Source organism: Genypterus blacodes, unplaced genomic scaffold (assembly GCF_046128005.1).
Source record: "Genypterus blacodes isolate CSIRO-AG114 ecotype Tasmania unplaced genomic scaffold, CSIRO-AGI_Gbla_v1 ptg000028l_1, whole genome shotgun sequence".
In the NCBI taxonomy this organism is placed as follows: Eukaryota; Metazoa; Chordata; class Actinopteri; order Ophidiiformes; family Ophidiidae; genus Genypterus; species Genypterus blacodes.
Genome location: NW_027466841.1, coordinates 876,393 through 934,802, shown reverse-complemented (window position 1 = coordinate 934,802; position 58,410 = coordinate 876,393). Strand labels below are relative to the sequence as shown.

At 48.6% G+C, this 58,410-nt stretch overlaps 1 protein-coding gene across 6 annotated transcripts; it reads right to left on the bottom strand.

The window, feature by feature from the left end:
* Positions 1-261: 261 nt before the first annotated feature.
* srcin1a (SRC kinase signaling inhibitor 1a) lies at positions 262-34,818 on the bottom strand. 6 transcript variants are annotated; one of them, XM_076143982.1, is made up of 20 exons: positions 34,732-34,818; positions 31,000-31,026; positions 24,583-24,778; positions 23,908-23,973; positions 23,359-23,654; positions 21,100-21,917; positions 20,911-21,012; positions 20,372-20,499; positions 18,476-18,636; positions 16,388-16,563; positions 15,059-15,189; positions 14,642-14,789; positions 13,941-14,247; positions 13,542-13,809; positions 13,307-13,446; positions 13,073-13,225; positions 11,861-11,953; positions 10,725-11,669; positions 8,744-8,881; positions 262-5,512 (listed from the first exon to the last, which is right to left on the bottom strand). In XM_076143982.1, exons 3-20 carry the CDS (start codon positions 24,683-24,685, stop codon positions 5,507-5,509), a joined length of 4,179 nt encoding a protein of 1,392 aa, XP_076000097.1. In that variant the 5' UTR covers positions 24,686-24,778; positions 31,000-31,026; positions 34,732-34,818; the 3' UTR covers positions 262-5,506. The 6 variants fall into 6 exon arrangements, with proteins under 6 accessions (XP_076000097.1, XP_076000099.1, XP_076000101.1 ...); XM_076143984.1 differs by having other exon boundaries at positions 20,372-20,412; XM_076143986.1 differs by lacking the exon at positions 34,732-34,818 and adding an exon at positions 34,181-34,233.
* Positions 34,819-58,410: the final 23,592 nt, after the last annotated feature.

Here is a 58,410-nt window from a genome sequence, read left to right as displayed (position 1 = left end):
AACACATGAGTACATCTTACAAGGTATCACGGTGTTTGGATACTGACAGCTCAGATCAGAATGAAGGAGAACTTAAAGAGACAGTAACGTCAGATTGTCTGTTTCCGCTCAGTATGCAGAGCCGTGCTGCAGCAAGAGACTAGAAGTAGATCAGTGAAACGTCTGTACATTTTATGACATTCATAATTGGACATGGATAAAACCTTTCACCTTTGACCTCTAACAGACTGAGCATGAAGCAAGATTCAGACGCCACGACTGTACAAGAGAGCTGCACTTTATTAGACACACAATCACAGCAAATTATGTACAAAAGAAGGCAGGTTCAACTGCCGACTGTCTTCTCACAGGAAAAACACACACGTCTCACAGAATATCATGGCATCCACACTGATAAATTATCTCCAGTATCGGTAGGCTTTTAAATTTATATATCATTATATTATAGATCTATTTTCTGTATTATTTTGTTCTTATATCACACTACTCTACAAATGGGAGAATCACTCTGTGGGAAGAGTTCACCGTTATTGGCGACTTTTCTAGTTTGGGTGTGTTCAAGCATTCGGAATCCTTCTTAGCCACTACTACCATCATCTTCATCATCATCATCATCTTCATCACACAACAGATCACAGTAAGACTGAACATGCCTGTGTCACAGATACCTAAATAACGTTTCATTCTCCATAGTTGTAAACCTCTAACATAGAACCTCTTTTCTCTTTTCTCTTCCTCTTTCTCATCTTTTGAGAAAACATGAAGACGACATTTTTTTCGACTGCACCGTGCGATTGCTTGAGACTATACATGCATTGTTTTGTATATACCTTTGTACCCATCGTCATATTTTTAGTCATTAATAAACATTTTCTTTTTGGACATGACAATTTGTTAAAGGAATGACTCGGCCTATTTACACCTCGACTTGTTCGTGTTTTCTACTTTTTCGATGCCAAGATTTTTGAACATCCACACATTCATGTAAAAATCTCATATACATACTATAGAATGTAGGTTCATTATAAAAAAAGATGCAATGGCAAAAGAGACAAAACTATAAATCCATATAATTCCACATAATTCCCTTATTGATCCATCTTTGTGGGTTTACTTAACAACTTCTGTGGTTTAGCTAAACTGCTACTTAAAGCCACTTTGTGCAACAAGTGGAACATGTGGAACAGCAACAAAACATACTTCCCTCTGCTTTATAGATCATTTTATCTGAACGCACATCATCACCTTTCCTGTTCACATGCACACGACACAGAGAGAATTAAAGCCATGGAAGTTTGTTCAGCAGAGCAGTAAAGGCTCCGTGTGAACCTGTCGGGCCCAGAATCTGACCTTTCACAGTAGTTACCACACCATTTGTGTTTCCGACTCTCCAACATTAGTCATATTCAGCTGCATCACAAGTACTGGATGTGTTAAAGACCAAAAAAAAAAGGGACAAAAAAGAACCGGAAAAGACGGAAACATAGTAGCAAAAGAAGCCCGTAAGCTCAGGCGGTCCAAAGAAAAACAATTGGATAAACGGAAAAACTCACAAAAATTTTCAATCAACAAAAACCTTAAAAAAAATGTATTGTGTATATTACAGAGGCTAGCTGTCAATCTATACAGATATATTCAAACAAATATAAAAATGTTCTGCGTATGAATAAATCATCTGTCAGTGTGAAATGCAATATCTCTCTTGATGAATTAAAAAAGAAAAGATCTGTACAAAATGGCCACTAAGATATAAAACTGAAGAGATGATGACATTTTACAGTATATAATTTAATCTAGGCCTATATATATATCACACTTTTCTTCACAATTATAATATCATACACAAACATCTCACTTAAGATATATTTATATATGTATAATCCTACGTTTGATTTCAAGTTTGCATGAGTTTTTTCTGATTGCCGAGTTTGGGGGGGCGTGGCCTTCTGTGAAGCCTCCTAGCCATGTTGAAATCACAGTCCACTAACACTTAGAAATCATTTCGGACAGCCCAGTCACGCAAATTTCCCCGGGGGAGTTTGGTCTCGGACTTCACTCGGGGGAGTAAGGAAAAGGACCAGAAAAGCATGAATACTCTGTCAGCGGATGCAAATGCAGCAGGTTAAACTCCGGGGGCGATGGATTAAAGTGTGGATCAGCGTGAGCGGAGCAGAGCCTGGTTGCATTGGGCTCCGCTCCTTATGAACCCTTCGTTTGACCTTTTTTCTGCAAAACAACTAACAGGAACAAGATCATTTCCACACCCTGGAGTCGCCACTGATGATGCAATACTGTAATACAACTAGGGGGGTGGGGGATTTCTTGCAAGTATTTAGTGTTAGAGGCACTGGGAAAACACATGGTGACAGGGAAATCGATGGCCAAGAGCGCCGACTCGGTACAAGACCCAAACCGCTCGTCCTACATTGCACGCGCCGTTCCCAAACCGTGTCCTGTAATAACTTCAGCAGAGTGGTTTTTATTGAGCAAAGGAAGCGAAAAAAAAGCCATAAAAGGCCACAAAAAAGTGTCTCAGCCAGTCAAACAGCTGCGGCTACACTCATCTCTGCAAACACATCGCAAACACACGGCAAAGCTGTTAAACACACATATCCCCGAGCTTGACGCGTCTCCTTCATCTCTGACACAAGAGATGTCTTCATCTCAGCGCCGCCGCGACGCTATTTAAAGTCACCGAGTGTGTGTGTGTGTGTGTGTGTGTGTGTGTGTGTGTGTGACTATTCCGCGCAGCAGTGTAGCTTTAGGGTGAAACTTCACACATTACAGGGAGCTTGGGAATGGTTCCTTCCTGTGCAGGGTTTCGTACTGACATGGCCTTTGACGCAAACGTTTAAATGGAAATAAGTTGAACCAGGCAGAAGCAGCAAAGTCCCCACATTCATACACGATTCCTCTTCCAACATGCAGGTCATAAAATTGAATATCTGACGTATTAGATGTGTTTTCTTGTTTATCCTTCAGGAATAATTTGTAGCTTCTATTCTTTATATATAATTTGTGCTTCTCATGAAGAGGAATTTTGAGGAAAATGTACTTTTAAAAAAATACTAATTTCATATTCTCTTCTTTAACTATAGATCAGATCTCAATGTATATACATTGAGATCAATGACTGAATCATATTCTCAGGACAGTTTATCATTAGAACTGGTGTGTAAAGATTTCAAACAGTCAAATTCATTCTGAAATGCTGAAAAACCTTATTAAATTAATGAACTTTGAGCTCAGGTGTAACTTTCCTTACACGGCACCAGGACACAAACAGATCGGATTCTATTCTATCAAATCAATTCTGTCTGATATGGCAGATTACACCAGACGGCTTATTATCAGAGAGAGAGCAGGCTTTAAAAAAGAATCAATTACACAAGATAGTGTGTGCTTCAACAAACAGCTTGGCTTTACAAGTGTGGGTGTGTGTGTGTTCGTGTGTTTGTGTGTATGTGTGTGTGTGTGTGTGTGTGTGTGTGTGTGTGTGTGTCTGTGTGTGTGTGTGTGTGTGTGTGTGTGTGCTTGAATATTTGTGCAGATATTTGGATCTCAGGTGCTCAAACGCCCGCAGCAGCCAGCAGGCTGCGCCCGAGGGTTCATCCTGATTGTCATAATTCACTCGTCATCACACATAAATGTTCACTCTTCATCAGCTGTTGTGCATTTCCCCTCTTTCTTTCTGTCTTTGTTTAAAGTACATGTGCTGCTGTAACGCTGCTCCCATATGTGCTTCTGTAAACGTAAGTATCAAACTGAAAATGACACCTCGACTCTCCTAAGAATCTATGAAACCATCGGTGACATCAGTGGGATGCACAGGTATGAGTGGTGAACAGGTCACAGTCGTGTTAACTCTTCACACAGTCTGGACAAACAGGGGAGAAATATAGCACCAGTTCAGAGAAGAACAGCCACACAGACAGATGAGAAAACCACAATCGTCGCCTTTAGATTTACGTTTTAAAACAGTTTTTTCTGAGCAGCTTTACATTCTGCCCGGCGATTCAGAGCGACGTCGTCCGGAACACACACACCACTGGACTCACTGGGTGATTATTGCAACTATATTCTCTATGATAGAAGTCACAGTCTAAGACATTATATCTACTCCACAAACAAGCCATTGAGTGAGGATATATATGAGTGTGTGTGTGTGTGTGTGTGTGTGTGTGTGTGTGTGTGTGTGTCTGTGTGTGTGTGTGTGTGTGTGTGTGTCTCTGTCCGTCCACACCACAGCCCGCCGGTGGGAGTGGAGGCCCGCGCTCTCGCCATCTGGGAAAAGTGGCAGTGCGACTGCGTGGGAGAGCCGCAGATGATCCGTGGAACCGGATCAGAGTCTGAAGCGTGTGCGAGAGGGAGAGCTAGAGTCCATTTACAGTGAAGTAGTTCTTTGTGATGGATATGCGACGATCCCGGAGTCCGAAAGCAGAGACGAAAAAAAGAAGAAAAGGTCCAAACGGTCAAAAAGAAAATATTACAAAATCCTGGAATTTCAGTGGTTTGCTCCGTTCTTTTCCACTTGAACCAGCTGCACTCCTTTTAGCTTAGTTTTCAATTTCTGCGACAGTGCTTTAAGTGAATCTTCCTCCTTCTGCCGCCTCCTCTTCCTCACTGAGAGTTACCGGGACAGAGCTCCTCTTTGCTGCCACTCTGCTTTTGGCCGTTCCTGACGGATCGCTCAAGGCTCCGAGTGCTGGACTTGAGAAGCAAAGAGGAGAGGGTGAGGGGGTTCAAAGGGGAGGGGGAGGACGGAGAGAGGGAAGGGGTGGAGGCGGAGGTGGCGGATGTGGGAGAGGAGGAAGAGGAGGAAGAGGAGGAGGTCTGGGAGATGGGCAGGGAGGAGGCTCGCTGCTCGCGGAGAAGACGGTGGTGACGCATGGCGGAGGAGAGGAGCAGGGCCTCTGCGGTCAAGCCGGAGGCCGACAGACTGGCCAGCAGGGCCTTAGCCTGACCAGAGGAGGCGGACAGGGAGGAGAGCGCCACCTCCTGGGGACTCTTCTTCACGCTATGGGCAAACGCCGGCGAAGCGGAGGGTGCTAGGCCTGAGAAAACGGCAGCTCTCGAGTCGGAGAGGTGCGGCTCGACACCGCCACCCGTGCCATTGGTCGTCGAGGCCTTTCGGGAACAGCGGGGTCAGAGGTCAGGTGAGAGGCGGGAAGAGAGGAGGAGGAAGTAGAAGGGAGGAATATAGGGAGAAGAGAAGGTTTCCATGGAACAAAAGGAAAATGAAAAATCAAGTCTTAAAGTTGGGTTGTGGCGGTGGTTGGGCACCCCTGCCAGTGCACACGCATGCACGCACGCACACACACACCAAACACACACACACCTACACACACCCGACATACGTGCACACATACACAGCGATTGAACCTCAGTGTAGACTGACCCCCCCACAGGGACAGAAGGAGGGACTGATTAACAAAAAAAGGGGTTGTGTAGCTCTCTGGTCGGGTGAGGAGGAAGAGGCTGAAGATGATGGACACTGAAGGGTTTCTCACTGCTGCAGGGTCACAGGTGGGCGCAGGTACACAGGCAGGCCGGGGTCACGGGGTCACACGGAGGGAGGGAGGGTGGGTGAGGGTCGTGCCGCAGGAGGTGTTGATAGAATGGAGGGGAAGGAAGTGCGGTGAGAACAAGAGACAAACACAGGAGAAGGTTATTCAGGTCGCCATAGAGACAGAGGCAAGCTACACATGAAACCACAAAAACACTGGGAAACACATACCTCATGTTCCTGTGAGATTGTTTCTGTGGAGCTGCTCAGTTTTTGTCACGACACTTATTTTAATGACTGTTGCTCATTAAAATATGCAACGAAATCACACTTCCAGTCATCTGTGTCGTGCCAGAGGCGGCCAGCAGATGGCACTGTGCTCGCAGTATGCAGACTTGTGGGTAACACGGTCACAACATTCCACTCATTTACCGTCTGAGAGGGCCAGTAGGCAAAGCAACATGAATCAGAGCGACGACACGTCTGACACGTGAGCGGCACCATGTCGGACTAGTTTGACACACCAACCCGACACACACACACACTTTGCAATCCAAACCGCCGAGACGACATCTACGTGTTTGTGTTTGGAGTTTGAATCAGAGGCAGAAGTTTTGGCCTTCTTGGCTGTGAGTTTATAGTTTTCACAGTTTGCTGGGGGCTTTATGGTGATTAGCTGTGTGTGTGTGTGGGTGTGTGTGTGTGTTCTGGTCCACGCGGGGCTGCAGGTTGAGCTTCTCACCTGCTTTGTTGCAGCTCCAGACTCGGTGCTGCCAACCCATTCCCAGAGAACCAGGCTGTGCATTCTGCTCGAGGAACCCTGTCTCAAGCCTCGCTGGCTTAAAAAGTATGGGTCTGCGCGAGGCGGAGCGGCCTCACCTGCCAAACAGAATCGCTCCTCACAGCTCCCCCCCCCCCAACCCCTCACCTGGCGCCAGAACCTTTAGCCGGCCCGTTTAACAGCCACCAGAAATACGAGGCCTAGTGGGAAATGGAAATGGATTTTTTCCTTGCGCTGTGAAAGTGATTCACATTTCCATGCTCTCCTCGATCTGTGCCCAAGCAAACGGAGTCAAATTGCGACTTTGAACTGTCTGTTCTTATCCGGCGCCCTGATTTGACGGATCCTCTTAGACCTTGGAGGGAAACGGAGCGAGTGCGGTGCCCCAAACACAAGCAAACACAAACACAAGCTCACGCCGGGTTACAGGAGCGTATCAACATTACAGATACTGCTTTACCCCTGAAATCTGATTGGTTGAATCACGTCACACCCAACGTAAGATTATTCTAACAACAACAACAACGCACAGGAGTGACACCACAATGCTTAATCTCCACAAAACTCCATCACAATAAGGTCCATTATGCTCAAAGTGCAGTTTAACCTGAGGAGATCTGCTTCACACCACATTAGTAAACAAACAGGTCGGGTTTGTTAGGAGGTGTCAGACTTAATACACATACTCCACCTGTGATGTTACATTGAGCTGTTTGCACTTGTGATGTCTGACACAGCTGCTTGTTCCCGCTTGTGGTGAAAAGATGTGAATGTGTCAGGGCTGTTTGTTGTTTGGCATTCAGCTGCTGTTGCCGCCTAAGATGGCACCACGCTGATAAAGAGCTCGGAAACGTCTGAAAGGAGGTTTTCATACACAAAGCTGCTTTTTGGAATCGCAATTTGCAGGCTGTGTGTGAGTGCGTGAGTGTCGTTACCGAAAGAATGGAATGGATTTTGCTTTCGGTTAACCGTTCAGCCTCTGTATCACAACAGGAGAGAGAGAGTGACAGAGGAAGAGTGATAAGTAAGGTTAGGCAAAGTGCATCAGGAGCAAAGAGCAGAAGAAAGGCGTCGCTCCATTGCTCGTATTTGTTTACAGTACAGAGCAGTGACAAACACGCAAAGTGATGTCGCCTATATGGAGCTTGAGGCGAGACGGGGGGCGTTTCATGTGTGAGATCGCTGTTCCTCGCTTCTTTCATCGTCACGTCTTTTTTCCCCTCACCGAGAGAAAACGTGGAAACAAATGAAGAGCTTTGGAACGGATGAAGAAGCTGTCGTGAAACGGCTCACAAACAAAACAGAATATGAAGCAGAAACAAAGATAAGGCTGTCAGAGGAGGCAGGGGTTCATCAGTCAGTCAGACCCGATTCAACCCTGCCAGGAGACACTGAGGTCTAAATGGGAACAGAGCAAGAGGAGGACCTGCCTCTTCATCCTGAATAATCACTGACTGCCAGTGACTCAAAGCGCTGCAGAGATTCATCCCAATCTTCTCTGGTTGCGCAGCAACCAACGCTTCGTTCGTCTGCTGTCTCTCCTGTCTCTGTCTCTCTCCCTCTCTCTCTCTCCACCTTCAGGACTGAGTTTGTGTCCGAACACTCGGCGGTTTAGTTGCACTTCACTGCTCCCGTTATTTTTCAAATTAGAATGACTTTATGATTCCAGGGTCAGAAAAACGATCTTGGCTTCCCTAAACCGACATGCTTCAACTGTTTCATTTCCTCACTCATGTAATAATTCAGGACTTGGAGAGACACTTTGTAAGAATAACTTTTAAACTGCTTTCTGCCGCAGATTGTGACTTGTTAAACACGGCGGTCATTAATAAAGTCACTCTATTCGGATGAAGTGTGCCAGTGTCAGACGGTCACATGTGATTTGCTGCATCTGGGATCCTAAGTGTGTTTCCACATGGTAGTTGGGTCACAGTCGGGGTCCTCCATGATGCAAAGACTCAGCGGGGCTCTGTTATTGTGCTGCAGTGTCTTAAATGTAACTGGAGGATCTGATGGACACAGTGGGGACGTGCAGAGGTGCAGTGTGTGTGTGTGTGTGTGTGTGTGGAGGGGAGGGGGGACACATAAAGACCAATTTATGCTGGATCTGCTGGCTAAAGTACTGAGGGTTGCATAGCAACTCCAGAGTATATTGGCTCAAAGGGGGATCGTAAAGTGCAGGCACAGAGGATACTGAGGACTCTAATTTTTACTTTATATGTATCACTTCCTTCAAAAGAGGTCATCAAATCCACTCAAATGTGCACCCAAATATTTATTACATCCTGGGTACAAACCATGCGCTCCTTCCGCCGCCATTCCAGATTCTAGTCATGATAAAAGCCTCTTTGGAAGTTCAGGGCAGCGTTCTGTGTAAAGCGGTAGCCTCACTCTGCCCTCTGCACTCAGATCCAGCCTGAATTGGCCCCCGACTCTACAGAGTGCAACCGCCGTACCTGCTGCTGGCCCTGGAGCTTCAGGAAGTCCTCCCTCCTGCCGCTCTTCGCCTTGTCTGTGCTGTTCTGCTGCAGGTGCTTCAGCTTGGAAGTCGCCGAAGAGTGAAGAACTTTGCCGACGCCGGAGCTATTTCCTCCCTGAGAGAGGAGGAGAGAGGTGGAAGAGACAGAAGAGCGGAGAGGAGACAGGGGGACAAGAGAGGGACATGTAGGCGTGAGTCACACTCAGTGGACAACGTCTCCTTCAGTGTCTTTAGAATACAGCTCAGTCAGACTGTAAGAATCGGTGTTTTGTGGCTTGTGTAAGTGTCGTCTCCACTCCACAGAGCTTCACAATGCGTCAGGAGTAATGACAAAGAAGAGGAGGATGGAGAAGCGCCACATCAAAACCGACAACGCGTAGCCGAGTTTCCCCAACGCGGCGCGGCTCTCTGTGTGTGTGTGCGCGTGTGTGTGTGCTTAATGATCTCTCCTGCTGCGTGTGGCACTGGAGTGTTTCTAATGTGAACAAAACAAACACACAGCCGTTCAAATTTCTATCAAACTGTGGCTCTTCTTCACAGGAAAAAACTAATAATAGATAAAATGGTATCGCGTCAAACAAGCAGTTCCAGCCGCAGACGTGCTCAGTGCGGAAAACTCCACATTACAATTCAATGTCAGGCCCCGGCTCATAAGATATACAGCCCTCGCTCGCCGCTCGTGAACAAATCCTCGTATCTGCTCGTTAAAACTGAATTGTAATGAAGCTCCGGGGGCCGTTGTCGTATTTGTAGGAGAGATTTTGGTCACCGCCCAGTGAGGAGTCAGGACACGAGTTCAGAGGGAGATCACGTCGGAGGGATGAACATGTTTGAAGTCAGAGTGATGAAATAATGCGTGAAGACTCTGTAATGTGTAGCCAAGGCGATAGGAATTGACTCTGCTTCTACATCAGAGGGATGAAACTCGCCATGACAGCGCTACTGGCTGAGTTTGGAAGCTCTGACCTGAGCGGGAAACTGCAACACGGAGCAGCAGGAGAATCATATAAGAGGCGGAATGACGACGTTGGAGTGAAGCGTTGGAGTGAAGACGCCGGAATGAAGACGCCGGGCGACACGGGAGCGTGAGAACTCCTCTGATAGTCTCTAATCTTTGTTGTCATGAGATCAACTACAGGCAAATGCACATGTAAACTCTCTGCAATACCTGTGAGACGTAAACAGGAAGTGTCCTAAAAACTTTTTTGTTTTTTCTCGACACTTCCTGTTTATATCCGATGTTGATGAATTATGACGTTTGTTTGGTCTAAATCATCTGAGGATCCGGCCTGGAAGACGAAGATAAAATAATCGTTAGCTGGTGCCTGTAGAGGAAGAGTGCATAAAGAGGGGAACAAGTTCGACCGGAGAGCAAGGTGGCGTCACGTCATGTTTAACCTGTTTAACATGACGCATCAGCATCAGCATCATGTTCCAGAAGGTTCATCTGCAGAGGGAATAGAGGTAATAGAGGTGTAGAGGTGATGTCACACAGAAGCTGAGCTGAGGAGTAAAGATAGGAGGAAGATGGAAGAAATTAGAAAGTGTGTCTTATCTATCGTTTATTATTTATTGACTAATTAGCATAACAAAATGCAAAATTGGCGAGATACAGAGGGAAGCACCAGATACCAGGACAGGTCGATAAAAAGACAATTAGCAGCGCTGAGCCCAGCAGGATATCAGCTCAAGCATTCATCATAGAACACACACACACACACACGCACACGCACACGCACACACAAGTAGGGAGGGAGTCTGTTGTCTGTCCCCTTTAATGTGGCTTGATAGGAGTTCAGCCGTTTCACTCTCTAAAACAATTAAAGGCCAATTCAGCAGGGAGCAGACATCAGAGGCTTCGCTCGGAAGAGAAAATCCGTGTCACCCAAGTAAAGACTGAAGGAGGAAGATAAAGCGTCACGCCCAAGAGATCTACACAGGAGGAGCGGGAGGTGGACCTGGGTAGAGGCGGGGCTCCGAGAGGACGGCTTAGGCGGGACCGGCGGCTTCTGGATCTCCGCAGCGTGAGGAGCGTCCGTCTGTCCGGGTGCAGAGTCGACGTACAGGTGCTCTGCGGTGGGATGGCCGCTCATCTCTAACAAGGTGTTCTCCAGCTCGCGGATGGTCTCCTCCAGGCTGTCCAGCCTCCTGTAGGTGCTGCCTCGGATGTCTCGTCCCCTCTGTCTCAGGTTTGCCGCGCTCTCCGCTGAGCTCCCTGACCCTTGAGGCTCCGGAGTGCTCTCTGCTGGAATCTGCTGGACCTTGGGAATCATCGGAAATTCAGCGTTGGGATGGAATGTCACCGTTCTGTCGCCTCTTTCAATCCCTCTCCTCAAAGCCTCCACCAGGGAGCCCTGCTGGCCGGCGTGGAGGGAGATCCTGGGGGCTGAAGGTGGAGCGCTGACGGCGGAGGATCCTACTCTGTGTTTGCACGCAGGCTCGGACGAGTCCAGAAGACAAAGCAGCAGTCTGTAGGCCTCCCGGACTGTTTGTTCCTCCCTGAACAGCACCAGGATCGGCCGCTCACTCCAACTAACCTCCAGGTGGAGCTGCAGCGGGAGGGTAACAGTCTGCAGAGTGTCTCCTCTTGTCCCCACGAGCTCTAGGACCTCTGTGGGAGACAACACCCTCACCTGGAGCTCCGTCAGCACCAGGGCCAAGTCTTCCTTTGGCTCTGTGTCCCCCTGACCAGCCTGCTGGACCCTGAGCTCCTTCTGAGACAAGCCTGTGATTACATCCTGCTGCTTTGACACTCCACTCCTGAACACTGAGTCGTGAAGCCTCCAATCTTGTGACAGATTTGCGGTGTTCTCCATCACATCTCTGACAGGATCCTCTGAGGGAGCAGGCGAACACTCTGTCAACACAATGTGAGGGACAGAAGGGAGAGACAAACGTCTACCCTGGAATAAAAAGAAAGTGGATTCAATCGCTCGCAGCTTTGGAACAATGCGGCAAGTTGCTGTTTAAGACTTGAAGGTCGCTGCTTTAAGAGACAAAGAGGCACGACTGAATGATACAGAAGCATTTAGTGACGCCATTAGCATCTATGGACAAATGAGTATCAGAGTGTGAATGTGTGTAGGCGTCTTACTGTCACATCTGAGGACACACTGCTGCCTGTGTGGACTGATCCTCTCTGCTTCCTCTGTAGTCCAGAGCTGCTCAGTGAGGCTCTGCTAGGTAGCTGTTTGACATAGTGTACAGGTTTACAGCTAGTCGCATATGCTAACTGACACACATCACACACACACACACAGCACACAGCACACCACTCCATTCTGCACACTCAGTGATGTAGGAACTCAATCTGTGTGTAGGTTTGTATCTAAAGTGACAAAGACGCTTAAAGTGAAGGCTGCATGTGTGATTCCTCTCTGCAATTCCAAGTTGAAGTTGAAGTGTGTGTGTGTGTGTGTGTGTGTGTGTGTGTGTGTGTGTGCGCGTGTGCGTGTCTAGACTGTGATGTTCTGTGAAGTTCTTCATACCAGTCTGGTGGCAACAGACGGACTCAAATGAAACTAAGTAGCTGCTTGGACTTGACGGTGGTGTTGCATGCACGGCAACAACAAACAGAGAAGATGGCGTCAGAGTGAGCAGAGGAGTGTGTTTGTATTGGGGTGTGAGAAGGGGGGGAGGGGGGGCAGCAGTGCTCAGCAGGCAGGGTCCACCATGTTTGTTACCTCGGTGCCCGGGGCCTCGCAGGCCCACAGGTCCAGGCTGCAGGGGGGCGCGTTGCTCCTGCTGCTGCGGGGGCGTGAGGTCAGGGGGAGGGGCAGGGGGAGGGGCAGAGCGAGCCGGGCATAGGCCCTCTCAAACAGCTGGGGGAGTGGGGGGGGGGGGAAGATAGGAGAGGGGGGGGTAACAAGGGAGTTTCAGAGACTTGTTAGACACTGTGTTTGACGCCGGCATCAAAATTAAGCGGAACAAACCGAACGGAGGTCCCGACTGTGTTTTGGGGGACGACGACGTTTCCATCAGAATTCAACCAGCCGGAGTCCCACACAGCCGGGCAGCGCTGAGCGTCCATCTGCCGGGCTGTGATCTGTGAGCCCTGCGTGATGATGTGTGTGACTGAGCAGTGTGTGATCTCTGGGCTCTGCCAGCGCCACGGGCAAGGGGACATATGGTACCTGCTGCTTCAACATGTGGTAACGGCGAGCATAGATGCTTGTGTGTGTGTGTGTGTGTGTGTCTCAGTGCAAAATTCTGCCCATGGCAAGTTGTGGACATATCATAAATAATAAAAACAGAGCAGCTCTCCTCTCATTAAACAGCTCCAGCTCTAGTTTGGGCGCCTTGTTACCTCTAACTCGGCAGCGATCTTGTCCTCCTCTCTGTCCTCCTTGTCCCCAGAGGCCAGTGTGGGAGGGGTGGATGCAGGGCGAGGGTTCTCTGACATCGTTCTCCTCAGCTTCACGTGAGGCTTCTGGCCCTCCGTCTCCTCCGAATCACACTTCTACAATGACAAAGAAACAGTAGATGAGTGGATATAGATGTGATATGTCAGATTTGTGAGTGAAACCTCGTTTGTTGTTACCTTGACACTTTTCCCGGGGATGAGCGGCTCCCCGCTGCGGGAGGTCAGGCCAGGAGAGGACGGGAAGCTGCGTCGAGGTGGGGGAGGTGGAGGAGACTTGGATGGCTTCTCTGTGCGATAGCGAGGAACCGTCAGCTCGTCTGGAACAGGAAGTGAAACCATTCAACATGTGAGAGCTCCTATCTGACTCTGAGGCCGGATACGTTGTGCACCAGTGATTTCTTCTCCATCTTACCCGACCCGCGCCTGGATCCCGCCTCTTTCCCAGGGAGCTTCTGCTGGGGCTTGATGACACGGTGCTCCAGCGTCCCCGTCCCCGTGCCGCTCTGGGGGTTCTGGGAGGACGGCGTGTTGGAGGACGGCTTGATCTGCCTGGCGGCGAAGTCCAGGTCTGGTATCGCTTTCATGAGCTCCGCCTGCGTCTCCTCCAGCAGCCGGTTGATGTCCTGGGCGCTGTACTGGGTGAGACTTGCTCGTTTCTCCTCCCAGTCCCGCTCTGCCGCCTGAGGAGTGGACAGACGGATCAGGACACTTTATAAGCACCAGAACTGAATGTTTCACGTGTAAGACAAAGACCAGGACAGCAGGACAGAAGATGAAGGTGAAGATGAAGGTGAACACAAATGTCTCCTACCAGTCGGACTTCCACGGACAAAGCTTTGTCAGCAGCATTACGACGTTCCAGCTCCTCTAAGGCTTTGCCCTTGTGAGGAACAGGAGGGTGATTGTCCTTGTGCGGGCCGCTGGGGTTTCCATGGCTACGGCTGAGGCTGGCGTGGGGGCTCCAGTTGGACAGGCTGTTTCCTCCCCCGAGGTCGTTGATGGTGAGCGGGGTCCCGGCGGACATGTCGAAGTCCGAAAGCTTCCGCAGGTTCTCGCCGTGCTTTGGTGAGGGATTAGAGAAGTCGTCCTGTTTCTTCCACACGCCGTCGTTCGCTTGTCTGGTAAGCAAACACACAAAAGGGTTTAAAAAACTGTTCAAGCTTTTCTAGAACATAAGCTGGAGTGTGAATAAAGTGGCTCCTCGTCCTTGGGATCAAAACCTCAGAAAAGATCGGGAAACAAAAACGGCGAGTTCCTTTGATGAGGACGTGAAGTGTGTGTGGATAAAAGGCTCATTTTTGGATAATAAAAGTAAAACTTGAAGGTTAAAGGTTAAGCGGATGAAAGAACGCAGCCAGCGCAGGTTTATGAGCCTTAATCATGTAATATAATGCTGCTCTCCAACACGCAACAATCAGTCACTTCAGCAGATCTGAATCAAGGTATAAGAGCCGCACAGACGTGTCAAAGGTCAAGAAGACGCCGTCGGTGGCAGGAAGTGGTGACTCAGACCTGCGCATGGTGGCGAGCGTGTCTGTGATGGTCTTGCAGCGTTTCAGAAGGGCGTCCAGTCTGTGCGGCTCCTCTTTCAGGAATTTCACCGCCTCCACTTCCACCCGGAGAACCACCCGCATCTTACTCTGCAGGCCCGGGAACTGATCTGGAGCAGGAAGCAGAGGAGGGAGACAGGAAGTGAAGCGACATTTCATATTTTCAAATGATTCTGTGAGCTTTTTTCTTCTGATTCACTGCAACAATCTCTGGCTGATTTCATATTGACATCGTTTTGAGAGAGTGATCAAATGTTTAACAGACTGGCTGAGGCTGATTGACAGATAATCAGTGCCTTGGTGTGTAATTAGCGCTCTGCCGGAGCCAGGAGAGCGTTTCTGCCCGCGTACATGACGTTTGTGTGCGTGTGTGACTCACTCTTCAGTTCCGTGAGCGTCTCTCCCAACTTCCTCAGCACGGTGGTCTTCTCCTCCAGCTCCTGCACCGTCACCAGCTTGTGGTTGACAGACGACTCCTTCTGGATCTCCTCCACCGACTTCTCCAGGTCACTGAGACAGAACAGACAGAAGGATGAACATCAGGGATTCATCTGCTCGCATCCTTTTATTTTTTTTTATCTCAGAATAATACTGCTGGAAAAATACAGCAAAAAAACGTCTCTCAATTCAGGTGCTCAGTCATCCACGACTAACGTTTCTACACCGCCACCTCCATTCGGGACCCCCAGTGTCTCTCACCTGGTTCAACGTGTGAATGAGTCTCAGAGGATCGATGGTTTACTGCCAAACACCGATTCAGAACTTGAATGAAACGTTTAAAAAGCGAAGCCGCAGTTCCATGAGCACTGAGCTCCTTCTGCAGGATTCATTAGCTTCTCTAAGCAGCTGGACCAAAGTGATTTTTCAACCTCGTGTACAACAGCTGAAGTCAAACGTTCGATGATTAAAATAACATAACTGAGATGTCGTCAAGGCAGAAAACAGTGAACATGAATTTATATAAAGTTGTGTTTCTTCAGCCCAAAGGAGGCAGCTTCTGTGTGTGTGTGTGTGTGTGTGTGTGTGTCTGTGTGTGTGTCTGTGTGTGTGTGTGTGTGTGTGTATGAGGTCTGAAACAAAAAGCCGCAAAAAGCCTGCAACCGATCAAACCTCCTGTCACATAAATCACCCTCAAGTCATGAAATGAATCAAAGCTCTTTGTATAATTAACTATATAAAATGGCAATTAGACACACTGACGAACAGACATCGATTAGCAAAGATCGTCTAACAGGCCGATCAATTACTCTGCAATCAAAACGCCACTCAAGGTGAGATTCAGGGCCGCGTCACCCCACGCCACGGCGGTGGAACAGTTCCGCGTACGAGACTAAAGCCAGACTGAAGCCGTCTCCTTACTGCAGCTGAAGGTAACTCTGCTCACATTAATTAGCCGCTGGACACTCAAACGCTTCCGATCTTAATTAGAATCTGGGTCTGATTACAAATACAGTTTCATCCCGTCAGCGTATCAACCAGCGAGTCGGCTAATTACAAAGGTCCTGTACGTTGGCTGCTGGTAGTGTGGAACTGCTCTCAACTACACAACTGTTATCTTACATCTAAACCCACCCAGGAGGAATCAGTCATACCGCCTTAAAACTCTCATCAATTGTTAAAGTTGCTTCTTATTTGTCACACTACGACTATTGAAGAGAACCAGCTGTTTGTTATTGATTCAACAAAGTCAAAGTGTTGCAGTACTTACTGGAGCTGCTGGATGATGAGCTCCTCCTCGTTGAGGTACTTGAGTCTCTCCTCCTCCACTAGAAGGCGCTGTCTCTGCAGGGGATCCTCCTGCTTCCTCAGGGCATCGGACACACGCACGTTCAGCTCGGCCTCCGTGCGCTTCAGCAGAGTTCGGACCGAATCCTGGTTCTCCATCTTAGAAAGACGCACACAAACGCACACACTGTGAGTGTGTGTGTGTGTATGTGTGTGTGTGTGTGTGTGTGTGTGTGTGTGTGTGTGTGTTATCAGTGTTGGTCTTTCTGGCCTTTGGACAACATCTTGTTGAAGATATGAAATCAGTGCCATCACAGCTGAAGTGCAGGACAATGAGGAGGACGACTGCAGCAGCCTCAGGCCTCCAAAGAACAGCAGTGATTTACAGCACTTCAACATGTTCTTCTTCTGTGTCCTTGAGAGGGCAAGCGGCGCCCTCGCCAGTATTATGCTACCACTTTCTCTGCCTTGTTAAGTCTGAAGAAGAACATGTTGTCCTTCACCCCTGCACTGTAGCTCAGTTCTTCAAACCAATCGTCCAATTGTCCTGAATGCAACAAGCTGCGGCAGTCTGTGCTGTATGTGTGTGTGTGTGTACAGACGCATCATCCTGCGCTTAACATGTGCATGAACCCGGATCCCTACCCCCCTGGGTTATGAATAGAATATTCAGGACAGATGCGTGTAATACAACTCCCTCAGCTGAAAGCACCTGCTGAGCAAGAAAGATTCATAATTGATCAGCCTTATGTTCCGGGAAATGAAACAAGACAGAAATGCAAGCAACGTTCAACATATCCCCGTATCTCCCTGACATATTGTGATTAATGATCCTGCCGATGGTTTTGTTTTTTTTAGATGTGGTGTCCTGCAGCTCTGCATGCGTCGCCTCTTTCCAGCACCTTCCTCCTGTTTAATTCACCAGCCGCATGTATAATTTAAAGGTGGGTCATCACCGCGGGTAACGGCGTTGATCTGAGTGCTGAGGGCGTGCGTGGGCACACAGAACGGTAAAACAGCAGACCGGCCTCTGTGAGAGCGGCTCTACCTTTCTCTCAGAGCGGCTATTCCCCTACCCAGAGCGGCTCTTCCTCTTCCTCTCCACCTCGGCGCTCTGCGACTTCAATCCGGCACTTGTGATTGCGGTCAGAGAACAAACAAAAGCGCCGCCCTCCTGTCGGCCGTTGCCTCTGAAGCGCTCTGCCTCCGAAGCATTTAAGTCATCATCTTCTCCCGTCTCTGCCTCCTGTAACCATGGCACCGCACTCAGCCGTCAACAGAATAAACGATAACCTCATCTCTCCATTTTTAACCCTTTCTTAAAGTTTTTTTCAAATCCGTTCTGAGGAAACATGAGATCATAGCTGAATGGGCTTTTATCTGTCATGCAGTTTCTCACACTGCTTCATACGTGATAAGCACAGGTGTCATGAAACACATGCAAGTAACATGAACCTGCAGGTGTGTTACTGTAGATAGCTGCACAGGAAGTGGAGATCAAATAAACATCTAATGCACCACTTCAGTGTATGATGATGAAATATATCCACTGCACACGATACAAATATTACAATGTCGAGAAGGAATAGAGGAAATGGAGCCGTTTGCTATTACTTTGGGTCAATCTGTGCACCGGTCTCGCTGCTGCGTCTTCAGCATACTGATCTGGGAAATTATTTATTTTCTTGAAAGCAACAGAAACATTACGCCAAAAAGTTCCCCTGGTATTGACAGAACTTACTGAAATATGTAAGAGGAAACAAAGAACTTCTCCTTCTTGTGGAAAATACAACTCCATTCATTTACAAAAAGGTCTCGACTGAATTGATCTCAATCCACTCGCAGAGTTTCACAATCCACGGAAAGCCTCAAAAAGCCTCTATAAAGCTGCTCTACAAACTACGACACTCCACCCTGAAATCATTACCAACACAACTACACAGAATCCAGAAATAGATATGTTCAGCCTTTATTGTAGCGGAACATGGATTCCTAACGGCCCATTCAAAGACCTCTGGATACGGTACGTAAACTCCAAACATCTCCAGAGTGTGATGTGTACGTGACATACCTGTGTCTTACGCAGCTGTGCCAGCTGTTTGCGCAGGTCTGTGGCGTTTTGTTGAAGACCACTCAGGTGGAGCTGCATCTGCATGCGGTTGACGCCGTTTGCTGGGCTCATGTTGGACGAAGGCGGAGGCATCAGAGCCAGAGGTGCTGACGGTGTGTGAGCTGCCAATCACAGAGCGGGACATTGGGGAGGTCAGAGGGGGGTCAGAGGGGTCAAACACTTATGGTTACTTTGTTAGGCTGTTTCATGGTAGAAACGGCAACACAGAGAAAAGCATTCTGGGAAACGCACAAGAAAGCAATGCAGAGGCCCAGAGTAGCGTACATACACACATTATCTGGGCACACACACACACACACACACACACACACACACACCCACCCACAACCATATATGCCTCCCCCAAAAGACACACACACACACACTCACACACACACATACACAGAGAAAAGACAAAACAACCCTCCAATATGCCTTAATGCATAACCACGCAGAAATGTAAAGAGACAGAGAGACAGAGACGGACACAGAGACAGAGATGGGACAAGAGGAACCATCCCAAGGAGGAGAACAAGGAGATACACACCGCCACCTTCCCAGTGACATCACACTCACACCCACACAGCGGGCAGAGAATCATGTGAGTCGTCTGATAGGAGAGAGAGGGACAGACAGAGAGAGAGAGAGAGGGACAGAGAGAGAGAGAGAGAGAGCGAGAGCGAGAGCGAGAGAGAGAGAGAGAGAGAGATGACAGCGTAGAAGATAGAAAACTACCTTTCCGCTTCAGGCGTCCAGCTGGAATATAGAAAGAGTGAGCCAGTTACAGGAAATTAATAAGGGAGAGAGAGAGAGAGAGAGGGACGAGAAGGAGATAGAAAGAGGGAGAGAGGGATGAGAGAGAAGGAGAAAGGGATGAGAGAGAGGGAGAGAGAGAGAGAGAGAGAGAGAGAGAGAGAGAGAGAGAGAGAGGAGAATCTTCAAAGTTCACATTAAGAGAATGATGATCTTTTTTTATGGACTACAGCAGAGGAAATGACTCGATTGATGACTTGTCCTTTGGCAGTGTTTCAATTTGTGAGGATAATTCAAAGGCCGTCCTTGCTCCGACCCTGTGAAGGTCTGGCCACGGGAAGAAAACAGTCCGGAAGAACATTACATGGAGGGAAGAAAGGAAGTGCAGGAAACATGAGAGGGAAGAACAAAGAGATGAAGGAGAGTTTCATGCCAGACGGCTTTGAAAACATGTAAATGAAGAAGCTCCTGCACTCCACAAACATCTTCACAGGTGGTTTATTCCTGTCGATCGCACACAGCACTGGCGTTGTTAATGAATTCTTATCTTAGCAACCACAGCCGGAGACAGGAGGAGCTGGAAAACATCTGTGTTTGTCCCTTTCTGTCTGTTGTTAGCGTTCGTTCTAGCAAGCTAGAGACCACAAACGCTATGGTTACGTAGGACTAAAACCTGGTGATGTCATAATGATGGAGTCTGTGCTTCCACCTTAACAACCAGCCTAACAACCAACTTAAACAGGGCGTCAGAGAGGCGTCAATCAAACTTGTTACGCCCACACGGTCCTAAGAATACATCTAATCAACACACCTGACAAGGGTGTGCAGAGGCTACTGAGAGAGAGAGAGAGAGAGAGAGAGAGAGAGAGAGAGACAGAGACAGAGAGATAGATAGATAGATAGATAGATAGATAGATAGATAGATAGATAGATAGATAGATAGATAGATAGATAGATAGATAGATAGATAGATAGATAGATAGATAGATAGATAGATAGATAGAAGTTAGTAGGAGAGTAGAGTACACTGTTAGAAGTGAAGTATTGTTAGTATCAGATAGTATTAGTTTGCATCCATTCAGTACACAGGTCTCCATTACTCACTTCCAGTCGCGGAGCCGTCACTGTTAGTTTCGGTCTTCTCGCTGGAAGAGAAAGGTAATGGCCGTGAGAACTCGGTCCCTTGGTCCGGTGGGCAGCCCGCCATCATGCAGAGACGCAGCAGGCCGCACCTGAGGATCAAGGGCCACAGGGCAAGGCAATTACAGTGCTAACGCTAACAGCGCCACGACTGGACACATGCATGCTGTGTATCCTCTTTCTGAACGGCCCCTGTCGTCTTCACGGGTATGGTGTTGTCATGGTAACGGCTCCCCGCGTACACCAAGAGCTCAAAATTCAGTCAGAAGGAACATATCTCACACATCTTTATGTGTCGTGCTGCATAAATCAATAGTGCTGTGGCCTGCAGCTAATGTGGAGCTTTGTACTTTTGTTGTGCTCACAAAGTAAAGCAGCACTTCAGAGCTGATAATGGCTCTGATAATGGCTCGCTCCTGTTCTTGTCGATAAAGCTTCCTGTGCCTGGGCTGCATCTATATCTGTGCATTGGAGCTTTAATGGGGTGTAATGGAGAGGCTTACGTGCTGTCACTGTCTGGCGCTCTGGTCAGGACGCTCTGGACCAGGCCAGTCAGGCTGGCGATCTGCTTCTCCATGGCCTCCATACGCTCCAGACGATGGTCCCTATGCAGGTATACATCTTGAGTGCATTGCACAACACTAAACGCATCAATGCAAACGATCGATTATGATATAAAGTGAAGTCCTGACCTGCTGTTGTCAGGGTCCTGCCCAGAGAGGGAGGAGCCAAAGCCGGGCGTGGCCCTGCCGCCCTCCCCGGGCCCCGCCGTCAGACACAGAGGCTCTGAGCCGGAGCTGGGCCTGGACTTAGGGCTGTCCACGAACACGGAGGAGGACGAGTCCTTGCGGAAGGTCTGTCTGACAGGCGAGGCCCGAGGCGAGCTGGAGTACGAGTCCCTGTCCCGCATCTGCATGTCAGGGATTTTCTGCGGGGACGAGGGCGGCATGCGGAAACCCATGCCCAGAGTCGCTGATGAGTACGTGTCAGAGTAGAGGGAGCCGCCAGGTTTGTAGAGGGAGTCGTCCAGGTCTCCCTGCAGAGCGGCAGCTGAGTAGGTGCTGAGGGAGCGCACGGAGCCTCGCCGGTACAGACCAGTGGAGACAGGAAAGTTAAAGGGGTCACCGATGGCGGCTAGAGACTGAGTGGAGGCGATGCTGAGGCGGCCCTCGTGCATTAAGCTGTAGGGGTCAGCGTACAGCCCCTCGCTCTTCATCAGGGCCATGTTTTTGGCAGAGACCTCTTCATCGGGTTTGACGTCACGCCGCTCCAGAATGGCGCTGGGGGAGGGCGACAGGCCCGCGTTGGCACCGTGTCCGGCCGGGGGGTGGTGGGGGTGCCTGGCGTGCTCGCCGTGCTGGGGCGCGGCCAAGGACGGAGGACGGCCGCCGCTGTAGGAGAGGCGCGAGCGGGACGGCGAGCCGGATGCGGACGAGGTGGAGGAGGAGTGGGGGAGGGTGTTGAGGCGGCGGGTGGGGGAGGAGTCCCGAGAGGAGTACACGATCTCCCTCTGAAAAACCAGCAAGCAGGGATTTGAGTTACCATGGAGACGTACAGAACAGAGCACTGTGCTAGGCGTGTGTCAGGCTGACATGCTGAGGACCACAAAGATCTTTTCACACGCCAATAAAACTTGATAGATTTCCCAAAAGACCAATTAATTAACAGCAGAATTATAGTCTCTGATTTTCTCCCTTTTTTTCAGGACAAAGACAGAAACGAGTGATTGGCGTGGACGGACGGATTCCATCCTCACACTCACGCTGTCCTCTTTCTCCATTTTCTCTTCTCTCCACTGAGGACTGAAGTGTTTTGCTCTTATCATTTGCCCGCAGTGATTTGGAGCACTTTGCTATCTGACCGCCGCCATTTATTCCCCTTAGCAGAGAGGTGACAAGACGCAGGAGACAAAGCTCTTCCTCCTCCACAAATGCGTATGTCGCCGTCGTCTGTTCATCTTCACCTGCCTTCTATTTCACAACTAATGTCGATCCTCCAGCCAAAGCCAAATATTCTTGTGCCTCCTGCATTTACGCAATAAACACTCATTTTGCGTGATGGCAGCAGTACAGTTGCATCTTTCCACGCAGTTTAATTGTATTCTCATTGATACACGCAGCAAATTGAGGAAATGCACACAAAAGAGGCTTAAATCCAAATTTCTAGATTCCTTATGAATATGTAGGAGCTAGTTAATATGCGCTGCTGTTCCTGTTTACACTCCAGCAGGTGCAGACGGGTTAAGATGGATTCTGCAAGACGGGAAACTTTGATTTTTCCTGGCTTTCTTGAAATCAGCCTTCTAAGATTTCTTGTATCAAACTTGTGGTGCATTAAAATATAAATGTGCTGCTTCGACTTTTGTGCTGGTCAGCTTTCTCTCAACACACACACACACACACACACACACACACACACACACACGCGTGCAGGCAGAACCGCGGTCCTTATCTTTCAACGCCTATTTGCTTGGTTAATGGTTGTATTCTAAATTTTGCGTGAATAATGCAGATGGTGAGGAGCGTTTCGCCTAGAAACATTTGAATCTGGTTCCTCTGGGCTCTCTTGATTTTCAGTCAAGCTGAAAAAGCTTAGGATGGTAAAATATCCTCATTTCACACAGCAACATTGTTCTCTGGTGTCTGCACGGCAACAGATGGCCTATTTGAAGATAAGAAAATGCATTTCCAGGAGGAATACCTGTTAAATTACTTATACACACACACACACACATACACACACAGAGACACACATACACACACACCACAACAGCCTGTCATTAGTACTGAAACATAAAATCCTCTGTTACATTTAGAAAAAAAAAGACTACAAGCGCAAAACTGTCGCTGCAGCTGAGCTGGAAGCATTTGACTCACAGGAAATCAGTGTAAGCGTGTTTCTCTAAAGTGACTCAGTGTCCCCAACCCCTCCCGCCTCTCCCCCCCACTCACCCTCAGGTCCCCGTTAGCCAGGTGTGGTGCAGCAGGGTAGGAGGCGTAGATGGGCTCTTTGCGGTAAATCTTGATGATGCTGCGGTCCTGGATGTCCCGCACGTCCTCCAGCTCGTAGAAGACGTTGCGCGCCTCGTCTTTGATCAAGATGGCCGTGTTGGGCGACTTGAGCATGCCGGCTGTCAACTTCTGAGGGAACATGTGCACAATGAGGGCATGCAGCGTGTCCAGGCTGCTCAGTTCATGGGTGATGTGCACCCGGCGTGTCTCATCACCATACTGGAGGAAGAGGACGCCTAGAGGAGAAGAAGAGCAGCAGGACGAAGGGTTAAGTCTCCTGGAATGAGGAAAATGTGCCAATTATGCTGAAAATGTTCTCGTTCCAGACTCTAGTTTGTATTTTAAGACATAAGCATGGATAATCAATGACAAACCGCTGATATTTCTGAATGTGAGAATATGAGGTGTGAGAATTCACAGCTTATGTGTAAAGATGCAGGTCCAACGTTGGATTGCAGCTATAATAAAAACAAAATGAGAAAAACATACTGTAAGTCTTAAGCAAAGCTGTGGTCATAGATGTTCCTGACGCCAGACGGACGTCACAATTTTCATCTTGATGGGAAGCCATGGGAAATACAACAGGCAAAAACAAAAGAAAGGAAGAAACGTTAATCAAAAAGGAGTCGAGTAGAATGAGAGAGATTGCAGCAGAGAGAGATGGAGGAGAGGCAGGGGTTAATGTGGAGAGATCGGCAGCTCCTGTTCCAGTTATGTCCAAACTCGCTTTAAAATGGCCCTCGTCAATCACTGCCACTTCACTTTTACAGCGCTGGTTTTATCCCCGTGTGCCTGACATAACCCCACACCTCAGTGTTTATGAGTCTGGACCAGCCACACTAATCCCCCCTAAACTCCCAGGGCCATTTTGTACTAAACCTGTCCCCAACTCCCATATTTACTCTTTCAGAAAACGCACAAGACGCTCCTGCGCCCTAAGAGAACCCTGCAGCCCGACGTCTAAATGCTTAAAATACACAATATAGCTACTAAATAAAAGCTTCCTCTGGTACTAAATACAGTGTGAGCACATATACTACAGCACTCACAGGAAGCTGCATAGCATCTTACGCAGCACTGATCAAAACAGATGCGATCCACATTAACAACTGCTGTAACTCAGACTCTGGGTGCGCCACGTTAAGAGCCTGTGATGGTTTCTACCTGGAGATCGTAGCTTATTCTGGCTGGCAGAGCGGGACAGCGGCAGGCTCTGACGGAAGCGATTCATCCGGTTGAACCCGAGGGGCATGTCTGCCTCCGACATGGTCTCCAAGGACTCGGCGGAGGCGAAGGAGAGCTTGGCGGCCTGGTCGGCGAGCCCAGACTGGGTAGACTGGGAGTGCCGGGGACTGCGGCTCTGCAGGGGGGGAGGAAAGGAAGAGGACACGTGGAGATTACATGGCGAGACGTGAACAGGAAGGCGAGGAGAATGGATTTGGACAGGGCAGATGAAGGAAGACAGAATGGAAGAGACAGCGAACACACAATGAGACGGCACACAATGAAAGCACGTAACGAGATTAACAAGACCTTTACAGCGGCTTAACTGCCAGACATTCACCAGGAATTACCAGCAGCATCGCAGCGTGATGTGGCAATTGTATTCAAATGGCTCAGCGGGGTCGCCGCCGTCATCCCTGCAGAAGGCACGGAGGAGGAGAGCCCAGGAGCCTCTGTGTTCCTCTAGTCTATGCAGAAGTTGTGTCGTGTTTGCTCGACTTTGCACACCTTCCACATGCCCTCACCCAAACCCGCGTCCCCGCCTCGTGCTGTTACGAACTTTAAATGAGAGCCGGTGGGATGGGGATTGCTCATGCAAATGCCGAGCTGTCACTGCGGGCTTATCCTGCTGGCCTGTGCCGAGGCATCTGTCTGGATGCCTGTTACTGCAGCTGGGGGGCTGAGCTCAGTGAACTGCCCCCCCCCACCACGATCTCCCACCGCCGTAGCATCTCCTCCAGCGCCGAGGCTGCTGTAATGAGCTCCCAGAATGCCGTCTGCTGACTGTTTGGATGACAGAGGCAGAGGCGGAAACATCCTTAGCCACATTACAGAAGCTTTGGCGGCTCCCCTTCCTCCTCCTCCTCTTCCTCCTCGCACCATGAAGTACCACACAACACTTTTCCTTTCGTATGTCCCCTCTCTCCCTCTTTCTCCCCCCCCTCCTTCCTCAGCGTTGTCTTGGCTTTCATTAATGAGGGATTTAATTAACGGCAGAGTGGAACAGAAGCTACGCAGAGGGCCGCCGCCATGCTCCGTGACTCTCGGCAGTGAAATATTTGAGTTTATTCATCGAACGCTAAACGCAGACACCCAGAGATATTTACCATTTTGTTAATGAGGCGATAAACAGGAAGCAAACGCTGCGCAGTAAACAGCACTAAAACCAGATAGAGAAACACATAACTAACAGTGTCACCGCTAATGTCCGATTAATTCCCACTGATTAGGTTCAGAGTCCACCTGTGTGTGTGTGTGTGTGTCTGGTGTTTGGTCGGATGTTTAGTCAGATTGCTCAAAGAGTCAAAGTAATTGTGATTAAGCTCGGAACACGAAGGAAAGAACATGTTAAATAATGACACAGATCTGCACTCAGGGGGGAATTTCGGCAATACGCGATACACAAGTCTCATCATGAAAACACACGCTTGGACAGGGAGCATATTAATGGGATTACTGTGCGGTAAATAGGGCGTAAACATGGATCAACCACTCATGTACAGCTGAGATGGTTCAGCGGCAAACAGATGGTTTCACTGTATCTCCAATAATAGAGAGAGAGAGCTATAAATCCAGAACAAAGAAATATGTTTTTTGGTTGTTTCTTTCGTTTGAGTCGAACAAGACAGATTTCTTCTCAGCTTGTTCAGCCTTGGTGGAGGTATGAGGCCTAATGATGGCATCTCCTAAGCACAAATATGGCTCACCTTATCACGCCAGAGAGCCAGAATAATCCGTTTTTTGTAACTCACACTCCTTCTGTCAGCCACACACACACACACACTTGCATGCAGAATAACAACAGCAGTGTTGTCCAGTGATAGCGGCAGCAGGCAGCCAGTGTCTGAGCACACAGAGGGGCGTGATGCTGACAGATAACCCCCACTGTGTTTTGTAATGGGGTCGTTAATCTAAACCGTGACCACAGCAAACAGCAACACACACACACACACACGCACACACACACACACACACACACACACACACACACACACACACACACACACACACACACACACACACACACACACACACACACACTCCGGTGCAGAGGCAAGGTGGAGTTGGAGCGTGTCATATTTGTAGCCAGATGAAGCATTGGGTGGGTGGTAAACACACGGTGAGAGTCTTATATATAGCATGCCCTGTAAATGTAACACTTACAGTTTGAGTCTGTAACGGCTTCCAGCTCGGATGCGAATAACTTAAAAAGTGCATCGTGTCTGAAAAATGTCAGCCCAGTTATTTCCCTCAGAGTTCCCGACAAGACAAACACGAGAACTTTGACTCGCTTGCTTCAAAACTCAACCCAGCGATTGTACCGGTGCGTTTTAGAGTTTCATTTCAAGGGATAAACAACCTGCTTGAAACTTTTTTGCCAGGGAAACGGAAAGGGAATTGAGAATGTGGTGCTGCGTGACGGAGCTGAGCCTGGATTCCTCACAGCGTCTGTCAGAGCTGACAGCAGCCTGGAGGTTAGCAAGGAGGCAGTTTGACTGGAAGCTTCACATTTCCATTCACTCTCTCTCAGGGGCAAGTGAATGAGTAACGTCAACAATGACTATTAAACTAGACACGGAATCCCCACGGACGGAATACACAAACACACACACACACGCTTTTCCTGAGCTGCTGTTATACCAGCTTAGTCCACCTCCATGTGAAGCAGCCGGCTGTTTGAGAGGAGCAGCACGTCACTCATCAAAGCAACCGATTAAACGCCATAAATAAGGTTTCTGACATGAATCAAAATGAGTTTAGTCCGAGTTAAAGACCTTTCTGCCCTGCTGCGATCACACAACGCTTCATGTTTACTCTGTTATTATCATTCCATCCATGCGGACGTCTTGACTGCAGAGCTGAAGAAATCATTAGTAGAGTATTCAGGGTGTGTAAATACAGCGAGAAGCCAGCAGTCACTCTACATTAACCTCCTCATAAACAAGTGTGTGGACGTGTTATAACACAGGGCGATGAGCGGTTGACCGTCCTAACATCTCCACTGTCTCTAACGTCTCTCCCATGACGCCCCCACGTGACCCGCGGGGGCCAGAGTTGGACCGACTGGCTCTATACAACCACACACACCTCCAGCTCTCCCTGCACCCCAACCTTTCCTTTTAGCGCTATCTCAACTTTTTCCAACTCAACTCTATCGCTGCCAGGGGTCGACACCTGTGTAAGAGGAAGAGGAACAAAGGAGGAGGAGGAAGAGGATCTTACACGAGGCTAAAGTGACAGGAGTGGAAAGCGAGACCGCAACACTTCAGGCTACAAAACGCATTAAATTAAACACAACCTCTCACCGCCTCTTTTCTCGTCTCGTACACTTTTACAAACTGCTTTGACATTGACTGTTTCTTCACCTCTGAGCGGCATCGCATCATTTCAATATTTGAACGTGTAACTCAAGAAGTGTACCGCTCAGTGTCGACACCCACGCTGAGTTTTAGTGGAGGAAACGCACAGAATCAATTGGAGAGTTGAACAAAAGCTTTCCAACGCCGTTTTAGACGTGTCGTAAAAAGAAGCGACGCCGCAAAATGAGTTGAAACGTCCAATTGTAAAAGTTAATGATGCTGTTGATCATGTGAGGGTCATTAGAGGGATGTTTAGAGGGAAACAGGAAGGACAAATGGCCTCTTCGGGAAACAGAATTTAGACATTTAGAGTAGCTAAGCCGAGTTGTCATCACATCCATCCACCTTCATATCATCAGATGTAGTTAAGGCCCCGCCCTCTTTTAAGGTGAGGCGGGAAAATGGAATAAGAAGCCGGTTAAGACGTGTGTGAAGTAGAAAAGCTTAAATGCAATGAGATCAAACTAATTGGTCACATTTATCCTGCTTGTTTCCGGTTTTGTCCATTTCTGCCAACGTGCCTACAGGAATAATATGTGAGACCTTTCTGGAACAAACCAAGTCGGGGTTTTGAAAGGAGCCAATAGTTCTTTACAGGCTTTACAGCTCATAGGCCAGATTAGAATTCATCTCTGTCTGGATCTGGATCTGAGTGAGTGCGGATTGGACTGCAGCCTCCGTCTCTTCATTCCATGTTAAACAGGCAGGATTCAGAGTGGACGGACATTCGTTAGCAGTTGAAATGTCAAAGATGTCTGGATGTCTGTGAAATGAGGACGAGTGTTTAGCTCCGGGCCGTTCCATGAGAGACAGGTGTTGAAGTGCTTAAAATCACAATCCTCACACCTCTGCTGCATCTCTGTCCACTTATCTTCCCCCTTCCCTTTCCCTCCTCCAGCTTCTCCTTTTGTCTCTGTTTAAAGCCGTGTCTGTCTCCGTCGTCTTTGGCCTCCAGTAGTCCGTCTTGTCCTCTCCTCACTTTTAATCCACTGTCACTCTCGCGTCTTCGCCCACCTCTCCCAAAGCTAACTTGGGATTCTGTGCTGATCGGCTTTATCCCCCTCTTCCTCCCCCCGCACGTCTGCTTCAGCCCTTAGTCCCTGGCGGCGGCGGCGGAGACGGTGGCGTCCAACGTGCTGCGCCCAGGTGCCATGTTTGTGCTGTTGCTGCCTGTGTTTGAGCAGCTTTACTCTGAGTGACTCGCCGGCTACCCGTCGCCAAAAATAGCACTCGGAAAAAGAAAAACAGCTAAATGCAGCCACCTGGATCAGTTCATCGCACGCATCTGTTTGTTTCTCACTCCCTCTTCTTCTGCAATCATTATTTCTGTCAATCTCCTTTAAAAACAAATCTCAAGACGGTCTGACCAAATCCCTCGCCATCCCTCAAACCTGCGTCATCGAGGCGACCAGGGGAAATTGCTACGCCCAAATTGTGGTAATTGTGTGTGTCACTCACTCAAGGAAGAGCAAAGAGAGGAGTGACGCGGCGTTTTGCCAAAACTGAGAGTCGATGTTTGGGGATAGCGTGTGGCCTATTAGCTCGGCTCTCTTAGAGGCAGGAAGAGGACAAACACATACACACACACACACACACACACGCGCGTGATGACCTAATCCTGCCTTCTGTATCTTTAAATGCAGACAGTAATTGATTTAAGTAAGATCTATGAGGGCATTCAGTGCAATATGCAATAAGGTCTCATCACATCCATTACATGAATATTTATATTTTTCCACATTCCCCAACACATCCGCATATCATTTATATTTAGCAGCAAAGGGGAATCCGGGCGAAGCTTAAATTACAGAAGAGGCGGATTGAGCAGGTCTCTGAAATGTTAGTAGGAGATGAAGACAATTGAGCAAGATGATGAGTTATATAAAAGTGTGTGTGTGTGTGAGGAAGTTCTCTCTCAGCTGATTTATTCTACATTTTCTTTGCACTGCAGCAGGAGCCAAAGCATCCATTCAGACTCTCACTTTCTCCATTTTCGGATTCAGAAACTTGGCTTAATTAATGGTTTAACAGATGGAAACTAACTCCACAGTGCCAAGGAACCCAAACTACTTCTTCTCCAACCTGCAGACTTTATTTCAAAATCAACAAAGTACTCACAGACTCTTTCTGGAAACGTAATGTGTTTGAAGTTTGGTTCTTTATTTCTATATTGACGTTGTTTACTGTGGTTTTGCTTTAGGAAGCGTCATTGAAGTCGTAACTATGTAGCGTGCTGAATGCTAAACTAATGAAAGGAGTGTGAGATCAATCACTCAGCCTCATGGGTCAGTGCATAAAGCTCCTGACATTCTGTGACATTTCCACCATGTCAAACTGACATTATGAGCCTGGAATCAGAGGAGACGCCCATCGGCTCTGAGCTGCTTTGTTTACATGCACTCTGTCGCCTCTCTGCCTGCTGCGTTTAAGGCAAAAAATGTGGTGTGAGATCAGCACATAGATGGTATTAATAGGATTTTGTCATTTGTCAAATATACATGACTCATCGTTGGAATGCAGGGAAGCGTGCCCGGTGAGGAAATGCAATCGCAGGGAACGCTGGTGCCAACTGGGTTAACACGCTCGGGCAAATCCACTTACACTCCTATAATCTGGCCCTGATGTTTGGATTAGCCCGGTGTGGATTTGATCCTGACTTTGGCGGTCAGATGATGTTTGAAAATGAAAATGTTTGAAATTGAATTAGCTGAAATCGAGTCAGAGCTCTGTAGCGCCAACAAGTACCAATGTTTGCCACAGGGGGCGTCATGGAGGCAGGGCCGTGGCGACTGTGGCTCCTTTAATCTCAGTCAGACTCTCACAGGAGGCCAAAAACCCAAAGGGGGAAGAGAGGTAGACAGACAGGATCCCACAGTAGCGCACACACACATACACACACACACACACACACACACACACACACACACACACACACACTCAGGTACAATGAGCAGGAGAGTGACACACGCACAGGGACGCTTAGACACGCAGCACTGACCTTAAAGCTCCAGTAGTTTGGCTGTTGCTGAGATGTTCCATGAAGGAGAAAAGAGGGAGACGGAAAGAGAAAAGTTAGACATTCGCCTCTCCGATAATGAGTCGTCAACTTCACTGACAAGGAGGAACAACAGTAAGAAGAAAACCAGGGATTAGAGAGGAGATACAGGCTGACAGGAGGCTTCTGACACAAAATCAAATGCAAAAACAAGAGCATTATCAGCCGGATGGCTTGCATCACTCAAATGGTTTGGGCTCCTTTAGCTGACAGCCTGTTTCTGAAAGGCATCAATATTACTGACAGCATCATCTAATGTGACTGTTTAAACCTCAATCATTACCTGTGATTGGTGTTAATGTGAGAATGTTTTGCAGGTGTCAGATTGCAAAGCAAAGTTTTATGTGATATTTGGCAGAAACTCTGGAGCCGGAGCGAAATGAAAAGAGCGAAACGGAATCAAACAGCAGCCGCTCTGTTGTTTACAGCGTTGGACCATCGCCTGGACGACGACAACGCCACCACAGGCCGGCAGCCGTTCTGTGCCCTCCTCCCATCCTGCCTCTCCCTCCATACACCTGCTATCAGCTCCAAACCTGGTTACCCCACCTGCTGCATCATCTCCCCTCAGACAGACACACACACACACACACACACACACACACACACACACACACACACACACACACACATTCAGGCACTCACATATTGGGTTTAGGCATCAGGAAGCAAGTTGTGTCCATTAAAATACCAAAATGACACCACAGACAATTCGGGGCGTTCATGATTTCTAATTCTAATCCAAACTGGTCCTGGTTCTCTCTCTCTTATCTACAGGCAGCCCCCCGCCCCCCCCCCCCCCCGTTTGCCAGATCCACATTACTCTGCTGGCACCGGGGTGAAAAAAAAGTGACAAGACAAGTTTTGATTTATGATATTCGGCGCTTCTTCATTATCTGCCTTCCATTTTAATATTGCCTGAACACAGGAACACAGGCTCCATCTGTTTAAACACAAGCATCAAAGGAGCATTTTCAACTGATTATTACCTTATTGTAATGTAATCTTTCACTAAATGGGCCTCCATTTGGCTATGATATCTGTATCTCACTCTCTCTCCCCCCTCTCTCTCTCCCTCTCTCTCTCTCTCTGTCGGTGTGTCTCTCTCTCTCTCTCTCTCTCTCTCGCTGTGTCTGTCTCTCTCCCTCTCTCTCTGTCTGTCTCTCTCTCTCTCTCTCTCATACTCTTTCTCTCTCTCCCTTTGTCTGTGTGCGTGTCTCTCTTCTCCCCCCCCCTCTCTCTCTCTCACTCTGTCTGTGTTTCTCTCTCCTTTTCTCTCTATCTCTCTGTGCTTCTTACTCTCTCTCCTTCTCTCTCTCACCCTGTCTGTGTGTGTGTCTCTCTCTCTCACTGTCCCTCCGACTCTCTCTCTGTCTTTGTGTGTGTGTCTCTCTTTCTCACTTTCTCTCCCTCTCTCTCTGTCTGTGTCTCTCTCTCTGTCCCTGTCCCTCTGTCCCTCTCTCTCTCTCTCTCTCTCTCTCTCTCTCTCTCTCTCTCTCTCTCTCTCTCTCATATGATGGAGTATAAAGCTGCATAGATCCTTTATGTAATTATGTTAATCCACGGCGGCAATATTTCCTGGAGAAGTAACCGAGGCGCGACTAAACAGCCGTAACAAAACAGACGTGCGTGATGATGATCGGCTCCAAAGCAACAAACACCATTCACATATTTCACACATGCCTTTCAACTACAACACTACCAGGCCGTTTACATAACACGACACAATTTACAACTCCACAAACTCAGAGCACAAAGTGGAATCAACTCACTAATTCTTTGAAGTACGATTTGATTTATGGGGCAACTGCACTGCATTACACCGTGCAGCCTCTGCAGTATTTGTCCACTTCACATAGAGTTCCAGGGAGCAGGGAGCCAATTTAGTGATTTGTAATTTTATACATTAGAAAGCGGCACATATGTGGGCGTGTAAGCTCCGACACCAGTGTGAAGCATAAGCTCGGTTCACACTCGCTCTTTCCCAGGGTGCATTCACATTGTCAACACTGTTGTAATTCCTCCGCAACCCTATAATGCAGCGCTAATCACAATTATCCCAAACTAGTCATTCCGGTATTTCAAGACGCCTGGAGCGAGACGTGAGAGATGCAGCGGTGTAGAAAGGAGAGGAGAATGTGAGGAGAACGTGAAGAGGACGTGAGGTGAATGTGAGGACATGTCATGTAAACTAGGTCACCAATATGGATAAGATAATAGAGGACTGGAGGTCTTTCCAGGTTGGACCGGGCTCCTGTCGCCTGATCCGCGTGTCCTGTCACTCACTCACTCACTCACACGCTCGCTCGCTCGTTTCTCGGCAAGCTGCACAATTTTGGTCCTTGATAAGCGTCTGAGCTGACAGCAGCTGAGGGGCAACGCCGCCGACGCCGCGTCCTGAATAACCGCCGCTTCACTTGTTCAGACTGTGTTAATGATTTCATTTTCCCACAAAGCAGAATGACGTGGAGGAGCCGGATCCAGAGGTGCTCAGGTGATTTGTGGCCCTTTGTGGCGCGTCTGTCCCCGCCAGGCTCGCTCTCATTTCTCAAGCAAAGTAAACACGTTTCACGCCCTCGTGTTGTTCTAACTGTTGCTCCACCGACAGCTGTTGAAAGACGACCGACTTGGACTTTGAGTTGCAAACACAGCTCAGGGAGAGAGTGTGTGTGTGTGTGTGTGTGTGTGTGTGTGTGTGTGTGTGTGTGTCTGTGTGACAGAAGCCTGCACAGGGTTCATCAGGGGATTAGACTGTGAAGTGTATTGGTGAATTATTCCCCCTTAATAAATTCCCCCTTAATTCCAGCCACGATCAATGCAGTCAATATATTCCTGCTTTACAGAATCCCTAATCAATACAAACACAGCTTCACCCATATCAGGTTGGTCTGTCATATTGATTATCATCACTCAGGCTCCTGTATGTCGTTGTCTAATAAACCTCCTGTTGAATTACAAACCCCGATGAGAGAATTCCAGAGAGAAACAGTCGATGAGTGTTTTCAGGATTCCGGCTGGACTTAATTAGCGCTGAATGTAAGCCCGAGTGGTGCTGAAACATACATAAATGCATGCATACACACACACACACACACACACGTATAGATCCTGTGCACTCACTCACCCACAAAGCCTCACACAGAAGGACGGAGCCTTGCAGCGTGGAACGCCACGTTACCTGACCTGCATGTTAAGCAGGCTGCACTCACACCCCTCCTCCACCCCCTGCTCTCCCTCCCTCTCTCTCTCTCTCTCCCTCTCGCTCTCTCATGTCGTCATCCTCTCTGCACACCCCCCTCGCCCCATTTCCATCTTACTATTTCTCCCCTCAATCCACCTCCGGTCCACTTTGCTGGTTTCTTAATGTAGCCCACCACAGCCTTCTCCCTCTTAAGCACACACAGACACACACACACACACTAACTGACCTGCATAGCAAATGACAGTAATGCTCACCCCCCCACCCCCACACACATACACAGTGAGAGCTGTGCAGTGTGTACTGTAATGTCCACTCAGCCTGCTCCCTCTGTGCTGCTGAGCATATGCACACCGTCACCACAACAACCACAACAAACACTACAGGCATGGAATCTAATCCCAGCCGGCACGTCCCTTTCCCACACACGCACACACACACCTCTACACACACTCCAGCTTCCAGTGCTGTCTCACCTGCAGTGCACCTGTGCCTCTCCAGTCATTCCAGGCTGTCCGTCAGGTGCAGTGAATCCTCATAGCGTTTTTGCCAGAGAGTCTCTCCCTCCCTCTGCCTCTCTAACCCTCCTCCCTCCCTCCCTCCCTCTTCCTCCCTCTCTGTCTGTCTCGCTCTCCAGTAGCACATGCGGCGGAAACTCTTTATTTAATTCATTACAACACCAGCCGATTAACTCCTTCGCAGATGGCTGGCTGGCTCCTGCTGGCGCTGGCTAATTGAGCAGCAGGCTGCCTTACTGGCTGTGGTTCTCCTCCCTAGCTCCACCTCCTCGCCCCCCACCTCCATCCGCACTGTCCACGCTCTGCACAGCCACGAGATGACAAGGAATCCTGGGCTCTTCTGGCTCCTCGCCTGTGCAGTGAAAACGCTCCGTCACTTGAGGATTTGGCTGCTGCTTCTCTTCCTCCTCGTCTTCCTCCCGTCATTCGCTCTCTCTCTTTCTTCTGTTCTTCCTTTCTCTACCATTCGTCCAATTCTCTACAACCTGACCTTTGCAACGCGATATCCCCACTTGCCATATATGGCAGAGGTTGCCACGGCAACTATGGACTCCACCTGTCTTTCACCCACTCTCCTACCTCCTCTCCCACCTCCTCTCTCTCTCTCTCTCTCTCTCTCAGCCTCCTGATGTGCTCATCTGTTGTGTCACATCGCTGGATTTACTTTTTACACACACAGCGGTAAATACGTGTGTGGGTGTGTTTGTGTGTCAGTGAGAGAGAGAGAATGAATGAAAGCGTTAAAGGCATAAAAAAGGGGTGTAAATTGCAAAAAAAACCTGCCTGATGTTTGCCGTAGTAGAGGAAGACATGGATTGGTGAAAGAAAAAAAGGAAACTGAGCCCATATGTGCACGCGTGTGTCTTTCCGTCCTCCTTCACGCCTGAATGGTGCCAGCTTTGCCCCTCCGTGTGGAGGTCTGCAGCACGGTGACAAAGTGCCAGCAGAGCAACAAAGAAACACTGGGGTGTGACAGTTTAATGAAGACCTCTAACAACCAGATACAAAGGCCACCTGACAGCCTTTTCTTCTTGTTTTCCTTCTTCTTCAATTACATGAATAAGCGTATAGATTCATACCGTGCCTCTTTCACACCGGAACACCAGCGGGAAAGATCAAACGTACGACTCCACCCCAACAATGCAGTAAGTATGCGCCGCACCTTTGTGTTATGTGATGCACACGTGTGTGGCACCGCCATGTTTCTGATTAGCCACCATGGAATTCTGTGGAGGCGGTGAGTCACTTACTTGCTCCCGTGCAGATCTCTCCGACGAGCCCCTCATGCTGGCGTGCGAGGGCGAGGGCGACGGTGGGTTGTGGTGGGGGCTGTGGTGTGGATGCTGCAGCTGCTGCTGCTGCTGGTACTTGCTCTTCAGGTGATCCATGAAGGCGTCCCTCTTCCTCTCCATGTCGGCCTTGTGCAGGTTGGTGAGGGCCTCCAGGCTCTGAGCGGCGCTGACCGTGTGGCGGTGCTCCGACGTATGCACCAGGCCCACATTGGAGAAGCGGCGTGTGCTGTTCCCCAGCGTCCGATACTCCCGCGGGTACTCCAGGTCATCCGTGGAGATCATGTGACTGCCACCACGCTCGGGATCTGAAGGACAAGGATGGAAGAGGGGGAGGAGGAAAGGAGGAAAGGGATGGAGAAGAGAAGGAAGGAAGCAAGGGGTAGAAATGAGGCGTGGGTGAAGTTGGGGAGGAGGAGGTGAATCACCACCCACACAGGCATGCAGGGACACACATACAGGGTGGACATACACACACACACACACAGTGCAGACACACAAAGGTGGAAATAAATGGAGCAGAGTGGGAAATAAGGCACAGAGAGAGAGAGAGAGAGAGAGAGAGAGAGAGAGAGAGAGGTGGAAAAGCAACGGGGTGGGCTGTTAGACTACTTCCCACCAGGACAGAGGTTTCCTGCAGGATTATTGATTACAAGTTCTAACGGGAAGAAAAAAGAGAAAACTAAAATGCCTCTGCAACAGATCAAGGGGAGGATCAAGGTGAATTTGCGTGCTTGGATATTCTTCTGCTATATTCAACAATGTAAAGAGGCTTCCCTTCTTCTGTGAGGCACCTGGACACATGAAGGAACACTTTCCCCACCAAAGCCTTTTCCATCTATCCCAGCATTGCTTCCATCCCTTGTCATCCTTTGCCACGCTCCACATATCCTCACTGTCTCTCATCTGGAGGTTACTGACGCTGCTCTCCAGCCTTAAGGAGGCTCATCACCGCGACAGCCCTTGGCCTTTAATCAGCCCTCTAACTGACAGACAACACAGCCTGAGGTGGAGGGCACACAGGATGGGAAGGGAGACAGCTGGGGGGGGGACAGTAGGGTTACACGCAAAATGTGTGACTTGCAAAACAAACAAACTTAAAGCATGAGGAGGGAGGAGGAAGGAGGAAGGAAGGAGCCATTCACCCAGTGAGTTACCTTGTTTGGGATAACAGGCCCCGGCGTTGGCTAGAAGAGAAACACGGCCAGGGTTAATCTTTGTGTTTGTGCACAGATGTGCAAGCAAACACACCAGCAGACTGTCACATGACCATCAGAACAGCACTATCATTACATGATAGCACTTTCTGTGAATCACAATTAGGTAATGCATTATATATGCATTATAATGTATTCATAAGGGTTAACATGTGGGGAAAAGGGTGTGCTGTGAATACTAATAGTGTCTTAAGAGACTGATGGGTGGTAAAGACGAATCACAATTACTCATGCTTTAACACAATAGGTGCTCCAAGATAATTCAAGTAATATAAACATTGTAATCACAACAAATCAAATCAAAAACCTCCCAACAAACCTGAGACTATCAGAAAAAGAACCACTTCAGGTATGCGTCATGAATAAACTAAAAGCATCAAATGTGCAGAGGCCTAATAGGGCTGAATGAAGTGGACCATCTGTATGTTAAAGGCTCGTCAGCATCATTAAGATGAGCAGAATGAGTGAGCAGCAGAGGAAGGCTCCTCAGGGCACAAGCAACAAATAGATCACTAATGAACATAGAGGAGGAAGCTGTCCAGCTGGAGGCACAGGAGACACAAACACACACACACAGCTACAACACTGTGAACACTTCAGGCCTAAAGGTCTGTGATCATCCCAACATGGCCGCAGTGAGGCTGTGTCAGTTTGGTGGACCAGTTTCTCAATTTATTCATTCATGCTCTAAGAGATATCACATTAAAATGCGATCAGCTGTTTAAACATGCAGCCCTGACACCCACCACCTTATGAAGTGCTGATAGGCTGAGCAGGGGTGAAGCAGAATGGACTGACCTCCTGGATAATAGCATTAGCATTGAGCACTGTGCTGCACTCCAAGGCCGCCGGCCATATTCATCTGCCCTCTCCGCAGCCTCGCAGATCTCTGGTTTACACTTCATTAGGCTGGAGTGTATTGTGCATCGGCTAACAAGAACCTGACTCAAGGGCCCGATTACAATAGCTGGCAAAGCTGGGCCCATGTTGCATGGCTTATTATGGTGACCAGGCATCCAAAACAACAGAGGAAAGCTGACTGGGCAGTGCTGGCTCCAGACTGACATCATCCTGATCGACTCTGATCCTCAACAAAGTCTTAAATCCTCTAGAACTACAATAGAACTACATTTTAAAAGTTAATATTGTGCCAGCAAAACATAATTACGGTCAATCTTGGATACAGCCACCGGATTGGACTTCAGCCTGGAAACTTTCCCAAACTCCATTTGCCGAGTCGCACACAAAGCGCTCATCCTGAATACGAGCAGGACCAAGAGTTGTATAGGAAGGAAGGAGAAGAAGAATAGAAATGGAAACAGGTTATTCCTCTTCAATTGTCATTCACAGCTAAATATTTCCACACAAACATGCAGACAATAAATCTGACAGCCAAAACAATCTCACAGGCTCTCACAGCCATCGCCTCATTTCAGTCCACATAAAAGAGTCCTGATAGGGCGGAAAACTCCTGAATGCTTCATCACACGGAGGTAATGACTGTCAGCAACGGGGCAAAATTGCAACTACAGAGTCGCAGACCGTCCTGCGGAAAGGTGCAGCACCGTCGGTCGATAGTGGACCTGAGTGACAACAGGAGCCTGCAATCAGAGACCGTGATAAGAACTAGGAGGCCCGAGCCGATGAGGCCCCCGGCTGCATCGGCGAGATAGAGGGCACGTTCAAGTGCATCAACCCGTCCGAATAAAGGGAAGTAAGAGATAAGACGAGACAAACACGGAGCGGAAAATAGGCTGCGGAAAAGTAAAAAAAACGCTGATTGACTCTTTTGTCATTGTCGAGTGTAAACTGGGTCCCGACAGAGCAAGACAGAAGGGGCGGGGTTTGATTCCTCAAGCTCTTTTTTTTATCCCGCGTCACACAAGGTTCTTTTATCATGTCTCGAAATGGACGATTAAGGGGAATTCCGGGTTCTACGTCCACTGACTCCAGACGAAACTGTGATGATACGATTAACCTTCACAAATACAGATGATTTGAGCGCAAAACACGTCAAAGGTTCATTCAGTGTGAAGTTAAGACACAAATACAAGTTTTTAAGTTAAAGTTTCTCTTCCCGTCTCAGTGTTTTTGCTTAATCAACACGTACTGAACAATCTTCACTAGCGTTTCCAGATTTGTTCCTGGGGGTCTCTTACTAAGCTCCACCCCCTAAACTTCTCCAAATCTGTATTCTCAACATCTTTCACTTTCTGAGTCTCCAGCCTTCACCACCTTCACTGCGTCATTTACATATAAGCTCATTCCGTCTGTGACTACTCTGTGAAGCTCTCGCCAATCCGCCCACGGCAACTACGTCCATGCACGCACGCAGGGATCATATTGTGAAAAGTGGATGTGTTGTGTTTTCACACGACACGACAAAAACAGATTTAGAAGTAGAAGGAGGCGGAGAGTGATATTTAAGAAACGTAAATGGGTCAGAGGGAGCGGAAGGTGAAAGGGAGCTTTAAGTCTCCCATTACCATGAAAAAAACAGATAATTCATCTTCAGCTGCACCCTGAGAATCTACTTGTGCTTCAACAAATGTTCCTCCACCAATTACGATTATAGTATCACCATTATTGCCTTTTATATACAGTATACAGGCAGTGTCAGCCAGAGTTTCCGTACCTGAGAAACTGTAAGTAAGCGAGTGTTTCTCTTGGTTCCTGTCTGTCAGATGTTAGCAATTATGTGTATTATTAGAAACTCGACTGTGTGAATATTGGATGTCTTACGCTAGCGGCGCACACAGACAAGGTCTTCACAAGAATCAGTATGAATAGAATCAACAGACGTGACAGTCGGTAATGAAAAAAGCTCAAACTGTAACACGGAGTGAAAGAAATGGTGAAAATGTGTCGCTGTAATTAGGAAACTGTTGTATACAAATTAAGTTTATTAGTACAATTTAAACCAAATGGTGATATATGAGTCCAACTGTTTCCTGCCTCAAAGGTCGTGCTGTTAATGATAATACGTGAAGTTATCCTTCTAGTTGTGCGTGAATGAACTGACACGTAATTGTTTCGCAGTTAGAATGTAATTTACTGTTACCTGGATCTGATAATGTGTGTGTGTGTGTGTGTGTGTGTGTGTGTGTGTGTGTGTGTGTGTGTGTGTGTGTGTGTGTGCTATTCAAGGGCGTTTATGTTTTGAAGGGGCTAGAATTTATTGCTTTTCATTGTACTGAGGAATGACACATACATTCATTCATTCATCCATTCATTAATCTGTTCCTATTGAGGGGTTACAAAGGAGGGGAAGCGGGCTGAGACGTCACCAGCAAGCTGATCCTCTTCATCCTCATCAGCCCCCCAGTGTGGGTTTGATGCTGTTTATTTATTTATATTAATTCCTTTCCTTTGATTGGTCCCTGGGCTCACATTCATATTAGATCACCGCGCGGCACTTTTAATGTTCGAGGGTTTTGTTGCTTATTACACCGCGAGCAAACCAATTACATCATCAAGCCGTCGCTTTATCTTCGCTGGCAAGTTTACAAATTCTCCGCCCCTCTTTCTCTCTTTCTGCCCCTTTGGTTGTGAGTGTTTTAAAAGTTTTATGGTGTTCCATTATGCAGGCAGAGAGAGGGAAGACCAGGCCAGCGCTCCCCTCTGATACACAGGCTAATTTACTGCCGGTACGCCGCAGCTCCTCGTGGGAGACTGATGATAGTGGACCGGCGCCACACTGAATATTAACCAGAGAAGAAGTACAGAAGAGGTACAATTAGGCAGAAGTAAGTGAAAGCAGCAAACTCCCAATTCCATTAGGGCTTACAGGCAACAGGAAATAAGCCAATCAACAGCTGCCGACAACTGCCTCTGTACGCTCCGCCGGGTCCCGTTACAACAAATAACCAGGAGGAGACGAGGAGGCATGACGGTGTGGAGGAATAATAAAGAACAGCAGGCCTCTCAAACCCCTGCAGGTCGCAAACAGGAGAAACAACTGTGGGGGCCGGGTCCACATGGATTCTGCTCTAAGTTGACAGCTGTGGGCCACATCACCCAAAGACACACACACCAGTATGGAAACCTGTTAACTGACTGACACCAGCTCACCTGACCGCCGACTGCTGACTCACAAGCACTCAGGCTGGCCTTGAAACAGTGCCTGACCCACATATTTAGCCACATAAGCAGCTGCTGAGGGCTCTCATGATGGTCAGGAGGCCAAATGGTAGTTTAGTCATTCAGAATCAGATCTCTCAATTATTTACTTGAAAGCATTCACACTTTAAATCTGATCAGTTTGTGTTTAAATATAATTACAAACACAATTCTTTTAACATGACCAGTTTGGGGGGGCTACTTTAGTCTTCTTAGAACAGACTAACACACTGACAGACTGACAGACAGACTCAGGAGGCTCCAGACTTCAACATGTACAAGTGAGCAACACTCACACTGTGTGGCTGTGTAGAAGTCAACGATAACACCTTTACAATCATTAAAAGGAGAGGAAGAACAATTGACACACACCTCTTTGCACCTGCTTTTCAGTCCATCCGTTATCTGCCTCTCACCCACCCACCCTCCCAACCCCTCCCCCCCCCCCACCCCCACACACACACACACATAGTCTCACCCTGGTTAGCGCTGGGGAATTTTGTCAAGGCAGCCAAATTAAATTGTGGCAGCATCGCAGATCCAAGAAAGCACCTGTTCATAGTCAAAGGTGTGCACTCAGACAATTACAACACACTATCCACTAACCCCACAGTATATCAGAGAGGATTCATAAGTGCATGAAGACAGAGGAAGAGCGGGGGGCCGGGAGGGGGTGATGATGAAGGCAGCGAGCATAATGCATCTCCTTGTTTCACCTGTCATCCTTTTAAAAGCAGCCTGCCTGTTTCTATAAGAGCAGCGGCCTGACAGCAGGTGAGCCGGCCTCTTATTTAAAGCCTCTTGTTGAACCGGGCCGCTCCAGCCATTACTGCCACTGAGCTTAAAGGAGACACTCCAGCCACACCTCATTACATCAGCGTCGCTCACTTTACCACACGGGAGGAGAGAGAGAGAGCGCTGCCTTGGGTCAGACGCTTGGCGGAGGCGATGGCGTTTAAGTGAGCGTTAGCGTGGATGCGGCGACGGAGAACGCTTCCACACAGAGACGCATCAAAGGCCTCCGACTCCGCCTTCATCTGCACTGACAGATGTGCGAGAACCTGTGATCTCCACAGGGGGCGACATTGAGTGGCAGTCACATGTGGAAGATGCTTCAAAAGATCTAAACGGAGCAGGCAGCGACGGATGCCGTGTGATGTGTTTACTACCTGGCACGGGCAGATATGGGATTTACTCATTTCTAAACTAAGTTCTAAACATTAAGGGATATTTGAAATACTTCTTCTTCTTCTTGAAAAGTAATACACCAATCTCAATGGAAATCCAAGCATATTTATCTCAGGATAGACGTTAAACAGGTGGGATTTGGTTCTGGTGGAGGGAAATATGCTCTTGGGTCTTTGTGATGCAGCGAGCGAACAGTTTTCATGGATCCATAAGAGTTACTCATAAAGTTTTACTGCCTTTACATAACGCTCTATAATACTGCGCAACGGTTGCTAATATGATCCGTGCATGAATAAAAACCAGGGGCCGACACGCTTTGTGATATCATGATGACACGGTGCTGACAGTGCAGCTCTCAGTGTGATGAAACCAGACGCTCCAGAGTCCAACACCGACACGAGCAGCCAGTATTGACAGGTGGATAACAAATGTGCCGACTAGTAGAGTATTTCCTTTAAAGCACCTCCAGAAATACATCCTGCATGACCGTCTCTCGTTATTATTGCTAATCTGATACCTTATTGATCCCTGTAGGACAAACGACTTCCTGTCCGGCTCTCCCGCACGCATATCGGAGGGTTCAGTTACAGAGCGGTACTAGTGCTCTGAAGTTCTCAGCAGCTAGGAACCTTTCAGAAATGAAGCCTGACCTGTATGTGGCCTGGAGGGAGAACCTCAACCTACTTCTGCCCCTATAAACCCAACTTTCCTTCTTCCTTCACATGCAGAAACAAGAATACGCCCCACAATGGAAAAACATCAGACCTGCGCAAAAAATCGATGTCTCCTGCTCCGGAGGAGGCCTGAGCTGAGAGAACAAAAGAGCCCTGTGTGTCGGGGAGCTGATGCGCGATGCAGTGCACTGCTGAGCCCGGCGAGCCAGGTGATGAAAGCAGCCAGCCAAACAAAGCATGAAACGGCCATTTTGGAACAGGAGAGCAGGAGAGCAGTGTCACCTGTGGCACCGCAGCCAAATCAGCCAGCTGCTTTTCCTTCGCACACAAAATGGACCCAATAAATACGGAAAGAGCAGCGGGTTGGAACGGCGGCGAGTATCAGAATCGTCAACATCAGACTTCACTGATACGGTTCATTCCCACGTATACAGATAAATATTTATTCAGAGCAAACTAAACACAAAACACAAAGGGGGAGGAAGGAGAGGAAGAGTGAAGTAAACTTCCACAGAAGGGTTTAAAACAATATCAAGACAACAGGAAACTCTGGCAGAGGTGGGCGGAGGAGAAGAAGAACAGCAGGCCAAAGCTCCATCCTTCCTTTATCTCCCTCAGACCGACTTGTTCTCACAACCGACACCGAGAAGCACCGCCACTTCAGAAAAGGGAACAGAGCCCCCGACAGATAAGACGAGCCACGCTTACCACGGCGAGCGGCGCAGAGCCGGAGAGGAAGACGAGGCTAAAGACTAAAATAATACCCAGGCGGGGGTCAGTGTTAATAGAGAAACGCCTGTGATGCTGCCAAGGACTGGGCTCTGAATCACTCGGCTCTAATGGGTCATTATCTGTCCCTTAGGTCCTGTATCATTCTTTCAAACGCATCACTTTGCATTGGACGCACGCACAAAAACTCTGCAGCGATCCGGCTCGGGCTGAAATACCATTACACGTTTGGTCAAGTATCTTAAGCAACAGCATAAAGTCTGAGGTGGTAAGCTGAAGATTTACGGCGCTTTCTCTCTCTCTCTCTCTCTCTCTCTCGCTCTCGCTTATCGTGCATATTCATGAGCCGAGCGGGGTTACAACGGAGGCGGGAGGGGCAGAGCCAGAGGATGAGGTTCACCGGGGGGGGGGAGTTATGAATCTTTACACAATTGCCGTTCTGCCTGGTGTGGGCGCCAGCATGAATCTGTCTGCCTGCCAAACCAAAGTGTAGGCAGCTGTGTTTAGAATAAAGTTGTTCAAATTCATAGGCAAGAAAAAGTAAAGATGGAGCATACAAACAATCCAAACCATGCTGAGGTAAAGGAAGTGAAGTAGATGTTAAGTATTACGTATAAGTGAAATGTGTGTATGTAACCATACACAATACACAGAGAGTTCAAGTTTTCCAAGTGTTTAGGTCGCTTATAGACTTTGTTGATATCGGAGTCAAATTAAACTCAGAGTAGAAACACGTCTACGTCCTTCACACCACAGACTGCAGCTTCGTTAGAGTCCAGTTTGCTCTGGACAAACCGGAGCCTCTGGACCAGCCTGGACCGGCCGGAGCCTCTGGACCAGCCGGAGCCTCTGGACCAGCCGGAGCCTCCAGAATCGACACGATGACATCCGATTATGCAACGGCAAAGCCAAGAGGAAACCCGAGGTGTCAAAGCTACAGTGCAAGTACACGAGTAAGAAAGTGAGAGCTGCTGTACTTTCTTTAAAGATACGGAGGAACAATGCTCATGTTCTAGCTCCTCTTACACACACACACTCACACTCACCAGGTACGGAACAGGAAGAGCTGTGATACACACGGGGCGCCAGATAAGATTTGACGCGACACGTTCAGTGTTTTCTACTCCCCTGAGAAAATTACTTAAAGATCCTCAAAAGGCTTCAACTGCAAATGTGATCTCATTCCACAGGAGGGATACAATTACAGGAGAGTCAAACAATATAAACAACAACAAAGTGTAAAGATGACACCTGGAAACAACAGGATCTGTATTATCTTATCGCTCAAAGACTATGTTTGTGATGTTCTTTAGTTATTAACTCGCTCGCGTTGTGGCAGAAATGAGCAAACCGGCAGTCAGGTTCCACTGACATTAGGACTTAGCTGCAGCAGAGATGGGAGCGAGGTGACGCGCTGCATCTTTGTGTTTGTAATTAAACACTCAGGCAGCCAAATAATGACCTTAACACGATTATTATTATTCCAATATAATTTGACTGTAGCGAAAGGCAAAGTGTGATTTGTGCTTCCTAATGATGCTGTAATGACGTGTAATTTGCTCTAAGTCTTGTCATGGCTGCTCAATGTCAGTGGCAGGCTGAGGCTTTAGGCTCCCTCTTCTTCTTCTTCATCTTCCTCTTCTTCTTCTTCTACATGGCAGGATTACCTAGCTGCCTCTCGAACACAGTTGTTGGACTAAACTCCCCGCACACCTGCTGCCAAGACTCAGGTACTGTTAGCAGGTTGCTGTGCTCACTCCAGACAGGGCCGTGGGGGGAGGGGGTGAGGGCGAGGGTGAGGGTGGGAGGGGGCGGGGTCTAACCTAACAAGCGGCCTCCCGGGGGAACACATCTGCTGTCAGCTTATCCAGGCTCTTAACCGTGAGTTATCAATCAAAATGGTGAATTATGCCACACGGTGGAATCCATTCATCACCTTACACCAACTGATTAAATGATCGGCCAGAACAGATGTAGCACCGGAGGGATGAAGAGGCGATGAAGAGCACGAGGGGGATATGATAAGAGACGGAGAGGATTCTGCTCCGCCAGAGGATCTGAAGCGACGGTGTCAGAAATGAGAGAAATGCCTTTAAATCTCATCTGCTGCCGTGAGAGGATCGCTCTCTTCCTCACGCTCTTCAGCATGTCACTGGATATTACAATCAAACGTGCACACTCATCTTCATCTTGATGCTCGATGCAACGGGAGATTAAAGCCTCAAACATTTTCCAAACCGGTGCGATAAGTGAGTGTAAGGAGTCTCCATATGTGATGACACAATATGGAGACATACCTGTACATAGAATCCATCAAGCAGTTGGAACTTTAGCAGCAATGCATTCTGGGATACTAGCAAAAGGGCGCAGAGAAAGACTTTTGATGCACACAGGTGTGTTTTGGTGACAGCTGACGTGGAGTTGCACATTAGCACTTCAAACCGTGTGGCAGCAGCTGAGGCCATGAAAACAAGAGGACCTAAGGGACAACCGGAGGGCTGGGAAAGACACAACGAGGACGAGGCTTTGATGAAGTTAGGAGGAGAGGTGACCAAACTGTCAGAAGAAGAAGATGAAGATGGAAGTGGACTCCTCGACCTCATAATCCGGTTCATGAGGTGTCCGTCTCCTGTCGGCTCGCTGGGGAGAAAGCAGGAGCGTCAGAGGAGCTGAGTTCCTTCAAATCACCAAGAATAACCGCAGCAATTTTCCTCTTGGATGGGAATTATCACGACAATTTAATTGGAAAGCCGACTGACAGAATCTGTCTAAATCTGCAGGAGGTGCGCACACACACACGCACTCACACACACACACAAATCGCCTCAAAGAAAATGAGAAATAAATAAAAGGGATCAATCAAAACAGTCATTAGGGAGGACTTGTCACTGCAGATCCGTCGCCTTGGCAACGGGTCAGCTGTTCTCCCGAAGCTGTCAGCAAGCACACAAACACACACAAACACGCACACACTCACACACGCAGGTTTGTAGAACATGCACCGGGCTAAAGGCTGCACAGGCACAATGGTGAGAGAGAAGCGGCCGGGCGAACAGATGTGGCACAGGCGGGGCTTGGAGATTACAAGTTGTCACGTCGACGGTGGCGCACAGGTCGACGGTGTTGTGATACACAGAGTCACGTGTCGGTGTGCAGAGACAGATGGAGAATGAAAGGAGGAGAAGAGGCGGCGGCTGGTTTCCTCCTTCAGGAATTGACACAAATAAAATCCGCCTCTTGCAAAATGTTCTGAATTTCCAGACGGAGTCCAGGGGGAGACGGAGAAAACAAGATCAAATCCCATTCTAGCCTGTTTTGGGATTGGGAGGGGGGTTGTCACGTCTGTTGTGGAGCCCAGAAAGAGGCGGGAGACAAGCGGCACACAGCAGTCCCTAGTGGGATGTTGCTGTAATTGCTCGTCTCAGCGCTTCCCTGGAGGACGCCGCAAAGTGGGCTGCACCTCCCACCCTCTGCCTCACGTCTCCCAGCATCCCCCACCCTAACCCCCACCCCTCCCTGTCTGTTTCTCTCACACCAGTGGGCAAAAAACTCACAAACACAGAAAAGCTGCTGGGCGAAAGTTGACCTCTTTTCTTTTTAGGAGGAATTTAAAGGCCAACGTGCTGGAATCTATCGCTGCTTTCAGGGGGGAAAGAAAGCAGCGGAACATTCTGATCCAATGTGACAAAGCATCTAATGTGCTGTAGCTTAGTCAAGAGGCACCTGGAAGACACATTTGTGGGGGAATAAACGCCCTTGTAAGACGTCTTCAGGCGCAGTATTACTGTATGACCTCATTGACCTGATGCCTCGCGCAGAGACATAAGTCTCATTCTCACGTCTCGCTCGTCCATCACGTCTCCCATCACTGACAGGTCCAGTCCAGTCCTTGTACGCGCTGTATTAGTCGGGACGTTAATGGCTGTACGCTACATTGTGTGTGTGTGTGCGTATGTGTGTGCTTCCAGCTTATTACAGGCTCATTGATCTTGGCACGCCACCATGAAAGGTAGTTCCTTTTTCAAATTCTTAGAGCAACTCTTCCTCTTCCCTCCCTCCTGGTGCCTCTTCACTTAAGCGCCGCAACCGTTTGGAGAATCTCATTACCGCAGGCAGGCAAAGGGAGGAAGGGGCGGGGCCAGCCGGAGAAGATGGTGGGTTTGTGAAGCGCAGGTGAGTGGGTGAAGGATGACGAGTTAGACGTTAACAAGCTGACAGCGCCGACGCAACGCCGCTCCCACGAGAGCAAACGGACAGCAAAACAGGGCCAGAGAGGCGTTGAACGCGAATATAAACACAGTTTAATCAGAAAGTTAGACAAAAAAGAAGCTGCTCAGGCTTCCCGTCAACCTTCCAGACTAACCTGGATCTATCAGCTCGTTCCCAAACGGCTGAAAGTGTGCAGAGGCATAAATCAAACCAGCAGAGAGGGGAGAGGGTGCATCCTGAGGCAGGTTAGACGCTTCAGATGGATGTCAGGAATCAAATTTACCGCAGTTACATTCACCTAACACACACACACCTATGCAAGTAAACAACAACAACAAAAAAGTGACGAGTGAGATCATATGTGTGGTATTTATACAACTAGCAGCCAGCAAAAAAATGTCCACACATGAGGACAACAGGTTTAAGTTAAGCAGGATGATGTATAAGGCGAAGGGAAGAAAACATGTAATGTCCACATATGAGGACACAGGGTCTCAGGAGGATGTCCACGTTTGAAGCATGTGTAATGTAACTAACCCTGGTTGATTACAGGAGCGTTTACATCAAATGACACTTTAAGATGCTTTAATAAATAAACCATCGACTCCCAAAACGCTCAGAGTGTTCAAATTAAGCCTTTTTTTTTTAAGAGGAAAGAGGCGTCTGGTCTATTTTCTGTCACACATTACGTGATGAAATGGATGCCGGTGGGTTATAGAGACGCGCCACAATTACCCTGAGATTAACGTGCTGATACAGAGCACGGAGTAACATTTAGCCCTGCGAAAGTGACATTTGTGATGAGTGCTGAGGGCCATCAGATTAAATGTTTTCCTTCTCAATCTTCATGCCTCATGCTGCCAAGTCCCACCCACGGGAAAGCTGCCTGCCTCCCTGGACACGCTGTGGGCCATCACGCGTTTGGAGCTTAAATGCTTTCAAATTTTTACAGCACAGGAAATTAAACCAGGCGTCCTCCGGGGCTCAACTCTCATTAAGCGCGAGGAGAACTCCCCCTTTTTTCCAATCCAGTTTAACATGGACACCAACGGGATGTCTCCATTTCTCTGATTGTTCCTCCGCTTTCTTCTTGCCACCTACTGGTCAGATGCAATTGTAATCTGACCAATCCAAAGAGCCGCAGAGGTCCGGAAGCACTCGGCAGATGAGCCCGCAGGCTAATCCAGCTAGCAGAGACTACCCGGGGATAAGAGGCAGAGGCAGAGGCAGAGGAGAGGATGAAGATTAGAGGTCTGCAGTCAAACTACGGGGGAAGAGGCGAAAGAAATTGGTGGTTTCAGGTGAGGAGTGGAGGAAGAAGTGGGCCAGGAGCAGATGAAACAAAGCCAAGAACGTTAAACAAACTGAGGAAGAGGAGTGAAGGAGTTGTTGGGACCGGAGGCCGGGTGATCGATGAGAGGGAGGGGAGCAGGGGAGCAGGGGTGCCCGGTGCACAGGGTGTCCTCCAGATCCATTTGTCACCCAGAGGCTCATTAGCGGCTTTGAGTGGGCGACTGGTTATAAATAGGCTTTGCTGTGTGTGTGTTTGTGTGTGTTTGACAGGACTGAGTAGAGGATTTGACGGCGGGACATTAATCTGGGCCGCGAGCTCCCCGAAGACAGACAGACAGACAGACAGACAGACAGACAGACAGAGTTTCAAACTAGCCTCTGCTAAAATCAACTTGACTCTGACTGATCATTTGAAGCTTCTTCCTCCTTCACGCTGATGTTTCTGTCTTGGTTGCAGCTCAGCTCAGGTCAGATCTATATTTCCCTCCTACGCCAGCTGGAGTTCTCGCACTCGTACTTCCTGTTGGATATAATTCTATCCTATAGTATCCACCAAGGGGCAATGTGGTGCATGAAACCATAAATCCTCTCTGGTTTGCAGAAATGCCGTTAACACAGGCGGTGAGAGCTGAGGCGACGCACACACGCATGCAGTACACATACAACAACAGCAGCGACATCATACACACACAAGGCTATTAAACACTAATTCAGTCACTGCAACAGCTTCTCGCCTTTTTTCCCGGGTGTCACTGTTGCCGGGCTGCTGACATGACTAAACACGCCGCCGCCACCGATGCTGCCGCCTGTGTGATCCTTCAAGTTTCTGCATCTCGCCGTATGTGTCAGGGTTTTTGTCACCTGCCTTTTTGTGCTTCCTGTGTGTGTGTGTGTGTGTGTGTGTGTGTGTGTGTGTGTGTGTGTGTGTGTGTGTGTGCGAGAGTGTGTGTGAGAGCTCTTCACGCTTCAGGATGCTTTCGAGTTATTTCAAGTTGCGGGTTAAAAAACTTGTCACTCAGCCACTTCTACCTCTGCTCTTGTTTGCCTCGCTCGCCGACAGTGACAGGGCCTTCAACAGTGCTACAATTACACACACACACACACACACACACACACACACACACACACACAAACACACACACACACACACACACACGTTGAAAACAGAAACGCAGCAGCTGACACCTGATGGTGTTCTGGTTCTGACCTGCTGTTCTTATCACCCTCTGGCTCGTCAAAGCAGATGTGAGCCAGCAATCGTTCCTTCTGTCTGCAGATAGAGCCTCTGGTTACAGTTTTGCTCTCATCACCTCCTGTCACACACACACACACACACACATTCACACCATTTCAAGGTCCACAAACCCAGTCTCCCTCAGCATCCGCCCTCACTCTAACCTCATTGCTTGTGCCTTGCAGATGACCCCCCCCCCCCCACACACACACACACCAACCCTCCCCATTGACCTCAACATGGCCTTTAGGTGCTGGCACACTGGATCACAGGGACATAAACCTGTCACAGTGTACGGAGTGAACGGGAGCGGCTCATGGCCACGACCCAATCACCATCTGAAGCCAAATCTAACCCCGAGCTGCTTCAAACCGTACTGATGGCTCCCAATGAGCGGCTCCACTATTCTGCCTTCACGCCTCCACATGTGCTGCATGATCCTCATCACACACACACACTTTAGGACTTCATTGGATCACTTGTTATTTAGGGTTTTATGGAGTCAAAGCTGCAAATGCAAATAGAATCAGAAAAATTGGAGGAATGATCGATGAAATTCTCAGACTCAGCTCAGATTAGTTGAGTTTTGATCTGAAATGATTCTATGTTCAGTCCTAACTGTGTAACGTCTGAGTGATGTAATGTTTATAGACGCAGAACCATCTGAAGCATTGACCCTGCTGAAGTGCCCTTGAGCAGAACGCCACCAGAATCTCTACCAGCCCCTTTCCCCCCTGCCGAGGTCAATGAAGTATCTCATTCGCTCTAAGTCTATCATGGCACAGCAAACCATTACATCATCATTTAAACCCTAATGATATCATTTGCTTCCCTTTTTATCGCAGCGGCACAGCAGCCAAAGTACAGAAGACTTTTTTTTTCAACAAGTTTGCTGCTGTTGATGGATGATAAAAACAGCTCAGACACTTTTATTGAGCGAGCGTCCCGCAGAGAGCAAATGCCAGCGAGGTCGAGTGTTCACGTTATGTCAACCTGTGCAGTACAGAGCGGCGGTAAAGGGAGAATGTGCCACAAAGACAAATATGACTTTGTGGGTGAAAAAAACACTCACAGAAACACTGAAACGCTCCTTCATCATTTCTATCTTCGTCTGTTCTTTTCATGTCTAATTCCAGCACAGCGTCTCGCGTCTCTTATGTCGGCGGGGGAGACAAACACTGCGGCTCAGAGAGTCTGAGGTTCCAAACTTTGAGGGGAAATCCATAAATTCAGCACTACCGCCTCCTACTGGTGGAATCTGATTTTGGGGGAAAAACCTTCCAGTAAAAATAAATCAATAAATACCAATATTCACCACAGGGGGGAAGCACTACCTGCCTATATACACACAATAGTCTTAGCCTATGCCTTTACTGCAATTAAAGGTAAAAAAAGGTAATTATGCCATATTTGCATGGGTGTTGCGTAAACACAGGAGGAGGCGGGTCTGCACACTTTGATGAAGACGTCTCCATGCCTTAATAAATCAATTTACAGGCACATAATCGCGGTCCGTCACGTTGATTTGTGCCAAACTCAATCACATGACGGGTGTTTCCGTGACGTTTGAGAAATTGGTGAGTTCCTTAGTAAGTTAACATATAGGAATGTATATGTGGTCTGCAACGTGATGGTGAAGGCTCCATATGCACCCATGCTGAGAGCATCCATCATCTCCAATCATCCCATCATCCCCACCCTTTGCCCTCCATCACCTCCAACCCATTTCCCTACTCATCCCATCTTCCCCCCTTCTATCGCCCATCATTCACTCTCCATTTGCCCGGCTCGTCCTCCTCTCACGCTCTCTCTCTCTCTCTTTCTCTCCCCTTCATCCGACCGTCCTCTCATCCATCCCCGTTACCCCACTCCACCTCCTCCTCCTCCTCCTCCTCTTCCTCTTCATGCATGCTGCTTCCACTATTCATCGCTCCTTCTTCAACCACCTCCTCCATTCCTGCACATTCCATCACCCAGTTCCACTTCTATATCACAACATACATACATCTGTCCCGGCACACACACACACACACACACACACACACACACACACGGTGGCTACTCACTTCTCGTCCCTCTCCCACTACCTGGCATCCTTGAAGTTCATTTCAAGAAGTTTTTTTTTTTTAAAGTGAGTGTATAAGTAAAGTGGAGGAGGAAAGTGTGTGTGATGCCTGAAGAACACACACACACACACACACACACACGTCTGATCTCAGCAGACCTGCAGTGTGTCTGCATGCTGGTCTGAATCCACCAAACCCTTCATCCACTTGACATTGATCCTAAATGCACACAAATGCAAAGGCGCACACACACGCACACACACACATATTAACTTGCTACTCCGGGATGAGATCGAGCGAAGGGCAAGATGAATAAATAATGGTTTAAACTCTGGAGGTTTGCTGGACTAATTAACAGGAAAAAAAAGAATCTTCAGAAGTAGAAGCAACAAAACAAGAGAGCAACAGAGCAGAAGACGACCAAGGATCACTGCACAGGCCTAATACACACTGACACATGCACACACGAGATACACACACACACACACACACACACACACACACACACACACACTGTACACATCCTAATTTGCGATGCAGCCTGGTGTGAAGGGATGGACAAAGGAAGGGAGGAGAGGTGACGGCCTGTATTGACTCAGAACCCTGTGGGCTAATGAGAACTCCAAGAGCACACACACACACACACACACACACGCACGTCATCTGATCCTTTGGATGTTAAGGCAAGAGTGTTTGCATCACACCACACTGCTCTTTGTCACTTGGGAAAGAAAAAAAAAGAGTCGGTTGTCAGAGTCAGAGCTTCATGCTTCATTCAACTACACACACACACAAACACACACACACACACACACACACACACACACACACACACACACAGTCAGTGAGGTCATTAGCGCAGTATAATTATAATGAGGCAGTATAGGGAGGCAGTGGCTCAGTGGGTAGTGCTTCCGCTTGGGAACCGGAGGGTTGCCGGTTCGAGCCCCTGCCGAGGTGCCCCTGAGCAAGGCACCGAACCCTCAATTGCTCCCCCCTCTGCGTAGGGTGGTAATGTAATGTAAGTCGCTTTGGATAAAAGCGTCTGCCAAATGCTCGTAATGTAATGTAATGTAATGAATAGCTACTCAAACTGGCCCAGCTCTCCTGAAAACATCATCCAACTAGATCCCTCAGATCACACAGATTCACCAGAGCAGCGCCAAACATGACACAATGAGAGAAGAAGAAGAAGAAGAAGAAGAAGAAGAGTGGACCCGGTGACGGTGATTATGAGGTTGGTAAAGGTCTGAAGGGTTAAACTGGAGGTCAGGGCACAGTGTGTAAAGAGGCTCATCAGGAAAGAGACGGTAGCCGCGGAGCTCTACTGCATTTGGGATGTACAGGAGGCAGCGGAGAACAGGCAGCAGAGCGACGTGCCTCCAATGACAACAAGCGCACGCACACGCTCACACACACACACACACACACTCTCACACACACACACGTAACCAGTGCGTCAGATTAAATACCACGGCCTAAATATAAACGCCCTCAAAACAAAGGGAGAGGGGGAGACGAAGAGGACAGGGACAGGGACACAGATGGGTGGGGAGGACAGGGGACCAGTCTGAGTGCCACCTGAGGGTCTCCCCGCATTCTCCATCCCAGGATGCGTCGCCGTCTAAAGGTCACTCCGTCCCCTCCACTCACCTCTCTCATCCCAAGCAAAAGAGAAGGAGGCAGAGAGGGACAAGAGAGGAGGAGGAAGAAGAGGAGGAGACAAGGGCAAAGGGAGAGACAGAGAGAGGGGAGCGAGAGGCCAGTTCAGTCTCTCTCTCTCTCTCTTTCTCTCTCTCTGTCCATCTGAGTGCTCCAAACACACCTCACACCTCCTAGCTGCCCACTAACTGGTTGGTGTGTTTGCCGCCATGGCTTGAGCAGGAGCGTGTGTGTGTGTTTGTGCATGTGTGCGTGTTTGTGTTTGCCCTGTAAACCAGCCAGAGCAGCAGATTACTGAAACTCCATTGGCATGTCCCACTTCATCCCTCTCTCCTGTCACCACGGCAACACCTCCGGCTCCCTGCCTGCTTCTCCCTCCTCATACACACTTCCCTTTCCTCCCTCCATCTGCCTCCACCTCCATCTCTCTCTCTCTCTCTGGGAAAGCCCTTAAACTTCATTCCATCCATCTCTGTCTCAACACTCCGGCCCACAGGAACAGTAAAGATCAGATCTTCCTCAGGTCTTGATTTAATAAAAACAGTCCCATCAAAGCGGCTCATAAGCCTGTGCAGCCCCAACAGGAAGTCAGTCGCGAGGTGAGCGGCGTGGTGATTAACACCGGTGGACCTTCGCTTGTGGAAACGCCAGCATGGGTCAGAGCCAGCTTGAGGCGACGCTTCAGTCTCTACGACTCTGAGAGAATCAGGAAGTGAACGCCGAGGTCTTTGTTGCATTTCTCCGCTTTCAAGTTGAATTAGAATTAAAACTACTTCCTGTTCATTCCTGTCATCACTCTGGATGTAACAGCATCTGCCACTCTCTCTTTTACTGCACAGGGGAGCGAGGAGAAGCGGTAAACACCCACGGATAACATCCCCTACGCAGAGCTGCACCTGCTGAGCGGTGCAAGGTTAACAATGGCCACATAGAGCTGCACAACTGCTGATCCTGCAGCTCTGCTCCCCACAGAGGTTCATTTAACACAAAAAACAGCCGCACAGACACGCCTGCGTGCCCTCGACGGCTATTTATACCAGCCGGGCAGCAGGGACGCGGGTGTGTGTGTGTGTCGGGCGGGATACACCGCCGCTACTCTGTCCCACAGAGAAAAGGCGCTTTATTAAGCTAATACGGGTAAGATAACACGCTCACAAGGACGAGTAAATAACAAGCAAACCAAATGGCAGATCCATAACACCTACAAATCCATGCAGATGAGACATTAATGCCTCGCTGTGTCCTCTTTGACCTTTTAATTATTCTGATTTGTGTACAGAGCGAGCCGCCGTAATTGCATTAGCATCTGCGCAGGTTTACTCATTGTTCCAACAGACGGGGAATTGTGATTCAGCAAAAGGTGATAGGATACTACATGATACAGTGTGTGTGTGTGTGTGTGTGTGTGTGTGTGTGTGTGTGTGTGTGGGGTTGCATTAAATCACGTGAGATGTATCAGCTTGGTTACCACTCGTCAAACTCGCCAACGTGCAATTATGTCCTATCAGCAAATAAATAATTTGGCCATTACGGGCCGTAATTGGTTCTGGAACAATGGATCCAATCTATCGTCCCTCTGCAGGCTGCTGGGTTTAACCCTTTCCTGAGATTCCTGCAGAACAGCCCCTGCCCCCGGTTTGCCCCCGTATCCCGTTCCCCCACATCCCCCCTGCTTCCTTCCTCTGAGCGTCTCCCTAGAGGAAGTTGCCGCTGCTTCCTTCCCCTTTATCTCTGGCACGAGGCATCTGGAAACAGGCCCGTCTCCACCTCTCTCCATCACATTCAATCATCCCTCTGTTTATTCTGCTCTCCGCCCTTCCCTCCCTCCCTCCTTCCACCCTGCTCCCCCTCTTCCACTTGCCGTGCTTCTCCGTGATTGTGGCGGCTCCCACAGTCTGACGTCGCCGCAGCTCAACATGTCGTCGCTTCATTTCTGGCCTGGAAGATGCTGCAACATTTGTCTTGAATGTATTCATCACAGCGCTGCAGTACCGTCCTCTGCCTCAGGGGTGTGTGTGACGCCGAAGCTCTCTGGCTGCTCACTTTTAATGGCTTCCAGAACAAACTTGTGTGCAGGGATGGGGGGGGGGCAAAATAAGGGCAGTGTCATTAGGTGGGTTCCAAAAAAGAGAAGAGCAGCTGTGAAGCCAACAGAGGAGAGAGAGAGAGAGAGAGAGAGAGAGAGAGAGAGAGAGAGAGAGAGAGAGAGAGAGAGAGAGAGAGAGAGAGAGAGAGAGAGAGAGAGAGAGAGAGAGCCCGCGCAGCAAACACAGAGTCCTATCCACAGCCATTAGCGTGTTAGCAGTGGCTAAGAGCGCGATGGCTAATTGGAGTCTGGCTTGTGGCTAAGTGGGAGAGCAGCCCGTCTTCTGAAACGGCTCTCACAAAGCAGCTCATTAATGCTCCCACACGCCGCTTCACCAGCCTCTGTGCCGATGTCTTCAACTGGGACAGACTGAGAGACGCAAAGAGAGAGAGAGACGGAGGGGAAGAAGGACAGAAAACAAGAACAGAAACTGGGGATGAAGTTTGTGTGTCTGTGTGAAAGGACGAGCTCAGGAAACGTCTGTGATCTTCACCTCGCAATGCCACAGATAAGAAGCAGATAAGAAGCCGACATAGAAATCGCAGACACTGATAAATCTGAGGACGAGGATCAAAGGACGGATGGACTTGTTGAGTAAATGACTCTGAGCTAATCTGTGTTGCTAAAAGTAATGGATAAGCAACATTGTCCTGATGGCCTCGTTTAGGGACGCAGAGCATCGTTTAGCTAATGTCCCTGACGAGCTCGCAATGGATGCAAGTCGCCGAGACAATCAGCCAGCGCGGGAGACAAATGGAACGAGGAAGAAACGGCAAACGTCTGCACAGGAAAGAGACTTTCCTCTACAATCTGCATCAGATAATAAAAGTTACAAACCAAACTCGGCTCTACCTTCGTACATCACTATTCTCAGCTGCTCAACAAGTCTGACCTTTGCTCCACAGATGGGTGGTTGAGAACGTGAGTGGCGTAGCTCCGTCTGTGGTTTGAGGGGACGCGGTTTGAGACGGTGACCTAACTTCACTAAATTCATTTTCCATCAGTTTTGCCAGCATTTGATCCTCAGCTAGACGCCGGCGATACCGGACGACCTCGTCGACACCGAGATAACAAACGGAGAAAAACAGCATCATGATTTCCTCGGGCTCTGATCCTGCCTGGACGCCGTTTGATCCCAAAGCGGAGGATGACAGCGTTTGCTCCTTTTTCTTCCCGTTGCTTCAAAGATTTCACCCCTGCGATATTTTTGCACTAATCTGTTTTTTATCGCGCCGCATCCCTGACAGCATTTGTATGGTATCTGGCCTTCGTCTCTCCATATCTCTCAGAGGGGCCGTTGACTGTACTGTGGCTCACACTGCAGTCATCCAATGTTATTGTGGGCGCCATAACTTAGCTTTATGTGATCAGGAGCCCCGCTGCCCCGCTGCCGCACTTTGTGACAAATGATCTGAGTCAGACGTGAGTCACAGCGAGAGGACGTGATGAGCCGAAGCTTATTAACATCTCGCCAGTCTTTTCTTCTTCTTCCCTCTCCAGTTTGGCGTTGGATACGGGCCTGTAAATCACTGCTCATCCTGGTGCTCATGAGCTTAGATTTGTTGTGTTTCCCCACCAGTGAAGAATTGGTGCCAGAACGCATCATTAACACCGGTTGTGATGTGTCCACCGGGGCGTCGCGGCAGCTTGCGAGGTGTCGCCAGGGCAACCGTGGAATCCAAAGCAAGGCAGCAGCATCGTGTTGGGATATGAGCGACTCTACGTTGATCACAAACACTGTGTGTTTACTCACTGTGGCTAATCAGCTTCTTCTCCCCTTTCTCAATTTGCTATTGGCTTCAGTAAATGTTCACAGCAATGCAGACAAACAAGAACTAAGCATTGAAATGTAACTTCCTGTCGCTCGTCTA

Bases quoted from the DNA above. Each gene is read 5' to 3' on its own strand.
- srcin1a (XM_076143982.1), bottom strand. From the start codon at position 24,685: ATGTCGGAGGCAGACATGCCCCTCGGGTTCAACCGGATGAATCGCTTC. The intron at 21,013-21,099 runs GTCAGGACTTCA...ATACCTGCATAG, and splicing joins CAGGACCCTGACAACAGCAG to GGACCATCGTCTGGAGCGTA. The intron at 18,637-20,371 runs GTGAGTAATGGA...TGTGATTGGCAG, and splicing joins TGACGGCTCCGCGACTGGAA to CTCACACACCGTCAGCACCT.